Here is a 60,948-nt window from a genome sequence, read left to right on the forward strand (position 1 = left end):
AGTAAACTTTTCATATTCGGCCATACTATTTGGCAGTCTTTCGGCGGATGAAAAGTATCCAACTTAAACGAGTGACATATTTTCATATACTACGAAATATTATTTCAAGTAACCACATTCGTTTAAACGAATGTAAGGCGATTACAACTGAAGCGTTCGTGGAACTGGGATTTAAGCAATTATTTACCTTCTGCAAATTGAATAATATCTGACTACTGCGAAAAACGGAATACCTAGACGCCTACCGAATTTTCTAATGAAACATTGCAATAAACACCTATAAATAATTTTCATTTGGTTAAAATTGCACTATATATAAAACATATGTTATAATTAATAAAATAATTATTATATAAAACATAATTATCGTAACTACCGGGATAATATCCTGATTATACATGAAACAGCGCATGTTAATTACCCATCTATAATATAACACTCTGTATAACTAGATTGCCGCCCCACTACAAAATACTAAAACCAATGAACAAAGATACATTTCTCTGAATTTTAAACAAAGTAGAGGACTGATTCGAGGAAGTTTGTATCAGTAAGAAACGGCTGACGCGCCGTCTTAATGTAGTTATATCAATAGTATACAAATAGTAACAATGTACTCCGTGACCATTGATTAACTGTTGTCCGCTTGTGTAACAGATAATATCTAACGTAGTGAATGGGCGGGCCTGCGACTGAACATCGTGATTGATTACAAATTGGTACTGTGAACAAAGCAAAGTGCTACGGCATTTCGTAGCAAATACGTAGCATGGTCTACGAGATCACTGATTTCGTAGCATTAAGTGCTATTAGTTTAGCCAATCATTGAATAAACTTGGAATAAAGTTGTGTCGCTGGGTTAATCTGCATTTTACCAAGTTTCTAACTTTAACGCGTATGCATTTTTAAGTTAAAGTCATAATTCGCGGTATAAATTTTAATAAAAACTCTTAGAATCGTGCATTACTTAGTCTTAATGCGAAGCAATATTAAATATGGAACTCCGCAACTTTACCAAGGTAAAGTATTAAAAAACCTATAGTTGTAAATTAGTTTCACTTTAAAATTATTAAGACGTGTCTTTATAATTGAAACTTAAACCTTTTGCTGACACCTAAAAAATTACGTGATGTAATATTACACTGCACGGACTTACGTTTTCATCTATATTATCAATAAAATAAACTGCAATCACTTTTCTAAAGCACAAAGATGTAGTTTGGAAAAAGTTTCGCACTACATTTATTACTTTCCTACAGTAAATAAGAGTGAGAGCGAATCTTTTAAAGTAAAATATTGTACACAACGGTTTTATAATTCAATTCTAATAGAAAATAAATTTAAGAAGAATATCTGATAAGTATAGAAAATTGAGGACATACCGGTACAATAACGCCTTAATTATGCAAAAACAACTATTGAAGAAGATCGCAAACAACTTGTTTATCATTATATCATATACACAAGTCAATCATAAGTCAATCTCATAGGAATTATCATTAGTACAACGCATATTTATTACCAACTCAACGTAACATTTGAGGATATGAATTAAGATTCATAATTTTAAACGATGTTTACTTATTACGAGGTACTTAAAATATGTATATATTCCGATGAAAGTAGAGTTTAGATAGGTATTATTATATTTAAAACTATAGCATCTGAGTACTAAAATGTGGTCCGGCCACAGAGGAACACACTACTTAATTATCTTGTAGATAATGGTGAAGACTTGTAATTGGCCATCTGTGTGCAATGTAATTTCTATATTTAAGATTATGTGCTTGGTCCTAAAAAATAAAATAATGTATGCTCTTTTGAGTACGACTTCAAAGCAAGGCTTGGAAATATCCTTTTCAAAAACCTATCGATTCTACCGTCGACTATAAATATCAACTGCGAGTAAACTTTCAATGTAAAAGCTATTTCGAATGTGATATTTGAAAGATGACAACGTTGAATGTCGGAAATACACGGGTGAAGGTAGCGTTGTTGAGACAGCAGGACGGAACAGGGGGTCAAAGCTAAGATACCCGACGGGGAACACAAAGAACACAATTGTTAAGGATTGCAGCTTCTCTGCTGTATGTAGACTATGTACTATGATGGATTAACTTATCTTCTGTACTGTAGTTTACTACCCGGCACAATATTTTAGGGCATTTTATGCGTACTTTTTAATGATGAAGTATAAATCATTTAGGATGGAAATTAGTGAGGTTTTGCAATATACCGTGCACTTTGGTAAGTAATTTGAAGAGTAACGGTGATATTTTTAGTGTTCCAAAAGTTTAGATACAATCGCGGAAGTTTAAAATATGGGTTAATATATTTGTAAGTTGATTAAATTATCGCTAAGTAATGTATTTAATTAAACACAAGTTTATGACTTTAAAACTAAGATTCACCTCTTATCAAACAAACATCAACTGTTATAACACGATGTATCCGTACACAAATTAAAACAGTTTTTATTAAAATAGAGCGTCAGAAAAGCCAATTGTCTCGATTTCTTAAGTTTTCAATTTTTAAACTTAGAAACCGAACATGATAAAATTAAGTTAATTATAACTTTTTAAATAACAAAAATCTATATTCTACAAAGAAATAAATATCGACATTGAAATAATCACTTTAGTAAGAAAGTTTATGAAGCGAAATACGAGAGCGGCGCGCTAGAATAATAGAAACGTACAAAATACAGGTGGTTCATGTATAATAATGTGAACGAAACTCACTGTGAAACGAAATAATGTGCCTGTTGAACTCATACGATCAAACAACAGGTCCCAAAATGACCGGATTAAAAATTTAAGAACACCACTTTTAACACCAAAATACAAAATTGAAAGTTCAATAATTTAAAATAAGTTAGAAACTTTTAAAGAGAACACTTTTTGAGTGGTACTTACGTGGTTTTCAGTTTGGTTAAAGTAACTGTAACAAAGAAATTAATATCAGTGATTGCCGTTTTCCGGGACAAAAATCTCATATTTTACCATCTCAAATTTTATTAAATGCAGTTTTTAGAGCATTGTCTTAATTTTGCATCTTATATATTTCTAATAAACACTTTTAAAGTTGTAAATCACATTAACATTCCTCAAGTTTAAAATCGCCAAAAGTTCGGAAAAAGTAGAGTATTAAATTTTAAATCTTAAAAAACTTCTATTTATAAAAGTTTTATCGGTATTAAAATTTTATTAACTGGTCATTATATATTTTAAATTGACTTATTGAGTCATAAAATAATTTTCCAATTGCAAAAAAATCAATAACTCAGTAAATACTATGAAATAAATAGCAAAGTATTGTTTTTATTGATTGAAATATGCAGAAGTACACTTAGAATATTTTAAAATTTTAAATCACTGCATAATTTTACTTTTCAAAGTTTCGAAAATCAGGAGAAAACTTTTAAAACTATTTTTTTTACAGTTAAAATTAATTTCTAAGCGCTTGGAAAAATTATATTTCCTTACCTCAGCGTAATTTCAGCGGCAAAGTTGGAAACAGGTAGTAGCGGATCGCGATTCGAATTCTCGAGACTCAACAAGTTCCGAGCATCCAAAACACTGAGCGGATCAACAGACCTCGCGTCCGCAGCGGGTAGCGTATTACTAACGCCATCTAGTGCACTGGACGCGAATATAAAGTTGCACCGAAGCTCTGAGCATGCGTGCATTATTGCGCCCGTTATGACCTGTGTACACTGGCTGCTTTTATTACTTGCAACTTGGTTTTATTACTATTTTACCAATAAAAAATATATTATTAGTGGTGATTATGCCGCCTGATTAGTTAGTTTCAGGCGCATGAAGTTTAGAGTAGTTTAGAGAACTTTTCTGAAGTTTTCAGTGCAAGTGTCTGGTGTAATAAGCAGCCAGCGTTAAGGGTCCTTTAGTGATTGTTTACACTAGTGTACCTGTGTTCGCTACACACACTAACAATGTGTTTTCGGTGAGAGCGGTTATCCTTCAACATGAAGCGCTGCCGCCTGCTAATTTATTGAAAACTGACTGGTATACACGGGTTCGCTTGCAGCATAGTAATAATAACAGTTACTTATATTAGCAAATGTACATAATATGTTGCGATGAAGTAATAACTTTGAAGTTAACATTGTAAAACTTAGATTTTATACGTTTACGTAAAATAACTATTATAAAAATACTTCTTTCCATTAATGGATGTAGAGCTTTCAAGTTCATAGTTTAATAAATAATTAAAAACACAGGAAAATAATTTTAAGTAAAGTTTCATGTTAGATGTCACTTTTCTTACAAATCATTTCAATTAAGATTAGTAGTGATGGAACCTTGTTGGAAATAATTCTTATTTTTTATCGGCTGATATGAAAAGCCTGCCAAAACGTCAAACTTATTCCTGTAATAAAATTACTTGACAATAAAAATCAAGGCTTCAATACGTAGTATTTTTTTAACTCAACAAGCTTTTTAACGTATAAGTTAAAATCGGATTGTCGGCGTCCGAGGCGCAGTAATTAAGGAGGTTTTCCTCGCCGCTTCTAATGCGTTGCGGGTTTGACTCTCACGTGGAACAAAAACTAGTTTAGGAAACTTTTCTGAAACTTTTTTCTTACTTGCCTTGATGATTTTATTATGGGACTCTGTAATAGACCTTGATTAAATTAAGGTAATTACGTCATTGCTCAGACCGTAGTGTACACACGCTGCACATTACACATTGCATAAATATTATTGAAGGTTTAATTTTATTGCTCGCGGTTTATTTTTGGTAGGTAGAGAGGTTAGAAATATAATTATTATCACTTGTGAAAATACTTATTTCTGTCATTTTTGATACTTTAAAGAAAGGCATCGTGACAAAACAACGTAGGCTCGAGAATTCTTTATAACAGTTCGTAAAAGTTAAGCCAGCGTGATGTACGCAAGGCCTAACATCTCCCTCGTTCCGGGGTAAGGCCCTTGCCTAGAAGCGGGACCGATATGGTTTAAATCTATTTACTTAAGTATTAGAAAGTTTTCGGTGACTCACCAGTTGTTTGGCTATGTAATAACAACCGCGCGAAAGATCTTTGGGTTAAGCTTCGCTGGCCGAGGTTGATTTCTGGATGGGTGACCATATTAAACATTCCGAGTTCCACCGTGTTTCGAAAAGAACATTGTATTGTGGGTCCCGTCTATCGTTTACAAATATCTTAAACAGTCGTTAACAGTAGTCCATCGTGGTATATCGTGTTATTTTTATAACCGAGGTAACTGGATTGTGGAGGTCCGTTAAGCAGTCGCTTCATTTAAAATACTGGTATTCAGCTGCATCCAGTAGGGCTGGAAGCCGAGTCCAACATAGATGGAAGAAAAGCTTAGCTGATTGTGACTAGTTGTATGGCAACATGCTCACTAATAAGCGCAGCCGTGAGCGCCTCAAGAACTTCATAAAACTCATGATCTACTTTATCTCGCTATATTTTCTGCGTTCTAACAACTAGGAACCTAGTTAAAATATCTATAATTTGAAATAACATTACATTTTAATTTGCCTAGCGACTCGATCGACTGCGCTAACACCCGACCGATAGTAGAAATCAGAATGCAGAAATAGCCACCTCTGATCCAAATGATTTCAATTTAAATTCAAATAGGTATATTTATTCCATTAATTGTGGCAATACTCAGTAGCGCGATAGTCGGTAATATTGAATATGGAGAATTTAATATCTAAAATGTACTAAATAATTGGTTCTCTAGTTCCACAGTAAGGGGCTGATCAGGCCTCCACACGGAACTTTTCGATAGCTAGCCGATTCTTGGTAGTCGAAAATGCTGTAAGCAAACCTGTTCAAAATATTTTACGAGTAGTTAGTACAATTACAATTAAATACCTAAGAGTGAAAAGATTTTCCACGGTAAAAAATATCCAGTGTGTTAATCCAGGTTATAAACTATCTGTGTACTAAATTACATCCAAATCCCTCCAATAGTTTTTCGGGAAAAAGAAACAAACACACAGTACCATGCTTACAAACTTTCGCATTTATATTATTAGTAAGATATGATATTATGTCTACTATTTCCCACTCATATAAACACAAATCAATATATTTGTAGAGTCGAGGATTCTCCCAAATTAACCGTAGGTATGTTGGTCTGCTGCAATGTCGGAGACGTGCGTATTACGCGCGGACTCGCCCCAGCCTAATAGGCTCGCCCCCTATAGGGGCGGGAGGTTGAAATTTGAAACGGCGAAATGTTGATGCATTTATAGATGCCTATACCTTCACATATAACATGCATGATTAATTACAACCATAGCGCAATTGGTTTTATCTATAATCTGTAATATTATATATCTATACTATATAATATTATAAAGCTGAAGAGTTTGTTTGTTTGTTTGTTTGTTTGTTTGTTTGTTTGAACGCGCTAATCTCAGGAACTACTGGTCCGATTTGAAAAATTCTTTCAGTGTTAGATAGCCCGTTTATCGAGGAAGGTTATAGGCTATATAACATCACGCTATGGTCATAAGGAGCGGAGTAGCAACGAAAAATGTTACAAAAACGGGGAAAATTTTGATCCATTCTCTTAGGTGACGCAAGCGAAGTTGCGCGGGTCAGCTAGTAGTATTATAAAGCTGAAGAGTTTGTTTGTTTGTTTGTTTGAACGCGCTAATCTCAGGAACTACTGGTCCGATTTGAAAAATTCTTTCAGTGTTATATAGCTCATTTATCGAGGAAGGCTATAGGCTATATATCATCACGTTACGACCAATAGAAGCAGAGTAGCAATAAAAAATGTTACAAAAACGGGGAAATTTTGACCCATTCTCTCTTATGTGACGCAAGCGAGGTTGCACGGGTCAGCTAGTCTTAAATAATCTGACGCGCTGGACAAAACTGTTATAGTCAACTAGCTGACCCGCGCAACTTCGCTTGCGTCACATAAGAGAGAATGCGTCATAATTTTCCCCGTTTTTGTAACATTTCACTTTGCTACTCCGCTCCTATTGGTCGTGATGCGTGATGATATAGCCTATAACGTTCCTTAATAAATAGGCTATATAACACTGAAACAATTTTTCAAATCGGATCAGTAGTTCCTGAGATTAGCGTGTTCAAACAAACAAACAAACAAACAATCAAACAAACAAACAAACTCTTCAGCTTTATAATATTAGTATAGATATGTCTTGCTTTAGAGAAATAACTTCTGGTTCTACTACTTTAAGTTATAAAATAGAATAATACCCACAGTATTTTATTTAAATGCTTTTTTATACTGTGATTTAAAATGTTATATTTTTTTATTGCCTATACGCCTGGAATGTGTAAAAGATAGGTGGTATTCCCCGTAAATAATAATTATATTAGACTAGTTTTCTTTTTAGGCAAGATACCTAGTCATTGGTTTAATTTATATTCTGTGTAGTGTTAATTTCTACTCTATCAATTGTGATTATATTAGATATTTTTAATTTTTACCACATTATACGTAAAGAAATAATTAAGGTACTCTGTTTTGGTTTTTAGACAAAAACCTATAGAACCTATAGACAAGTACAAATAGTTATTTTTTCAAGTTATCTTTATCCAGTGGGTTAGTAGTAGATATTTACAGTAAGCATTTTGAAACCACCCTACCCTGAAGTTGGTTTCATAAAACTTGGTCTGAACTAAATAAAAAATCAATAAGCTCTTTCATGAATACACCCTTTTAAAGATTGTTTTATAAGCAGAGCATTTGAAAACCTTTAATTTGTAAATAACACCGTTACTCTGTCAATTATACTTTTACTAAGTAAGTATAAATAAATACCTATTATTTTATTTACGTACTTGTAATCTAGCATTGATAAATAAAGTAATGTATAAATATGAAGACATACCAGTGGCGAAGGCTCCATACAACTCGATTCCTACCGGCTTCCCTTTCTGGACAGACTAACTATTAGTGTTAAATTAATTGTTTACTATTGCCTAATAATACACAATTAAATAATAATAAACAATATTTAAGCGAAATCTTTAACTAGAATCAATAATCTAATCGAAACAGTACGAAAACGCCTACCCTTCAAAAATTACGCTCCGCTAAAACGCAACGTGAAGTAATAATAATGAAATAAACCGTAGGCGCTGATCGGGAATCGCGTACAATAAAAACTATGGCGGCGATGTCGCTTACGTTCTTTTGGATCGCGCTTTACACCGCGCTGCATAGTGGCGAGCAAGCCGGAGGAAGAGCGGGTTGCCTCGCGCTACAGCGCTCGCGCCGCTGCGCCGCGGCGGACGCATGATCTTACGCATGTTTCTGTCGCGGCGCGAGCCGCGTGCAAGAGCGAGATGGCGAAATATAAGTATGAGTCGAACATTGTTCACCAGTTTGACATTAGGTTATGTTTGTTTACTGTTTTTTCGCGCGCTCTATAACAAATTAGAATATTTGTGTTTATTACAACATTATTCCTTATTAAATGTTTGTGCATAACTGTGAACGTATCAGTGTATTAAAGAGTAATTGTTTTGCATGTTTCTATTCGAGTAAATTTTCATTTTGTCAGATTTATAGGTTAAACTCATTTCTATTAAAGTGTTCTGCGTTTATCCATAATGTGTTTGATATTTTATTGTTGATGAATACATTCTAAATTGCTTGTATAATATGTTATAAAACAACCAGTGCGAGACAATCATCAATCGTTCGATATAGGTACGTTATCTTAAATATGTGCTGTTGTGTTACCTACGTGTTACTACACTACTACTACTACTACTACTAATCGTATGGTTAGTGGTCAACCTAGTGTCAAAGTTGTTCAAGCCGCCCGAAAGGCCTTTGACGTGGCTTAACGACTGTTATCTTATTTGACAACAACCGGGACCAACTTTTTACGTGCCTTCCGAAGCACGGAGACGCCCAGTTCAAATACCACTATGCGGTCACCCATCTATGGAATGACCGCGCCAAGGTTTGCTTAACCCTCAGATCGTTTACCGACCGGTGAGCGCAACTGGCTACGGGCGCCTCAATCTCTTCAGTGTCCTCTGTCTTCAGTGTTACTACACTGAAGACAGATTAACTTAATGCAAAACAAGCATGATTAGGTAGCATGGTAAGTAGGTACCTATGTATTATTAGACTGTAGAGAGAGAAATAAGATACTGTAGTCGAATGTAGATAATACTCTCATATTGTTATTATGCAGAATTTTACGTCGATATTCTTACGATGTACATAATATGTAGGTATTATAGGTACCTAGACAATGACTAATAGCTCCGGCTTACCTTTTGTAAAAACTGACCCTTCGCCACTGAGACATACGTAATTCAAGGTTTTGACACACAAAAATCTTACTCAAGACCTCATGATCCGCAGTCGGATATACGGCCTACTACGCTACAGAGGTAATCTATAGGTACTTAGGTACTAATATTATAAAGCTGAAGAGTTTGTTTGTTTGTTTGAACGCGCTAATCTCAGCAAGCACTGGTCCGATTTGAAAAATTCTTTCAGTGTTAGATAGTCCATTTATCGAGGAAGGCTATAAACTATATAACATCACGCTACGGTCATTAGGAGCGGAGAAGCAACGAAAAATGTTACAAAAACGGGGAAAATTTTGACCCATTATCTTAGGTGACGCAAGCGAAGTTGCGCGGGTCAGCTAGTTAAAAAATATTTCTCGGTGATCTGAACTCTTTCTGAGAACATTTTAGTGATTAAGTATGTCACTGTAATAGTTCCAATTATTATGAGTGCTTCAACTAAGGGTTATTGGTATACCTATAAGTCCGAAATTGTCCGTGATTATATTATCAGTAATTTTAACTAGTTTTTACTGAAAAACGGATCAAAACTATAAACTACCGCTGATATAATAATTTCAGATAAAATCATTTCGCATACAATCGATGGGCAGACTCATTTATCGCACATTTAAATGCATAGTTTTGCAAGTTAGAGTCAGCATTTGGCATAAATGTCATCCATAATATTTTAAAAGTAAACCATCAAACCATCATAATATGGCAGAACATTCATATTCAGGCAACAGAATATTTTTTTGACATATATTTCGATATCGATAGTCGTCAAAAGGCAGAACTAAAGTGCATGCAGCAAGCATATATTAAAAGGGAACATGCAACATACAAGAAAGCATAATGTGACATGCAGGAGGCATGGTTCTTGTCACAGCTCTGGCACTCTGACTCCGGCTGTCCCACGCGACCACATCGTCGAATTGTGATATCGGTCACTATCGCAGCTACCGCAGCAACGGTCGCTACCAGCTAGCTTGCTGGCCGGCTGGGCCCGCCAGCCTCAGCCGCTGCGATGAGCATCCAAAGTACCTGCTCCTCAGCTCACCAAATAACACCCTTAAGAGTAGGCTAGATGGGACTACCTGAGGTTGGTTCTAAAAATGACAGTAGGTATGCCTTATATTTTCTTTTGAAATCAAATTGCGCTATTTGCGTGAAAGCTCAGTAAAATAGTACCAAATAAACAATAGAAGTCTTTTTCTACAAACGAAAGAAACTTTAAACATACCTCTGGACCCTTAACAATTAGATTACAGGGCAATCCATCTTTCGACACATGCACACAATAAAAAATTGCGGCAATGCTAGTGTGATGACCACCTTAACTTGCTTTATCTTACCACGGTTATTTGAGAATCCCACTAATACTCGTTCTGTGTCTCTATCGAACTGAAACCTTTGAAGACCTTAACCACTGCGCTGAAATAATAATATAATATGCCGAAATAAATGTCTAGGGGTCATTTATTTACTCTAGTCGCAGATTTAACAAGTCTAAGGCATATCGCATACGGCAAAGTTTTTGTGCGATCTAGTCAGCGTCGCACAAATAGTCTGCGAAGTTTACAAACTGTTCTCGACACTTGGCAGACTTTTTGCTCGTCATGTGTGTTGCTGCATTTGTAACTTAGCCTAGTATTATATTTTTAATAGAAAGATATGCACCGTGCACCGATCTATTATTAATATATTATATCAAAGGCTCGTTGGATAGATACCTACTTATAATATAGGTACTTATATCAGCTTAGCCTTTTTTCCAAACTATGTTGGAGTCGGCTTCCAGTGTCACTGGATGCAGCTGAATACCAGTGTTTTTACATGGAGCAACTGCTTATCTGACCTCCACAACCCAGTTACTTGGGACATGACACGATACCCTTCGGTGAGACTGGTTGTCAGACTTTCAAGCTTCTGACAACTGTTAACGACTGTCAATGATCTTCGAAAATGACAGCCGGGACCCACAATTTAACATCCACAGAACAACCTTGGCAAGCTTGGCTTAACCTAAGAGATCGATCCGCGCGGCTGTCGTTAACTAAGCCACGAGCTCCTCTCAAAGATAACTAATTACAGATGAGTGAATTTCCGCCCCTTAGTGCTTGGTTCTTGGGCCCAAAGTCAAGAGACTTTGACTTAGGGCCCTCAGTTCCCATCCTGAAGGACAAATATCCAAAAAATATTTAAATCTAAATCTATGTAGGTATACCTACATACCTTCGTAATGCCTAACTATGTAGGTATATTTTTAATCAAATAAGCTTTCAGTTCTCCTCAATAAACATAAGTTTTATTTCGCAATTAAACAAACTACTTAGGTATTAACTAGCCATGTAGGTAGGTATGAAGTTAAGAATTTTTAAATGTGCACCCTGTGAACGAAACCGTATTCTAGTGTTTTCCGTTTTCGTTATATTAGGTAAGTTTACTCTACGAAATATGAGACTAATACTTACTGTTTTTTGGGAAAAAATGTATGAGAAATTTATTTATCGAAAAGTCGGGTTTTTTTGGCGCTCTTCTTGGTGGAGACACTGCGGTAACACATACCCACATACATACCTACATACCTAAGCCAGTAGGTATGGCTTATCAAGGTCATCCATATGTTTACCTAAATATCGCAGTCTAAATACCTATTTACTTTCTAAACATGTCAGTGAAGAATGCAGTGAAAATGTTAAAAAGATAATATTATTATAATGTTTATCAACTCACATAATTCAAATAGGTATTTAATAAGCTACTTATTACATACCTTATTATGAATTACCTTACGAATCAGACGCTTACGCACCATCATCAAATTTGGGGCCCCAAATACCTAATAAAATACTACCTAAAGTAAAAACCTAAAGTCTACTCCCCACTTCGCGGCCGCGAAGTGGGTAGTAGACTTTAGGTACCTATATAACGTATCCTTTACTAGCAGGCTGGCCACCGGTACAGTTTTATCCCGTTGATTCGATTCCTGTGGTTGGTGTGGATTACAAGATACAAACCTTGACCAATGCCCCGACAGTTATAAATTTAACCCATTAATGTCCCACTGCTGGGCAAGGGTCTCCTCCCGTAATGAGGGAGGGGTTAGGCCTTGAGTCCACCACGCTGGCCAAGTGCGGGTTGGGGACAGTTACATACATATATTTGGTGCTAGGCGGTTGCGGTGACACACGACTAGTTAGTTACTGCGGAGGGCCACGTTCTTCTTCTGTTTGATGCAAGATTTTTTTATTAGTCCCTTCCCCGGCTGAGCGGAGGTTGCAGTCTCTCTTAATATGGCTAGAAACAAATGACGCCGGCAAACCGCCGGCACATCCACACGGCACCGTGTGTAAGAAGGAGCCTTAACTAGCAAACCTAAATTTTAAATACACAAGACATTGTACTAATAATTCTGAAATTTAGGCCATCCTAAAATGATGGAGGTCTAAGGGCCCTCAGATCTTGCGCTACTTCGGTGATAATTTTTTATTTGTTTATATTTGCCTTGGTCAAACTAGGCCTGCTTGCACAAAAACTATCGGACTGTCATTACTGGCTATAGAGCGATAACGCATGAGTACTATTATCTAGAATATCTAGCAGAGTAACTAGACATTTATAATTATTGGTCATTATGAAACTGGTGTAGGTACTCATAAGATTTCATATACCTAGTTCGTATTTACAGATCTGCCTTGTTGCTTCTACTGCTGCTGGGACTCTCAACCGGCGCGTATGTGCTGCTCTTACTATCTACCACATTTGAGCTACTTTTTAGTCTCAGTTTGACTTCCTCAAATTTATTATTAAGTTATATATAGCAGTTCCCCAAAATTTAGGACTAGCCTAGTTTGGGACCTATTGTTTAATCCCATGTAACTTTGTACTTTTTCTGGAAATAAACTGCTTACCTTTACCTATTTTTTTATCTAGTTAAGTCTCATATTACTAAAACAGTCATATCTCGTCTCATAGTACAGAGTTTAGAAGTGGCTCATCGTGACCAGCAAAATAACTTTATTCAAAATATAGTCCGTCAATATTTAACTAAATATTATTGCTTTGATACTATCTGTATTTATATTTAGGTGTAAAATAAATAGGTGTTTTTGGTGAAAAAAACAAAAGTGTAGATTTTTAATGGTCATTGTTATTGAGGAACAAATCTAACGGCATTTTATTATTCAACGATTATTAATTTTTCATCATTTATCAACATTATTACATAATATCCAAGACACTGTCGTGTATACAGTTAGTTTTGCTCCACAATCTTCCATTACTCGTTTATTGTAATGTCCACTGATAGTGTTCTTAAATACAGTAGATAATATATTTTTACATTATAATGACTATATGTAGTGAGCATTTGGACACGTCAAATTTTATTCAGTACTAAAAAAATATGTAATAATTAATCAGTTCCAAATGCGACTACATGTCATGTCGTCATAACTAATATTAACTATATTTACAGTCAACAACATGAATCCGAAGCAAAATATAGTAGCAGTCAGTTCTGTACCACAAACATGTTGCCAAAATTCACATATTTTCAATATACAAATCACTCTCCACCTGTTACAATGTTTTGCCTAAGTTGTTGTTCATTGAAGACATACATCTAAACTTATAATAGAAAATAATAACTAGTTTAATGATTTTACTGTCGATGATAATCATCTCTCTATGGTTATTATAAATTATTCGCTGTGTGTGAAATAAGACAAGGTTGGTGAATACTAACCGTGGACAAGTATTAGTATCGCTATTTGAGACAAAATGTAATATGAAATATTTATTAGGTATAATGTAATTTATAAATTTACTTCAAATCATTATTTCTACAAATATTAAGTTAATAGAAACAAAATAATGTTTCAAGATAATTTGGCTAACATTCCTTAAAAACCAGCAAACACAACGAAACTTAAAGGCTTACATATCGCTTATTTATAGGCTGAATTTGGCGCTTAATACAAACCCCAATGCATATACAAATAACAAATACAAATCAATTTATTACTACAAAATGTTTGTACATATTCAAATGCGATACCAAACGTAAATGTCCTTTTAGGAACATTGTGTAAGTATTTGCCATATTATAATATGTTCCATGGGAGATGTATCAACGTATACGTGTTACATAAAGCTGGTAATGAGTCGCGGTGACTCTTATCCAAGCTCAATAGGCGAAAGTTACGGTATACCCCACAGCTTTCACAATTTACAAGAGACATTGACACATTGCGTAAGAACCACAGCGTGACGTGACGTCAACAGCAGACAACTAATTATTAGGTACATTGATGTGTGCAACTTTTAAGTCGCTCACTCACCACAATGTGTCAACACCTTAACAAACATTATGTCATACAATCTAATTTCAATTGAATAAATTTCACTGTAACCTGCACAACATGCCCTTTTTTGAACTATAAGTACATACTTACATTAAATTGTTTAGAAAGTATAAAAATTCATATGAGTCAACAATATAATTTTGGTATGTTTTTTTACGAAAGTCCAGCTTTCATTTTTATTTAGATTAATATTATATTCGTTTCGCTTATAAGGAATGACGTGTTGAAGGCATATTGAACATTCTTCTAAAACCTACTATGATGCCAAGAAGTTGAGGTATCATACTACAATTCAATTGGAATCATTCGCTTTATGATATTACATAGAAATATTTTTAATTAATAAATGACTAAATGTTAAGTTATGTAATATAATACAAAATAATGCAAATCAAGAAGTACGGGTTAATATTATTACGATTGGATGTTATGTTAGATGTTTCTGAAATGCTTTTCTTATCCATCTAATAATTCATCGCAAAGTAACCGATACCAGGAATAAGTTTGTAAATAATAGCTTCATATTATCCTAATTATGATTCATCAAAAGTATTACATATGTTCTATTGTTCCTTAAATTCAAAGATAAGTGTAGTAATTATAAATATATTGCTATGCATGTTACAATTAAAACACATCGAGACTACACATTAAAAAACTTCATTTAAGTCTTTAGAAAATAATTAGCATATAAATAAAACATCAGTTTCAACATAAATTTTAATGATAGAAGAACATTGTCAAATTTGTATGACTTCCATTTCTTGGGAAATATTAATCGTTTTTCTTGAACCTAAGAGTTTTATATAATGTTGTAAAAAAATCAGTTCATTACAAAAATATAGGAACTTTCAAAATCAACTTATCGTCACCATAAACTTTTCGTACTTCGTCGAGATTTTCATTACAATTCTCAGATCATGAGTGACTCTATGCTTTGTTAATCTTAACGTCTCAACGTCGTACGAGTGTGTGCAAAATCAATCACTATTCTATTGTATTTTTTAAAATAATCAAATAATTATATTGATCAATTTAAATGTACTACCATTTAGATCTAGTATTATTATTATTTCATTGATAACAACCTGAAAATTTCAAAGAATCTGTCTAGTTACACATAATATTAAGAATGGTGTAGTAGAGGCCTAACTTAATATATATTTAATGTTTTCAATGAATTCATAACTTAAGAGCACAGTACTATAATCGATTTGAATAAGCTACTGAATAATAAGAATTTAAATGCTCAAAAAACTATCTTAAATATGGCTTATGGTCAATATACCGCGCGGATATATAAAATATTATACGTTTTACCTATTTCTAACGAAGGATTTTAATAAGTAATAAAAAAATGTTAATTCAAAATCTTTGCTGTCTGATTATTATTTATGTCCTTAACTATTTGTTAGGGCTCGGAAACCGAAAATTGAAAATAGGAAGAAAATCCTATCCAAGTACTTCAGAGCTTTGCACTTTTGTTTTAGACCAAGTAACGATCATTATCGTAACTTTTGTAAGCAAAGGTAGATATGGCATGATCGCCGCATAATGTATAAGAAAATCCCGTACATTACCGTCGGCAAACCACATCCTTGCGATCGATTTTCTTAATTTACGTGAATTATTTAAGAACATAAATTAAACTTAAATTTAATCGTTTTAATCGGTTCCGAGTCCTGTTTTTTTACTACCTTGCCCTAATTTAATGGCCATACAAGGTATATTAATAATAATGAAGAATTAATATAATTATAATACGAATAGTAAAAGTTAATATTGACATCAATAAAATTAGTGCGGCACTAAATCTGTGCACTTTTTCAACGATCTACTAAGGCATTTAAATGGAGCACGTAAGAAGTTTTAAGAACACTAAACGAACACACCAATTATGTACACAATATAATAAATTGATCTGTCAAATGACAATGGTAGGTACTTATAATTTTTTAAAGTATTTCCTAGACAATATAGGATTCTCACAGTTACGGTATTGCTGTCATTCATTGCTTCGTTAACCTAAATAATTTTATCTGAATCCACGCGGTAGGCTCTATTCTTCAAGCAGTTCATCCTATTAACATTAATATTATTTCGTTCAAATAAACCACCAATATAAATACCACTTTCTTGTAATTTACTTTCTATTCAACAATTTTATTTGCTTTGGGAATACTAAATGTATCATTATCATAATATTCTGACACATTTAAATTTAAAATGCTATAATACATATATATACGTGTGTTAACGGAATACCTATTATTTTATCCTTTTAGTGCCTTTTGTAAATATAATATAATACCATTATTAATATGTAAATTGAGTGCACCGAGGTTAATCCAGATGCATCCTAACTGTTTAGAACTAACAAGTGCTATTAACTTCCTCCTTTACGGGAGATAGTTCAAGTCAAATATGTCTTACGGTTTCTAAAGTCGAAGGTGAATCAGTACAACTATTGCTAATACAATGCAGCTTGGGGTCAATCCAGATGCATTTTATCTGTATAGACCTCACAGAAGTCTTAAACTTCCTCGTTTACGTTGGATAGTTCAAGTGCAGCAATCATCATGTCTTACGGTTTCTAAAGTCGAAGGTGAATCAGTACAACTATTGCTAATACAATGCAGCTTGGGGTCAATCCAGATGCATTTTATCTGTATAGACCTCACAGAAGTCTTAAACTTCCCCGTTTACGGGAGACAGTTCAAGTGCAGTAATCATCATGTCTTACGGTTCCTAAAGTCGAAGGTGAATCAGTACAACTATTGCTAATACAATGCAGTTTGGGGTCAATCCAGATGCATCCTAACTGTATATAACTAACAGATGTCTTAAACTTCCCCGTTTACGGGAGATAGTTCAAGTGCAGTAATCATCATGTCTTACGGTTTCTAAAGTCGAAGGTGAATCAGTACAACTATTGCTAATACAATGCAGCTTGGGGTCAATCCAGATGCATTTTATCTGTATAGACCTCACAGAAGTCTTAAACTTCCCCGTTTACGTTGGATAGTTCAAGTGCAGTAATCATCATGTCTTACGGTTTCTAAAGTCGAAGGTGAATCAGTACAACTATTGCTAATACAATGCAGCTTTCACTAAGTCATATGTAAATTACTTCTAGTCACTTCAGTCTAATGTAATGTCAAAATACAAAATGGTTCAGGGGTGGGAAGTGGAGGAAGACACGATATTGTCGTTAGGCTAATTTTTGGGCAAGGCATACCACAGAACATGAAAAATAATGGAAGTACTACATTACGATCAACAGAAGGCACATATAATACACAATAGAAAGGCAGAAAATTTTGGCCCATCACATTCTTAAATTAATTATACGACACACCATGTTCCGTGGTTACTGATTAATTATTTTAGCTGTAGATAATCAGCAGTAAAAGTAAGAATGAGTGCTTTGCTCATTAATGTTTTTTACTAAGCTGGCGCTATATTGCAACATTTACCACTAATATTTAAGCCCCTACCTAACAAATATGTGTAAAACTAATCGGAAGATACGCATATTGCTTATGTGCTACAAAATACCTGGATTTATCTACTAATCTTAATTATTAAAATCAAAAGTCGGCGCACTGGCAGTGGTCTCAGTGGTGAAAGCGATTATTTTGTACATTGCTTCTATAATACTATATAAATCAATATATGTATATTTAAATTCGCGATTGTAATTATATACATTATGGTTTAATCTGATCTGCATCGTGGCAAACAAATACCCGTGCTGTGTGTTTTATGTTTGGCTAAGAAGTGCAGATACGAGGAAGAACCGCAATAAAGACAACCAAGACAATAATAATAATAAGTTATAAAACAAATGAAAGTGTCCCTTGCCCTAGATTTAAAGGCGTTTATTAACTACGTTAAGTAACTTCATTTGGTGTAACGAAACTATTGTAAGCTAAAAGATTAGCGTAACAAAAGTAACATGAAATTTATAATGACATAAATGAATGTTTTCAAAAAGAACTGAAGGCAGGAAATTCATTTGATATTATTGGGACGAAAATTATGAAAGTACTTTTACACCTTCTCTGGATATCCACAAATAATTCAAGACCAAAATTAGCCAAATCCAGCCGTTCACGAGTTTTAGCGAGACTAACGAACAGCAATTCATTTTTAATAGTATAATATTCCACATTTAATAGTATAATAATCAAGATAGTAGACGACAGCGGATAGTAGAGCCGTGAAGTAGTGGTGACGACTAACAACCAATTCATTGTTTTGCATGAAGTTGATGCTACTACCCCCAGCCCCATGACGGCTAATTCGTACCCTGAAGAGTAACTTATAGTTTATTTTCAAAAATCCTGTTCACGTTATAATATATCGGGTTTTGATGATATTTTGTAAAATATGCTAATTACGTATCTCCCTTATTCTATTGCTCAACAGTTTAGTGATGTCTGATATAATATGCTGAAAGTTGGTTAGAGTAATAGTGAGAATTTTCGTAATTTGTGCCAAATCAGTATCTTATTAGATACCAAGACAGTTAAGGGATCTATTATTCCATTATTCAGTTAAAGACGTGCCATACCGTATCGCAACAGCAAATGTACACATCATCAATAGTTACATACTTGTATCTAAAGGTTCTAGATGAATGTTCTGAAGCTGGTATGTTCTAGAGAACCACTGAATCCTTAAAGGCATCATAGTTATCTATTACTGTTACATAGACTACACTTTTGATATTTATTACTGATGGATCATATTTAAATGAAACACGTGTTTGTGTATAAACTATAAAAATTAATTGAACTATCCTATTGAATTTATAAGTAGTACAATGTTCGTAGTTCCTTCGTACGACTTTCGTGTAGGCAAACGAAAGGTAAAGATGATGTCACAAAAATACCATAATAAACAAGCACTTATTAAGACAATAAAATTAAAAATAGTAAAAAATATTTTACGGCGAAAATCACAAATATTTTTTTTCACAATCGATGCTATGGACGCAACATAAAAATAAAACAATCACAAAGTTTTAAGGTGCGAATGTTAATTGTGCATTATTTTAATTATTGATCAGTACTAGACGTGTCAACAAGGTAAAACTTACGTTGTCATAATAGAATTAATTGAAAAGAAAAACAAATAGCTTAAAACAATACACAATCACACGCCGGAACCAGTCTATTACAGTTTATTTATCTAGAAAAGAGAATTATTTCCTAACTTATAATTTTAGCCCCCACAGAAAACGCCGCCGTAGCTTGTTCGCTTGGCTCACGGATCACTTTATATATTAGTGAAGCATTGGCGTTACATCTGTGGAATTATGATACCTTTATAATCTGTTTCTACGCACTGCTTTACGCACACGACGTGGGGCAGCATTGGTTGCAGTGTTGGGAGCAGTGCCCATCGCGAACTGCACCGCAGGCCCGGCTGGCGATGGAGCGCCGAAACTGTACACACCCGCTTGTGGTGGTTGCTGTTGCGCTTGCTGAAATAATAATTGCATGTCACAAAAGATAGGGAAGAATATCAGTCTTTATGATATCCGCACTAGGTGTTGAGTTAATCGTGTACTACATAATTTTAGGCAAAGCATGATTTGAAAATAAAATCGACTACTAGTTTGTAAAAATCAAAATCTAACTCAAGTGTAACTAACCTGTTGTCCAAATCCAAAGATACCCGTCGGTTGATTTTGATTCGAGGCGCCAAAATTGAAACCTCTGGATGGTGCAGGTGACATCGATGGAGGATCAAACGATGGCATTGATGGCGCCCCAAAACTAGGCGTCGAGCTCATGGTTGGACTGCCAAACATTCCCATTTGAGGTCCAGGGTTACTGGTTGGTTGAGGCGAGCCAAACATATGCGCTGGGCTCTGAGTTTGAACGGGGTTCGAGAAGAGCGATGGCTGATTGTTATTATTCTGATTCGCCATTCCGAATATGTTCGGCGCGGACTGTGTGGTGTTCCCGAACGTTGGAGCCGAGCTGTTCGCGTTAAACGGCGTTGGCGCGCCGAATGAAAAGGCGGGTGCTTTTGGCATACTATTTGATGTCGTGTTCGACACAAAAACGTTTGTTGATGATGCGTTATTGTTTGAATTCCACATGTTCTCCTTTTGTACTACGTTACCGAATAAATTAGGTGTACCACTTGATAATACATTATTATTCAATGGATTGTGTTGTAAACTGTTGCTGGGATTCCCAGGCAAGCCATTGTTACCACCTAGAGTGCTCGTAGATGTAACACCGTTTCCACCCGTCAGGCTGTTTGAGACGAGTGCATTTCCTCCCATGCTCATAGTCGCCGACATTCCATTGCCCAGAATAGTATTACTTCCCAGGAGATTATTAGATAAAGAGTTGCCACTCATGGTGTTGCCGCCCATTGCGTTAGTAGGTAACGTGTTTCCACCCAAAGTGTTAGCTCCCAACGCGTTGGTTCCCAAAGTGTTTCCTCCCAATGAGCCTCCTAGCGTATTGTTTCCTAGTGTTCCGCTACCTAATGTGTTACCACTTAGTGGATTACCACCACCCAGGTTATTACCGGCCATACTGGTTCCTGGTAGTCCATTACTCGCTGCAAGTCCATTGGGGCCTCCCAGAGTACTTGTAGCTAGGGCATTATTTGATACCAATGTGTTTCCAGAAGTAATGCTAAAGCTGTTCGTATTTTTAGCGTTACTGTCGATAGACCCAAATGGAGATTTGTATGGAGGCGGTGGAGCTTCGGTTTTAGTAGTATTGTTGCTACCAAACGTGAACGGGAATTTTGGAGCATCAGAGGATGCCGCTGACGTTCCTGCTGTAGGTGCCGTCAATGAGCTAGAATTACTTGTGTTATTGTTTCCAAAACTAAATAAGGGTGCTGTGGGAGCTGGCGCTGTGCTATTGGTGGTCTCACTTTTTTGGAATAGCGACGTAGTCGCTGATGCTGATGAATCGGGTTTCTGGAATAGTGATCCACTAGCGATTTCCGGCGGTTTGAAGAGGGGCATGGTTGTAGCACTAGTGGCGGTGGTCGCCGGAGTGGCCTGAGAAGGGGGCGAAAATGGATTTGTAGAGTTAGTAATACTCGCCGGCGTCACGAATAAATTAGTCGCCGCTTTCATAGTAGAAGTACCAAGTGTAAAGGTACTCGGTGTCTGTGGCTTATCATTGCTGGTCATCCCCGACTCCAGGGTGATCGGATTGCTTGGGGGGTCTTTTGTTTCTACTACTGTTGGGGGGCTGAACACGTTAGATGTTGACGCCGCGACTGTAGGCTTATCTTTGTCACCTTGAACCACTTTTGATGATGAAGCAAAGAATCCCGCTAAAGTCTTTGATGATTCAGTAGCGGAAGCGAAACTAATTTGAGGGACTTCTTGTGGTTTCTCCTTGTCTTTTTCTGCGATTTTCACAGTCTCAGATTTCTTCTCTGGAGAACTTTCCGCCTTTGGTACGCCGAAAGTAAACCTTATAGTGTCCCCTGGCTTGACTTTGGGGACATCAATTTTGGTGTCTATCTTTTTCGTTGGTAATGCAAACGTGAATGTAGGTGTTTCAGCCAAGACATTGTTATTTGTTTCAGACTGTTCTTTTAATTTTGACTCAGGTGTTGTTTTGTCATCTGGCTTGCTAGCAATGTTAGCTTCCTGTACTTTGGGATCAATACCAAATTTAAATGTACTGTTTGAACTCAATCCAAAATTAAACTTGTTTTCAGGCAATTTAGTCTTAGGTTCCTTCTCAGAGCCACAGCAAACGCATGTAAGTTTATCAGATTCATTTCTTACTAAACAACTAGAACATTCCCATTTGTCAGACTTCTGGATTTTAGCTATGCTAATAAACCCACTGTCATTGTTGGCACTTGAACCAAAGAAGGTAGGCGTAGTAATGGCTAGAGGAGGTATTGAACTTATGGTAAAGCATCCTCCGCAAGATGGACGAGTGACTTCAGGAATCGCGGCGTATTGTTTTGCTTTCGCTGCTTTACTCGCCTCAGTTGGTCTGTTGCCGCCACAGCACACGCACTTAGTCACGTTGTCTTCATTCATAATCCAGCAGCCGTCGCATTTCCACTTTGACGACGCTTGAACGGATTTCCCTGATTGTGGGCTCGCCATGTTTTCACAAATCACACATTTATCTTTAGATGGTTGACTATCTGCAAGTTTGCACTTGGAGCATTTGGCAACTGTCGCTGTTGCTTGCTTGTAACCACAACAGACACATTTGTTAACATCCGCTTTATTGCTGACCCAACAATCAGGACATTGCCAGTCTTTTGGTTTAGAAGAAGACTTACCAGAAGCAATATCATTTTCTTTTATGTTACCTACAACAGAGGAAACATCACTATTTTTCGTAGGAATCTGATCAATACGTCGTTCGGGACTATCAAAACTGAATTTCGGAAGTTTGATTTCTGTATCCAGGATATCATTAGATACTATAACAGGATTGGAAAATTTGAACATACTACAACTAGTGACTGTTTCCGGCTTACTTGCGGGTACTTCAGCGTTCTCTTTAGTTTCAACAGGTTTATTAACAGGAAAAGCTACTTTAGGCGTTGATGTAGCTGGCAACTTGGAAACCGTAGGTGTATCGAAAGCAAATGTAGGCAGTTTATTCTGGTCTATCTGTAAAGTAGCAGAGGGTAGCTTCACTGGAGTGATTGTTTCAAATTGATCTTGGTTTCCTCGGTTTGTCCGTGCCACCCTCCTTGTTTTGACTTTCGTAACCATATTGCTTTGTTCTTTGACTGTTTCGAGCCTGGAAGGAAATATCATTATTGTACAGTCACACCATTACAGTATACAAAATGGAAAATTTAATTAAACCAAAATTACTTAGTTTATAAAAACTCCAAACAGATAATATATATTTCTGATGTATGTTATAATTTGAACTCAAACACTTACACAGACTGCTGTGGGAGATTTGGTATTGGTTGACTTGGGAGGCTTGGCAGGTTCGGCAGGTTCGGCAGGCTTGGCGGACTTGGCGGCCTTGGTGGGCTTGGAGGAATATGCGGGCTTGGCAGACTTGGCGGTTTAAATTGACTTGTTTGATTGCTGGTAGTTGAATTGGAGGATGGATAAGTCATTGGATATTCGGTAGCACTGCTATGTGAGGCGATGATTTGGCGCGCAGTTTTTGTGCTATTCATAATGCGCGACCTCTGCTTCAAACGCATTATAGCCGCGATACCAGGAACATACAATTCTTGCGTTTTATATGCTAAAAGAATTAAATAAAAGTTAGTTAAAATAATCTATACACATATTTTGAGAGTAGAAATGGTAAATTCATGGCAATCCTTACAAAGAGTTCGATTCCCATAAGGTGAAGCCGGATCATGGGACGTGTTGAAACTGTCCATTTTTGGTCTGGTGTATTGTGGAATTCGACGGGCCTCTGTAAGTGGCGAGGAGTAAGACTCTAACAGGTCCATGATACGTCTTGTAGAACTACTCATGACACTGTCTTCACTGCTTTTAGTCTCATTCACTAAAGCCACTGTGTGTTGTTGAATGTTCGCCTGATTCATATAAGAGGCTGCTGCTGCTCCTCCATACATGGTTCTTCCTGGATAGAATGGTGAGCCAAGTAAAGTAGGCTTGAAATAAGGCTTTTTCTCAGCACTTGTTGTTAATGTCCTTCCTGAAATGTTCCATTTCAGTTTTAGTAATAAAGAAACATCATAATTATATATACGCTATGTAACATTATAATTATAAGATTACAATTCAAACAAAACAAGCACATATTATAAAAAGTTCATGTAAGTTTAGAAAAGCTAACTCACTAGTCTTGGCTGCATCATCGGGACTTCGATCAAAGATAGATTTCCTTTTGTTAGCAACTGACTGGCCTGTGCTTCCCACTGCATGTGTGTTCAACTTATATCTGGGTAGATCTCGTTCATGATCCTTGATTTCATGAGCATATGTCTCATTTGGTGTTCTAATTGGTGTCAATATGATATTGTTCCGAATTGTAGGATTATGATACTGTCCAGGATAGTTACTAACTGGCAATTCGGTAATTTCAATATTACTTGAGGAACAATGTGCCTGAAACATAGTGCAAGTTGAAAATTACATAGAAATGCAAAAAAAAACTAAATACATGTATGGATATAATTTGATACAAATAATATTATTTATATATCTCAAATACTTGTTCATTTGTTGGTCTGAATTCTTGTACACAAATTACATATTTTTATTTTGATCAATATATAATTACAAAATTAAAATCAAAGGGTTGCTTAACATGACATGTCACTGTATTCTTATAAGTGCCGAATCATGCTGAATAATACTTATACTTGGCAAAGAGCCAGGTTCTAGTGACTTTAATAAACAATATCTTACATCTGTAGGGCCAAAGTGGTGGTATCTATTGGGAGCATTAATACGCATCCGTTTTGCTGGTGGTTGAGTTATGATTGGGCTCTCTGGTGCCTCATCTTCCGTAGATGAATCTGTAGCATCTGCTAATGGAGCTGAACCATTCGCATTTGAAGAACTTGGGCTACTAAACCATTTTGTGATTGTAGCGGGCAGCAAGCCCGAAACCCGTGATGTTACATGCTTGACAAATGACTGAAAAATAATATAAAACTTAATATGTATTGCATTATTAATAAATAGTCATAACTATTTTACTAAATGTATGGGGATTTCTCCCTCCCTCATTCCAAGATGACACTTTTGCCCAGCAAGGGGCAGTAATGGGTTAAAAAGTTTAATAGTTTTATAAAAGAAAACACATCGCTTTAGCTGATTACATAACTATTTAAAAGGCATTATACATTAAAAATAGGACTTTAAGTAAGCCAAAATATTTACAAAAGTGTTAATGTTAGTAGTTAACATCATGAGTAACATACATGGGCAATAACATCAGCAACCAAAATGGGTACAAGTAATAACCCTACATATGAAGTTTTTCAACAACAAATCATTACCAATCAACCAATACTTCTTAACATTGTATGCATCATAATTGTGTATTTATTAGGTTCAAAGGATATTTTATTGACTGACTAAACTTTGTTTATCTGTATTAGTAATTACAGGCAAACAAATATAGATTATGGAGGTATATTTATAATGTCTTCATGGCTTATTTTGCTGACACATATTTTGCTAACTTAAGTTGTTTTTTCAAAATTTTAGTACCGTGATGGACTTTTCACTTTTTGACAGTGAAGGGAATTTACTAGGAAATACATCTGATATCAGGCAATGAGCAAACGCTTTTTTTTTTTCATTTATGTTTATTCTTAATAGCTGCCTGGAGATTGAAATTGCACAGTATATGGTAATAGACACCCCCTATTTAATGGTACTTACATTGCAATTAATGGTGAAAGAACATTGAAATTTCGTACGGAGATTCCTTAGGGAGTGTAAAGGAGCACTAAGAGAGGATTTATGCAAATTAACCCCTAAAGAGATGAAACTCCAAGAGGGCAAACTGCGGGCAGAAAGCTATTGCTTATAAACTCTGTGGTGGGAAGTTACTTAACTAACTACTCTTGTCAATCTGTCATCACACTCAGTAGTCAATGTAGCAAGAGCCGATTAGTATACATTATTCAGATAATGTTTACTATTTACAACCAAACTATCTTCACCACCAAACATTTAAAACACCAAACTTTTTAATTTTATTAGACGCACAAGCCCGTTTTTGTCTGCGTGAAAAGATTTCCCAGACTAAAATATATCCAATGTTTAGCCAGATTACAAGTTCATCATCAATTTCATTAAAATTAGATCCATGTCCTATCTATGAAAAGTAACAAACATACATCCATCCATTCTTACAAACTTGTGCATGTAGGATATGAGTAGGATAATTACGTCAAATAAATCATCTTTTCCTTATTTATACAAACCATGAAGTTATAGCCATAATCATTAACAGGTCATTTAAAATGGTTACTTAATTTAAATGATCTATTAATGAAACAAATTTACATAATTAAAATTCATAATATTTGCACTTTTTTAATATTTGAAGACTTTGTAATCATATTAAAAAGAAATCGATAGTGAACACTCATTTATGATTTTACTGGAAATTCTTATAATATAATTAATCATAACTAAATAACAACATAACTTTTTTATTTAACAAATTTCGCAACTTATAACCAACAATATTTGAGATCTGTAGCATTAGTGTTCAGAAGCAAGTACCACTCCTGAACACATTATTATGTGCATTACAGATATATGGGACTTTAAACCTCATAAATAAATATTGGTGAATAAATAGCATTGAGTGCCGAGTAAGTTACAAAAGACTACTAAACATCTTTTTTAAGTCCAAGTTCTGTAAAATGTTAAGTTTATAAAGTTTGTGCATTTATATCTTCTGATAAGCATATCCTAATGAAACTTCTCATTATCCTTCTTCTATCACAATGTGTTACAAAACAAAGAGCCCGTCAAATTAAATTGTCCATCTGTTTGCAATATGATCATAATTATTAACCAATTTTAATTATATGATTTGTATACTGAGTCAATTGTACACTAAGGTTGTTAAATTAATACGTTACAGTTCTGTTCAATTGGCTAATGGTTGTATGAAAATAGTGAAAAAATTAGAAAAAACATATTGCTCTGTGTTTGGGTCAAGCGTTCAGGCAACACACTGTCTGTCGATCAACTAGTCCAACATTTGTATACTAATAGCTCATAAAACTTGCAACCTCAGCTTTATTTTCCTCTTTCTTTGCTAATACTCTTGAAAAATTGTTTCATAGTTTAGTCAGGCCCATCCAATTGTATTAACTTTTCTATTAATTAGTACAATGCAATATTACAGAAAACTTTAACCATAGGTTATTGAACAATATTGAGCAATGGACTATGAGTAACTATAAAAGAATGCAGTTTTTATTTTGCATGAGACAAAAAGTTGTTCCATTATCATTAGGAACAGATAAATTCATTTCTGTTAAAAATTAGCATATTCTTTTTAGTACAAGCTTGGTTATCTCGTTAGTCATTTAATTAACCTGAGAATGAAAGTGATGCCTTTTTGTTATCTAAGTCTTTAAAACGCTACTGGTGCACAGCTTCAGCAGAGCACATATAAACACAAACTTCGATATAGTATTTACTTACGTACTTTCATTGGAGACAAGAAATTAATAGGGACCTGTTAAATTTCGAAGCATGGACTTTGATAAGCAAGTGAATTCGCACGAGCGACAGCTCCTACGCTAATGATATTACTCAGTACAATTAAATGCATAAATAAAAGGCAGCCACTCGCCACGCAAAATATTTTAAAACATAACTACGCGTGAGGCCGCACATTAGCTGAAAAACGCAACGACATATTCGTGGAGAGCGGGAATCTGTAAGCTTCTTACCGTGTTAGTTTCGTTTGAAGACGTACGCTGTCGCTTCTCCTTCTTTTTTGGAAAAACTATACTCATTGTAGATCTGGGTTTTAGCACTGGTCAATAATTATATACAGAGACGCTACTGCAAATTCAATTTTTGGCTAAATATATTCACAACTGGCAAAAACGTGACAAACATGGCGTCTCTAAAATGTGTCAAAGAAAATCTTGGAGGGAGGTCCAAAAAATAATGAAAACCAATTTGTACTGCACTTTTTAACTGGAAAAATTTGTTTGCTGAAAAATAAACCCTCACGACTTAAATAAATACAATGGTGAAAGCACGATTTAGTAGTAACAAGATAAAACTTTGATATTCACGTTAGCGCTCGACGCGCAGTGTTGCTATTATAAATATTTTTTACTAACGTTACTCTATACTATCTTTGGTTGCTATATCTTGTCTTTGACGGACGAAATTTATTTAAATCTACCTATACAATTATGTACCGTAAAACGGGGTGAATAGAAACAATTTTCAACTTTGTCCTAAAAATTTGTTGCGAATAACTTGTTATTTTTATTGTCGGGTTATTCTATATCATGTCCGGCGCCATGAAGAAAGAGCTAAAACCATATTTGTTGAAAAATATGCATAATTTTACGATATTTCCTTAAAAAAATGGTCAATTTCTATTCACCCAGCGATAGGGGTAAATCGAAACGACCAAAGGGGTGAATGGAAAAACTGTTAGGGCTGCCAAAGACGGCTTATCCAACATGCTGAAAAGGGAAGTTGTGTGTTTAAAAATTGAAATAACCGTTGATAATTACACAAGCTGACCCACGCAACTTCGCTTGCGTCACATAAGAGAGAATGGGTCAAAATTGTCCCCGTTAATGTAACATTTTTCACCCGTACTCTGCTCCTATTGGTAGTAGCGTGATGATATATATAGCCTATAACCTTCCTCGATAAATGGACTATCTAACACTGAAATAATTTTTCAAATCGGACCAGTAGTTCCTGAGATTAGCGCGTTCAAACAAACAAACAAACAAACAAACTCTTCAGCTTCATAATATTAGTATAGATTCGTATAGATTAACTCAAAAAATAAAACAAGATAACCTAACTAACTTTCATACTATATGCAGTAGTTTGCCGTTATAACTTTGATACAATGATAATTGTGAATTTCAGAACATTAATAACTATTAATTTTTCATTGTTTATGTTAATTTTGTTTACAGTTTTTGACAACCCTATTTATTAATCTCTATTGACCCCTCACTCGTTTCTATTCACCCCTTACGCGTTTCTATTGAACCCTGCTATGTTTCCATTTACCCCATACTGTAGTTCTATTCACCCTTCAAACGATTCTATTCACCCCGTTTATACAAAAAAATGACTATTTCTGTGATTTAAACATATTTTTTCGGTTTAAAAACGTTTTTTCAATTAACAATATTGTATCTTTATAGATTAATATACACCTAAAGAGATAAACACTTCAAACAACTCATTAGAAAAGAAATCCCACTTTAAATCCAAAGTTTTGGAGGTCGATATTAAGGCATTCGAGGACGGTTGTCTTTGAAGCATTTTTTTGGGTATAAATATCATTTTAAACATTTAAACAATTATGACACCGCAGAGAAGTAATATCGACGTGTAATCATTTCAAATTTGAACTAAATTCTTCAACGAAGAGTGCTCAAATATTGGCCTTGAAAACTTTCCTGATTTTTTTTCTATTCACCCCGCGAATTCTATTCACCCCGTTTTACGGTACTAATACTAATTTAAAATTTTGAAATATAATAAAATGTCGACTGCTTAAAAAATTTAAAACGTCAAGCATGATAGCGATTTGAAAAAAAGATGCAAGTTCCTTGCGTTTAAGGCCCTCTAATGGATAAGTAGATAGTGACTAAAGAACAAGGGTTTCCGATACCTACTTAAGCTTTTGATACCTACGATTTTTAAAGATAAGAACGTTACCTACTTTAGTAACATACCATGCTCGTTTGAACAATTTTTGACCATTGATTATGATGACGTCTCTTTGGTAAAATAGGTTTTTTCTCATTTGTACTTTGTACCTTATTGTACTCACTTGAGAACCACTCAATTAGCGCTGAGCCTGTATTTTTTGGTGTGTATTCTTATTTAGCATTAGGGAGCATAAGTATTTTAATGTGCTAAAATAGCAACCACACACACATAATATATTACTGATCCAGGTGGACTAATAGACTATCTAGCACACTGCGGAATCATTCTAAAAGCCTTAACTAAAGTTATCTAAACACATTGTGCTACCTGATTGGTTTCTACGATTCTTCCAAACGAAGGTTAAGGTGTGGGATTTAGTAAAAAACATATCTTTTTATAGTTGTATCAAGAACTATTACTGTAGACTGTATTATAAGTTAATGTAGATATTTGTTAAATATATACAAAAGCAAATAGTTACTCCGGAAGGGGACGCACTAGAGAAACTTAAACAAATCAGACCGGTTAGTAGTAGTCCTACGACTAGATTTATGAATGAGAATGAAATAAAAACAGTTAATATTGATCGTGGATTTCTTTAGTATCTCCGTATTCTCATGAAAAAAACGTGAATTTATTGATGTTATCAATTTATTCTGCCTAATCGAGTCTCTATCATAATAGGAATATTTAAATGCTGCTATCATAATAATATTAGCTTGTATTATTTAATATTAGTTAGTAAGCAGAATTATTGTACATCTATAACTAGTCCTATCTGGTAATCAATTGCATTGTTACCACGATACAGGCAACGCCTAGTGTGGCTATCATTGTACTCAAAAACTGTGTAAACTTGGACAGAAATAAATATTTTTATCTTTATCTTTTTTAAAAATGCACTCAGATAGCAACATTGATCTGTCACTTGTCTGTCAGTATAATGTCATGACTATCAATGTCATTCTCGATGTGAAATTCAACCATAGCCAACAAAACATGTTGTCTATTTCCAAATCTGCGAGGGAAATATTTTATGTTTAAATAAAATGAGCGACCAATAAACGCCATATTAAGGCAGGTAACCGCCCTTTCTTAAGCTTATTATAATGTATCGTGAATAACCTTGATCGGGAATTTAAACTAAATATTTGCACAAAAACTCCGCTTCGTGCCTTTCATGCATTTTCATACTTATTCGGTTTCACCACCCCTGTATTTAATTGATGGTTAGATCGATAGACGGCCTCCCCGAGATAATATAAATTTCAATTTTATTGTAGTAAATGATCAACTATGATATTGAATTATACCTAGGTATATTTCGGTTAAGTTTTTGTTGAATAAATAAAAGACAAAATTATAAAAACACTTGTTTTATTTATTATATTAAATTAATTAGTCCACTCCATAACCAATGAATAAAACTTACGCAGTGGGATAATTAAATAATGATATTTACATAAATCATATTTGGAATAAGTCATCCAATTCGTATGCTCATGTGATATGATGCTGCATTTGTCCTCGTTTAGTTATTGCACTTCAGTAAAACATTACTTGTACTCTCTTGGTATTGCTCATCAAATAATTTCAAACCAATAGTTTGATGCTTGTACATTTCTCTTTTATGACAATAATTTGAACTTGACGTCCTAAATCTAAGAATTCTAAAATATCTTCGTATCATTTTTGATACGTATCGCACCAAAGGCACTATACACGATTGATTAGGTTCGACCTAACCGTCGGTAGCAAAAGTGGGCAGTAATACATACTGACAAATAAGTTTTTGATATCGTGTTACTGTTTATGTATAATGGGAACTGCCTCTCAATCCGGTGGTCGGGTCGTGGTCAAATCGATCGGGTGTAGCGCCTTTATGTCGTGATCACACGAGTAGCCAGCATAGTTAGGCAGTGTAGTACAGTTCTTTAGACACTTGTTCGGTCGCTGCTAAGTACTAACTATCCGTTACAAGTGTAGTTGCTTCATGTTTTTACTGAGTTCTCAAATATTGTAGCGTAGTGGTGTTTTACAGTTGCTACTCGTAGAACATACGAAGTGCTTTCGTTATAAGTATTACTTACGTCTAATAAAGTACACTAATGTTAAATTTCTGAATTATAGAAAACCATGGAATTATTTTCGAAAAATTACAAACACATGTGACAATACGATGTTAATACAGAATTACAAACACTAACTATAATTAAAAATGGTATATAAAAATTTGGGTTTCGACCATGGAGGATTGCTAGCGATTTATGACTGTCGGTGATGCTAATACATATAATAACATATTATTTTTACGTTTATCAACTGTTTCCATACATAAATTATACAATACAATATATTTTCAATTGACAATTGCTGAAAACATATTCGCCCGCCCTATGAATGCAATAAACATTAAAAATCGAGCTTATTCACAGCGTAATCATTTCAGAAACCTGTGATTCGTAGTCGTCTAAAGTACCTATGCACAATTGCCATCAGTCTGCACCTCTGCAATACTTCAATAAAAAATTATTAGTAAATCTTGTCCATATAACTATTTATTGCTTTGTTAGTGTAAAGGTAAAAAATTGTTCATAAAAATAATATTTTTTCCCTCTTACGCGACATCAACGTATGTATCTAATAGCGTTGAGATAATTTCCTAATTTAAGAACAGCTCGAGCGACACTCTACTTGTCGGAAGTCTACATTACTTCATTTAACACACAAAATCGCATAAATACGTTTAATAGGGACACGCTACTAGTTCACTTGAAACTGACTACGAGAGTATAAAATCTAAAGTTAGTGTACCTATGTCAAGGCAATATTGTTGTTGCAATGGAATATGGGTCTGAACTTTCAAGCTTATCTCGCGTTGTCACACCTACTATAGGATCAACAGGAGACAAAAGCATAATTTAGTTAAATCGAGTAACCTAGTCAAAGGACCAGTCATTGAGAAGATTCGCATGACGCAGTTAGCTGCACACGTATAACGTATGGCGAGCAGATTGGCGCATACTTAGCAATGTAGTACAATATTGTCTGGACATAGCACTAGCTTCGCGTTTCGATATAGTTTAGGGGACGTGTCATACGCTCTCGCTAACAGAGGAACACAAATACGCATCTAATCACTTCACAATACTGAGGTTTATATGTTGGCAGTCTAGTTTGATCGGAAGATTTACGTGTGAACGAATACACCGGTAGGCGACATACCGTGTAATTACAACCGCTTATAATGAACTTTCTATTACACTATTTACTCCGCTAATTTATTTAATCTTTTTTCGGCCGCATATAGAATTTATTATTTACCGTTTCGAGCAAAGGATAAACTCGCGGCAGCGACGACCGGACGTACTCACAAGTACATAATTGTTTACTCACTGCTTGTAACATCGTCGTTGCTTCGCAGGCTAAAATACTAAAACTAACGTGCTGTGGCATTTAAATCTAAAAATGTAAAAAAATATTTCAATCGATGAACTTTAAAACGCTTAATAAGGGCCACTTTATGACTATACGTAGTACTTATTTTAGACACATAAAATTCACATTCTGGCCGACGCCAAATAATAAAATTTGTAAAATATGAATAACGAAACTGAAGCATATTAATTTGTATATTCACCGAATCTCCGTTTATATGAGGTCACCAAAAAGGCAATGAGGTCTAAAATTTACTGGAGCTATATTCAGTCTCTAAGTTTTACTTGTCGACGAATTTAGTTTACTGTTAGACATACTTATACGACGAATATTATATGTTATATCAAACGTGTTTAACTAAACATCAAAATCTTTACCGAACGATATCTCTAACTCTTTAAACACAACAAACATTTATTTGTACGTATAGTTCAACATACAAGTACACATCTAGACGCGACTCACTGGCGATTGACAAATAAAATTATAATAAAAACACAATAAATAAAATATTAACTCTACTACATAATATGTCACGTTACAAATAAGTATGAAATCTACGTGCTTATTTATCAAAGTCCTTACGCATACATAGTAGTTTAGATAGGTCGTAAGTTGATGGGTGTAAACACCGGCATCATTATATACAAATACCAAATATCTTAACGCTCAAGGATTCCAATTTCGGAACAAGTAAGAAAATAGGTGCTTTACTGATGTAAGTATCAATATTATTTTAATTCATTCTCTCATCTCTTAGGCTAACAGCACACGCGTCCTCGGCATAAACATCACTTAAACGTACCGTAAACTCTAACACAATGCTAATGTTAAAATGACATTTATGGATGGGACGTCCGCGCAGTACACAGTATCTGAACATAAATAAGAGCATGTACAGATAGTCTTAAGTTAATCAAAGGTACAGGAGTGCTCGTTTTAGGAAGACGTGTGTCATTCCGGCGCAGACTACTCTATCGATAACCTAGTAAGTAACCGGGCACAGTGGATCGCTGAATCACGTATTCTTACAACGAGCTGTATTCTATCGTTTCATAATAATATAGCAAACGTTTGGTATAGCGTCTATCGGGAAGAAGAAGTCATTCGTAATTACAACAGAATAGCGTTTAAATAGTAACAGTCCCATCGCGACGGCGGTACGCACTTACAGCTAGACGATTACATTAATGAACAAACACAAATTAACTTACAACAATAACTGCGATTTCGTTTTATATCACAGAAAACATAGTTTACAAAAATAAAAAAGCTGCTCTATAATTTTATTATGCACAAAAAAAAACGGAATCGGAACACTTAACAAAAAGTTAAAACTTACGTAGTTGGTAACGAAAAATATCACTACAACTTCAAGTCCATATAACATATAATAAATGCTCCATTCATCAGATATTACACGAATATTATCTAAGAGGTAGGGTCGGAGGCATGCTCGAGTGGCTTGTGAAGAACTAGGTCCGTTCAGACGACGCAAACGTCCAAGTATCAAACCCTTATTTCATCCAGTTCGACATCCCTAAACATTATACAGATATAAAACATACAAATAATAATAACATAATATTCAATAAACACAAAGTGGAACACAATCATGTCTTTTGTCTCACGCGATGATAAACGAACACAACAAAACTGACAACCAAATGAGAAGCGTTTGTAAATTTAGAAATACTGATGTTAATATTGTCAATATATTATAATATAGGACTTGGCTGCAATGATATGGATAATCACTCTGTATAGCACAAATTGTTCCAGCAATTTTAAGCGAAAAATAAGTTTCTGCAGCACCGAGTAACTTAATATCGATTTAACTAAATCGAATAGCAAATAGTTAATTTAAAGCACTATCAATAAGTACAATATGAACTATAACTAGGTTTTAATCAAATATAAAACAAACTGGTGCGATATCAAATATTGATCTTAGTTAGTAGATCGCGGTGATATCGTATTTTAATTAAATAACAGCAATAGTTATGTTGTTCGAATCTAAATGAAATAAGGCGGTTATACTGGTGTCGTTTGACTTACAACTTGATGTAGTCGGGCGTGCCGATGTTCGCTAGTGTCTTCTTGATGCGCAGCGCGGTGAGGCGCGCCGCCGGGTTATGATACCAACATTCCTTCATCACCTTCGATATAGCTGACAGCACCTGACACATAAACAAACATTCACATTACCCACATCACTCACTCTCCATGTTAACGCATAAACATATTGCTGTGATAAACTTTCATTAAAATAAGGCACACTCAATCAATTAAATTGTTCCATCATATTTCCTAAATATTGAATAGCTAAAATCATAATGATAATTATAAATAACGCATGTTTATCAATGATTAGATAATTTGATACACCTGGTTTCAAGACACACCTATATTACGTGAAATAATACAGTATAACATCATATTGTGAACGACTGTACATCGAATAAATACGTTTGGAGAATTTTTATGACGTATTGTGTCGATAACAGTGATTGAGTACTTAAAAACATAAATTTTCTTTAACTTACTTAAAGGGAAAACGAAGTCAAAGATCAATCTGCAATTCATCAATACCTTTAAATTGTAATTTTGTTCATAATATTATAATGTAACGGGTCTTAATCGCGATTGAAAATTAAAGGTTAGAATACCTTATATGTTCACCCGACGTTTCGATCGCATTACAACGACCGTGGTCACGAGCTGACTGATGTGGCTGCTAAGCGTCGTCTCCTTGCGGCCCGAGTTTCGATGCCTACCCTCACTTGGTTTTCACTGAGTGTACATTGTTCGGAATGGAGAATGTTACTAGGTATGCCAAATCGCTTCAAATTTTGACTCAGTAAAGCCTGTACATGTACATGCAGACTAGTTTTTGTTTTAGTCAAAAATACCAAGTAGTTTTTATTTTACAAGCATTCAAAGTTTCGAAAAATATCGAGTCCCGCTAACAGCGTGACGTCATATTACACCGCGCCGCGCGAGCCGCGTCCCTCTTAATATCAAGTCTCCAGCCGTAGATATAATAGCTTGCACAGTATACTGTTGTGTTTTCGTCCGCTTATTACATTTATAGTGTAATAATAGTAAATATTATTATTAAGGACCGTGTAAGCCAGACTGAGCGTAGTGTACAATGACGTCACACGCACAGTGACGGTTACAACTTGTTTTACTTATAAATCAGAAACTAATTGACGTATCGAAGTAATTCTTTCACTAGTATTTTTTATTTTTAACAGAGAATATGGAGTGCTCATTATCAAAATTTGTTAACATTCTCCATTGTCGGTACTTCGACACACAACACTAACGACGTCTTTACACTGGCGCGTTACGTCATGCCGGCGACGGCTACCCACCGCGCCAGTGTAAAGACGTCGTTAGTGTTGTGTGTCGAAGTACCGACAATTCCGAACAATGTACACTCAGTGAAAACCAAGTGAGGGTAGGCATCGAAACTCGGGCCGCAAGGAGACGACGCTTAGCAGCCACATCAGTCAGCTCGTGACCACGGTCGTTGTAATGCGATCGAAACGTCGGGTGAACATATAAGGTATTCTAACCTTTAATTTTCAATCGCGATCAAGACCCGTTACATTATAATATTATGTGTACAAGTCGCGACAGTTTAAAATCGTGTAATTTTGTTGATGTTCATATGATCCTAGACTGTGATTTAGAAGGCTGGATTTTGTAAGTTAATAATAATAATAAACTAACAAGCCATTGTAAGGTAGCGTATGTACTCACCGGGTCCGAATGCCACCTATTCGGTACATTAGGCCTCCGTTTCTCAGTGCAGACGACGCGCCTCATGTCCTCGAGCGCGGGGTCCGGCGGCACGCAGTCATAGTAAGGGGGTTGATAGTCGTCCGGCATCACGCCGCAACGACGCGCCATCTCCCACAGCACCAGACCGAATGAATACACGTCCGAACGCTTGTAAGGATCAAACTGTCGGGTGTCCATTGTCTCGTCCAGGACCTAGAAACATAAAACACATCTGTTATGGACACCTATAAATATCATTTACAAGATTTTCTTCGAAGGTGGACCTCTAATGCAAAGTTTAAGATATTAAAGTACTTCGCTTCTCTGTTTCCCTTAGTCTATAGAACCTGCACATCAACCATTCTGTCGTATGTGTAATCCTGTCAATGCATGTAAATTTCAAGGCAACAGCATAATATGACACCCAGTTCACTGAGTTGATGCAAAATTCAAGGTAATATGGTAACCATAAAGGATATTTATGGTAAAACAGACTCGGGTTCTAGACGTAAATTGACACTTGAAACTTGAAATATAGATGGTACACACCTCAGGAGCCATGTATCGTTTAGTTCCCACTCTGTTGGTGGAGGGCACGTCGACCGAGTCGCTGGACACGTTGTGGCGCACGGCAAGTCCCAAGTCACCAATAACACACGTCAAGTTGCTCTTTACTAGAATGTTCTTCGACTTCAGATCCCGATGCGCTATGGCTGGCTTGCCTGTTGAATGTTCATCTTTATAATAATTTGAGCATTTTATTAGTCTCTATGTTTTTCTTAAAAATACACTCATTTAAATAGGAATACGTATATGTTTCAAAAAGAAAGCCAGCATTTAGCTGTCTCTTAAGAAAGTCTTTATTAGTCATGGTACAATGAATCAAATTAATTAGCTTTTAGATTAAAAATAAAAAAAGATTAAAAATAAACTGATCAAGTGTATAATTGAATTTCCTAAGTATGAGTATAAGAAGCCAAAAATATTATTAATTTCGGTAAATACCAAGTAAGTGTAGGTTTTTTTCATAAACGAAGAACGGAAAAATTTAACCCTAGTGAACTCCATATAATGCGAAATGATTAAAGTTTCTCAGAATGTAACTATTTACACCATCTATCAAAACTAGCTAATAAAAATGTTACTAACTATAACATATACCTGTCTGTAAAGACAGGCTTCCCACTCAAAGGCCTACAGAAAGATATTAGTCGAAGTGCCAATGAAGGGACACCTTTTAAATGTTGGTAAGTTCATTTCTGTGCAAGGTTTATGGCCGTGTCCCATAAGCGTAGTCGATGTCGCAACTGTACAAGTAGGTACGTAACGTTAAAAAAGTCGCGGCGAATATGGATCGATCAACGTCTACGCTCAAAAACTTTTTGTGTATGACACATTACGTTGCAGTCTTTGCTTTTCACCTGTTGAGATGTGTTATATTGTAACAATTAATGTACTAGGAGGTATGATGAGTTTACCTTTTGTCCCCACGATATCCATATGCAGGTGCGCAAGTCCAGTTGCAATGGACAGGGACATCTTCACCAGAGTGTTGGAGTCAATGGTCCGCGCGCTCAAGAAGTCGAACAACGATCCGTTCTCGTGATAGTCCGTGATCAGCCACAACTGGGTCCAAGTGCCGTTATCTGTTGTAATACGAGTACCATCAGATACTACCTGTGTTTTGAGGAATATAAGCTTACGAACTATTAAGATTTTAAAAACCTATATACCTATTACGATTTTGTTAGCATAGAAAATGAGGGAATGGAAAAGTACACGGGCTGTTTTTCAGTCCGAAGCAAAAGTCGATATTCTATTGTTTGTTTTGACCAAGCAAATAGCTGACATCGAATACCGAGAAACTAGTGAGACCTGTATTACGAAATAAGTATTGTTTACAGCACCGAAGTAACATTGTAAGGCGTGCAAAATAAAACGATTGTAGGTAATGCTCAATGTTCACGCCTTTCATTAAGGTGTGCACTTAAAGCTCCCAGCGCAACTCCTTTGTTCATGATAATAATGTTTATACAGCCTTATAGCAGTGAAACTTTTAATGAATTGTGAACCCACATGATTGTGGGCTACCACAGGTACTGGAGCATGTAATAAGAGGTTACATATCGAGTGCAAACACCATGACTCCCCTTTTCCGTCGATCGAGTGTCAACACGTATTCCCAGAACTAAAATTAAGCACTAAACGATACGATGTTATCATGTCCACGAACAAATTGCAAGCTGGATATTAAAATAGACTTGGTCACTGCTTTGTCAGGCAAGAATAATATTATTAGTCCATTTTTAATTGCAATATTTCGCAATCTGCACACGCAAGTGGTTAGAACGCTTCGTGGTGACCGAAATCATAGACCATGGACAGCGTGGCACGTATAAATCGTATAACTGTATTGGCTTTGATACAAACTCGATGACAAGAAAGATTTATCGATGGCGATGTATTAATATCGAGTTTAGCAGTAAAAATTCAAGACAGCTAGTTGAGTCCCTACATTTAAAATTATGTTCAACGATTAAAATAAAATTAAGAAAGGTCTTTTTTAACTTGTGCAGGTTTATGTGTAGTGTAGTTGTAATGCTACTGTAGAGCTTTAACAATAGGTAAATTTGCAAAAAAAATATTAAAATTAATATTTATTTACTCCAAATTATATCTGGAACTAAAATAAATATTGAACCCGTGTCTCGCTCTATAATGAAAGTGTAGATATCAATCGAATTGTCATACGCATATAGCACCTGATACCCAGCCACGCATACGTATCTCACAGATCGATATCGCACAGACGGAGTGCAGAAAGCGCAAAATATTAAACGCGTTTTTAAATTTTAAAATCATTCCGTCGTCGTCGGTGACAGAAAACAAGATTTCCGTATTAGAATCGTCGCGACGACATCTGATTACATTTCGTAACGGCGCGTAGACTCGCGTCAAAAATACCTTTACATTCAGATGTTTTATACATTATTATTCAATAAAATTAATAGAGGAGGCAGACTCGAACCAATAAGATAATTTTTTTGTACCGTACCGGACGGGCAATCAAGTCACTTGTCAATTGACGAGTTGTCACACATTTCAATATTACTCACCTTTGTTGTCGGCAGCGATGAATCCCAGTATGTTTTCGTGGCGCAACATGACTGTCTGGTATATTTCTGCCTCGCGGAACCACGAGGATTCTTCTCGGGATGAGAATATTTTGACGGCGACATTCTCCCCGCGCCAGCGACCACGCCAGACTTCTCCGAAACGACCCTTGCCTATTATATCCATCAGTTGGATTTGGCGAGCAATGGAGCGTTGAACTAGAAGAGGTAGACCTGCCAAGACATTGGAAACATTAGAGACCTAAAATAGTCCACACACGAATTGTTGCAATCAGATTTAAAATAATTTCTGACCATGACACTCAATACCTGGCTTATCTTATCGGTCATCGGTCGGAAATGGTATTTGCATATCAAAGCACAAACTTAATCAAAACAAGGACAATTATCGTATCAACTGCCATTGCAAATATTTGCATTCCTCAAAACCTGTGTATTCATATGATCAATATCCAGTGTGTAGTACGAGTATATACTCCAGTCATTCAATATTTAATAATCTTGCTCACTTATTTAGCGTATGGTATGCATCTGATGCATCAATACAAATCAATCAGGACCAATTATAAGTCATACTTTGAACAAACCAATAAACGACCGTAAATAAATATTTTGTATATGTGCCGTATTTAAAGCCTATTAAAGAAATTTGTTTGTTTGGTTCAATGAACCTGCAATTTTATCATTATATCCTGCATATAAAGGGATAACGCAAGGCCGAATTTACCTTTTTTGGGAGATATTGTATATACGGCGATATAAACAAATAGATGTTTGAAAATAGATAATCAAAATCACTTGCCTGAACCAGATCCGGAGGTCGTCAGTTCTATCATGTCTTTTATAGTGGTCTTTATAAGGTGGTTTCTACTCTCGCCGTTGTCGTCAGGTGGGTATGGTGTTCTCGACGGGACTCGTTTTATACCCTTCCCGCCTTTGCTGGAACGTCTGGCCCACCAGAAACTGATGGCTGCACAAACACCCAGGACCAGCAAACCCATCACCCATGGCATTACCTTCCATGCTGTCGCTGTCGTGCCAGTCTCTTTATACAGAAAACATATGTTAGTGGTGTTTGAAACTGAACCAGAAATTTGTGAAGATCTCGTCCGTCTGTTAAGGATACCTACAGCATTTATATTAAAATATAGCGATAGTTTGGCTACAAATGTACCTATGTACAGTTATGTTGACGACATTTAAATATCAATCATGAATAAGATGCTATAATAAGATGTGCCGCTTAGCTGCTTCCTTTCAAAAATAGGGGCGACCAAATCTCAAATTCATACCTAACGTCGCGATTTGTTAACAAAGGAACTACGTACGATATTTCATTGATCATCCCACTCTTAAATCGAAGCCCTGCCCAACTTCTAGATGATTTGGTAACAAAATGAAAAATATCTGGGCTCGGACAAAATACACATCTTTCATAACTGGTTACAATTTTTTCATAGATTAAAATTAGATAACCATTAAATCACAGATAGGTAGTTCTAAGAACCACAGACAAATATAACAAGGAATATATTGCATTTCATATGCAACTCTTAACGGTCGTCAATTGGTCGCAGGGACACTAATATTCATAGTGCAACGACCCATTTATCAATAAACGAATGCAACGCCCATAGTCTAGCCACTGTTTTCTTCACCAGTAGAAACTATTATTAACATAATATAAAGTAACAGCAATTTAAAATTAAGGCACCTGGCGTTAAGCAAATATTTACCATCAGTTCCAAAAGATTCAATTACAACGTTTTTTAATCTTTTGGTACTAAAATCATAATAAATCAGCAAAGGCTTTAAGGGTAAACATAAACCAAACACCCATACACAACAGCACAACCAATACAAATGTGTGTTAATGGAACATAAAAATGCTCAACCAAGTTCAGTAATACATCTTGAATAGGGTTAATAAATAAGAAAAATACAGCGTAATGAGATCTAATGGCGGTGATTTGGTCTGATATTCATCGCACACACTGCAGGATATCTATTGATTTATGATTGAGGTAATCACCGTGAAGTCCTTCAGTTAGTACTAAATTTAGATGGTAGCCCACCGTCTCTAATGAAACCATACATTTCCATTTGTTCAAACACCACAGTGTGGCCGGTGAACAAAGGAACAAAAACACTCATGTCGTCTCGAACAAAATGTGTAACTAAGATGCCTACTCCACTTACCAATATAAAAGATACACTACTTATTTTGTGCAGTTAGTCGTGCAAGTCCGTACCCAATTTTAAGTATACACTAAAATGAGGTTTTGTGAATATTGTTAGAGAAAATAATATACAAAATTATGGTTATTTAACATGCTATTAGTAAAAAACATGCTCAAATCAGGTGAAGAAACCGGCTCATGATCACTTACGGAATTATATCACACCTCTTATGAAACAATTACGATTTCATCTTTACTCTCTGTATCTAAAACATCAAATATACGCATTATGGCACCACGATCTTTCTGGATGCATCCCCTTCATGCCTCTTTGCAATGGTTCCCGCTTGTTTTTCTCTATTATGAATGATGTCCCATTTTATTTTTCAAACGATTCTACTTTTAAGTATATAAGTATGCATAATTCAGACACTCCCGAAAAAAATATCATTTAGACACAAGTGTTTTGTAAAAATGTAAAAACACATGTCGGCTGAAACATCAAGGACGACCGGAAAACGTCCCCGTTGGGAAGAGAATTATGCGCATAATTAAATACCTTTGCATGCACGTTTGTTACCGAGCAGCTGAGTGAATTATTAACTCCAAGATATTCAGAAGCTCTTATGAGCGTAACTTTACATGGTCAGACTCAACAATACATTTGATGTGGACATCACAATGTAAGCTACCCAAACAGCGCGCCCCGACGACACATTCCGAATGAATACTGTACCTGCGGACAATTCACGGTTACAGTAGTCCGTGGCGCAGCAAGTTATATTATCAGCCTTATGGGTGCTTTCGTCTTCACGGCACCATATAGGCCGGTCCCCAGGTGGGAATATGTATTCTCGGTCCCAACATCTACGTTCATAAATTAATACATTAGTGTAATGTACAAATTTTCCCTAAACGGTGATCAATGCCGGTCTAAGGAAAGAAAATCTGGTTATACAAAAACAAAGAAAAATAAAACTCTTTCAGCCATGCAGTCTCGCACCATACACCAAGGCAGTACCGAGGCCCTGCGCTTCGCCTCGGGCTGGACGCCGGCGATTAGCTTTTGGTATGGCGGGCGCGAGCGTCGAGTGTCAAGAGCGGGAAGCTAGAGTGCAGTAATTAGCGGGGCACATCGAGGGCACTACCTCCACGTCGCTCCTACCTGGCAGTTTCGATCGTAGCTCCAGGCGCAGGTGTTCATTGCACATGTCATGTGACTTACAACATTTTATCACCACTGATTCATTTTTAGTTTTCGTCGTGGAGCAACTGAAGGGATGCTCGATGGGTATCAGTGACTTTTTCTCGATACAGCTGCGCCGCAAGTGGAACCACCATATATTATGTTTAGTAGGTTAAAGCAAACAACACACACTCAGAAAATAGACTTTGTTAAGGAGTACGGCACATCATTCAAATCATAATAATCATATCTGACGGCAGCTGCTGAGCTGCCGCACGTTCTCTTCTCTTAGTAGGTACATATTCAAATCACTAATTCAAAGCGATATTGTTAGAGTATTGGCATCTCAACACAAAACTTATAGGAAATGGCAATGCAATTAAATGATTCTAATAGTACATCAAACAAACTCCAAATCTGCATCATCAAAATAGATATATATCACACGCCCACAAGTGCATAGAACAGCTTACTTACGGTATTTCTTATCAGAATTGCAGAAATCACGTATTTTACAGCAATACACGGTTGAATTTTTGCATATTACTGGGTTTTCAGGAGGGAATGCTGTTGTTGAGTTCATGCAGCTTAAGACCATAGAAATAGGTTAGAATTACACCTGTGAGCCACAGCATATTAACAATGTTTGTGTTGATTTGAGTTTGCCAATTATTTATGACTTGTATTGTCAGCCAAAATTCATCAGTATAAAAATATGTACCTTTTATATATTTATATAATTTAATATTATAAATGTGTGGACTTACAATTACAAACTAATTAATTTGGAAAAAATAAATATATCACTTCACTTGGATCTGTATAAATATAATATAATAAATTAATACTTACTGGTATGTGAATTTTTGCTCCCCATGGTCGATACTGGTGGAGGCAAAGCAGTAACCATCGGTTTCACATGTTGAATTAGGACATCTTTCACTGTTGCAGTAACATTTCAACCCTATATCAAGTAAAACATTATAACATTTGACTACCAAACATAAATTTATGTTGTAAACATATCTATAACATTCTTGTTTTTATCAATCTCTTTAACTACAAAAATGTATGTTATGGAATGGCCAAAATATAACCATTCATACTATACAATTACAAACACAAGATCTGGCTAAGGGGTATTTACTTTTGGTGTAGTTAGTGTTGTGGTTAGGGATATTCATAATTATGATGCCTAAGATCAGCCAAGTATTCCCTTTGGAGCAAGGACACAGACTGTCCACTCTCTACTGTACTGATGTCTATTATAGACAAACATACTGCGCATAACATAGGACTAACTTGAAATGAACTAACTTCTGACAGATCTTAGTGGTCTCTATATTATGGACCACTTCTTACAATGAAAGCACTAAAGTGTTAACAGCTAGGTATATAAACTGTTTCACAAGACATAGATGTTGTCCTTCTCATTTATTTACCAGCGGAAAATACTAATCTACGAGAGTCTCGTATTTTAATGCGGAAATGGACCCTTTTTGTTATTTACAACCAAAATCGCAAGTACGACTAGAAGACGAAAAACACTTACCATCGACGGTATCCAACCTTCGGTAAACAGCGAAAATCAAAAAAAGAAACCATTTTCGCCATTGAAAACTATTCATTATCACATTCCTTGATAGAAACATCAATCTACAGTTCCGGAACAGCAAAACACTTATTATTGACACTCGAATAGTACGGCCATTGAAGTGTTTCAGAAACATATGACATTTTTGTTATACGATTGCTTATTATGGGCGGTTATTGTTATTAACTATACTAACTTAAAATTAAATTTATTTGTTATAAATTTACCAAAACGCAATAGAACATTAATTCAATAACGTAAAATATAAAATTCTCGTCAGTACCTAGTGTAAATAGCTTCGCGTGAATGAACTATACGAACTATACCACAGATTAGTAAACGTGCAAACAGATAAGCTATTTCTTTTACTACGCATGAACTATCAATCTAGTGATGTATTTTATATAACTTACTAATTTAAATAATCTTTGTATTTGGTAGGATTGGGTAATAAATAAAATAATAATTATTTTTAATTTATTTTATTTCCACTAATACATTGAACATATTTAGTTGCGTAAATTAATTTCAATAACATTATAGATGTAAACTACTATAAGTATTACGGTGAATAAGAATAATTTAACCATCAATGGATGTGATATCTTTTGAATGACGGATTGATAAAATGTGACAAAGTAGGTATACTTTAACATGGTGCTCCCAACCTTTTACTGACATAGGTTTTATTTATCGACATAATTTTTGTTCAGTACAGTTTTAGTGTGATAAAACTATTTCGAATCGCGCAGCACAGGTTAGGGACCACAAATTAACGATCAGTGCCAATAAACTTAATATCAAGTAAGCAGTATTAGTTTTTTTCAAATAACCGTTGGTGCCCAGCAACAATCGCAATATTTTTATCCCAATCCATTTTGTAAGTTATATTGGCATCAACCGTATAACGTACGTTTACATCCACCTCAGTTTCTATGTCGTTTATGTACTTAAATAAATGCAAATATAATTGCTACAATATTAAATATTACTTTATCGTTGATCATAATAATATACTTATAAGTTATACACCTTACCATAATAGCACATAGAATACAACAACCTACGAGAAGCTAGTTTAATATATATTTTTATCATAAAATTAGGTTATTTAAAGCATTTAATAGGTACGAACTTTATATGTGCGTGATGTAATAATAAAATATGTATTTTTTTGCATTTCTAGCATATATATACTGAAAAAATACATATGTGCACAACATGCTAACAAGTATAAAAATATTATGCATGTAGAAATAGATTTTTAAATATCCAGTTTTATTTAGGTATAATAATATTATGCAATATAGACATTTAGTAGACAAATAGTAAGAATTATCATCTAACAACAATTTTTGTAACGTGAGTGTGTCATGGTACTCTTTTTAATGAGCAATATTCATTGTCGCTTATATGGCGATGAACAATTTTATACCAAATACCAGACGCCAAATCCTAAGGCGTTTTTTAAAATGAGCTTTTCTCAAGTTACTTGAGATAAATAGTTTATCAGTATTATAATAATTTCTACTAAACATCCTAATAAACTACAACATTTATAATAATAATCTTATGCACTATTCCTTATCATTTACGGTGGTGAAATATCTTGACTATAAAAACTGTTTTTTAAAATTGTGATGCAATAGTACGACATTAAATATTTGAAATACATTAAATCTATATAACTTGATAGGCCTCAATATCGTTACGCAGTGCCTACGTTACTAATACGATAAATTACGTTGTGTAAAAAGAGAAACATAGGCCCGTGTAAATTAGGCGATGTCCAAAGGCATTTGTGAATTGTGACCAATAGGACCTAATCTTCATAACATCATATAATTATGTTATTCATTGTAAATCGTTTACATTCAAATCACGTCTGGTAAAACTATCCGGAATGATTACATCGTTTTCACTTGGAAATGTAGGTAGGTTTGTAGAATACCTTTAACAAAAGGTGTCTAATCCCGTCATACGAAATCTATCAATCTTCCCAATACACTTTTTCTTAAAGTAACTGAAACGGGTACAATTTCATTAAGTATTTAACAGTGGACAGATTTCTCGAGTAATTGATGTGATGATTGGGATTGTACATAAATTATATCACATGTATATTAAATCCATCATAAAAATATAATAATAATTAGGCATTTTATAATTTTAGTCTAGAATAAAAATTGTAAAGTCAAAAGATATTCCATGAACTCACTCGCGTTACCGACACATAGATTTTCATTAATAATTTTCCTAAAACATCCAGTCTATTAGCGATTGTGCGTTTCCGCTTTTTTAACAGTCAATTTAATACATTAGTAAAAATTCAAAATCTCACTAAACATTGATAGTTACTTATACATTAAGTTGAAACATTTATGTAAATTTCCACATCCATAAGCTAGTTATAATTTATTATGAATGAATGATCTTTGTCTCGACAAGTTATTCTAACACCTAATTTTTTTTTGGATTTTTTTATTAAATATTTATAACAAATCTACCTGTGTATAATCATAAAGATTAATCTTAAAATTCGTATATAGTATTACAATATGCTTGTAGGTATAGTAACGATTTTCAAATCTCCATCTATCAGAATAAGCATCGTCAAAATCTTATTTTAATAATTTAACATTTAATTGAAATTGTATGATTGAATGTGAATGCAATAAATTACCTACTACTAATCGTACCCAGACAATGATTTTAATGTAGTCAAACATCTAAGACGAAAAAGAAATTTACTTGATAATAAAAAACTGTTACTAATTTCATTATTTACCTTTAAAATATAATATTTTAGTGCATAGTACATTAATTCACTAGACTAAGTTATCGACATAGTGATTGAAATATCTGTGCTCGTACTAAGGAAGCTAAGAGATAATGTATACAACATGTATGGGGGTTGCAGTAGATACTACATTGTACGGGTCAATGTATGCGGGCTCGCAATATGTAAACGAGTTTTCACTTTAACTTTCATAGATCGTAACACAGCGTAATATCAAGTAAATCCCTAATGTCCTTACAAATCTAGATTATTTTAAAACACCGACTAAACACCTACATACTTAGTTTATAAATATTGTGATAATGATCTGTAAATTAACAATTGTCAATTAATCTTAGAGATTGATTGTTAAATCTGTCAATATAATTCGTAATATTAGTGTGAGATTGATTATGAGATAAGATAGTTAAATAGTACTTTTGTAAAAGACAAATTTAAATGAGCATTCACAATTCTGAACCTAATCCTGTCCGTTTCCTTTCTACACATCGGTCTTGCAAAATTTTGTCCTATAGCGTTCAACGCTTTAAATTTTATTCCTGCATTTGCCTTATTCAACCAGTCTTACTAAGCTCGTCTTATGTATTCAATAGAATACCATTTATACTAATGTCAGTGATGCTCTCTTTTCCATGTAGATTTTGTGATTATTTTAAGTGCTACAAGAGCTATCTCTTATTTTATACCTTCCGAATCTTTCCCTACACGACAATACTTAAGGGCACTCAATTAAAGCGTCGATATATCATTTTCAATAAGTTCTTTACGCAAAACCGGTGCGTTAACCGTGCAGTTCAATTATTATAAATCTCACTATTTAAGCACCTTTTAGTATTAAACTTTCAATTCGTATTCGTCCGTTCCAATCTTTAATTTTTGTATACTACTAGAGACTTCAAAATATTCGAGAATCATCATTTCAATATAGATTTAAAATGCATGCTCCTATTCAGTACATAGGATTGTTAAAACAAATATACAGAGTAGAGATTATACCTTACAACCTAAAATATGTAGCTTAGTAAACAGTAGAAGATTATACATTGACTAATTAAATGCTACATCAACATGTATAGACAAATACGACAATAGTTTATATGAATATTTCATACATCAAGAGATTATAGTAAATAAATTTGCCATTATTAAGACTATTTTAATAGCCTGGTAATATTTGGTTATAAATAGCGTCGCCCAGCTGTAGGATTTTTTTCTAATTGAACTAACGGCTATTGATGAAAGATATATGAACGAGCAGAGAAGCGAGCTCTAGTTCTTCAGAGAAGCCGTTAGTGAGGGGTACGCTCCTGTACCCAGTGCGCAGGCAGCTTACGGGGAATGTAGCCTGACCGATGAAGTTCCTGTCTCCAAACATATCCTCATCTTGAACCAGGAAACGGATTAAAGCAAGATCCGGGTTAGCCAGCTCAAATTCGCAAATGTCGTTCCAAATCGGGTTAATTCCATTGTCAGCTGAAACAGTAAAATACTTATTAGTGTTCTGCAAAGTCTGCTTATTTTAGTGTTAGGTACATTATTAAGTGTTAGTCAATTTAATATGGTTAGTTGTATGAATGGAGTTTAAGGCATATTAAAGGAACAATCGTGCTAACCCTTTCAACGTTGTTTGGGACAAACGCCGAAACTAACTCGAGGTCTTAAATATTTTTTTGACAATAAAACCTAAGTACATCTTATGCCGGCCGCTGCTGACTCGTGAAAGTCGCCTACGTCTCACTGAGGTTATTGCGTTGGTGCGCCGTGCCACCCTGTTTGTTATTTCATTTAAATAAGTTTACCTTCAGCATTATATTCGTCGTCGTCTTTGTCTTCCTTTCCGGAAATCGGCATGCAGAAATGGCGCGCAGTCATCTTAGCCACTCGGGTGAACCGAGGATTGAAAGGCCCGTATTTAGCCAAAAGTCTCAGTGATGGTCAGAAACCTACAACCCTGGATTTCCTCTGACCAGCCTCATCTGAAATCCGTCGTACCTTCGCTGACAAATAGGACATGACCAATACGACCTCGACATCAAAACAGAGAGCATGCCTGCTAAATACTGAAGTACACTTGTAACGACGTAGAACAAAAAAGCTTCAACATAGACTAGCTACGACAAAAAAAAAACATTGAAGAATACTACTGCTACAGATAAAAAAAATTGCTTATTCACTAAATGTCACAAGTCGCGGAACAAGTAGGACATAAACCATAATGCTAATATGATATGCACTTCGTTCCACGACCCTTTGACTTTGGAATTTAATAGCATGCGCGTCGCCCGATGATCTATTCACCGCGACGTTCGTAACCCTTTAAAAACGAGGTTTACAACAGTCACACGTGGCTGCATCTACGAAAGTTGCAAGACAGACAAAACTCAAAACAATTTTTATTAAAAAGTATAAGAAAAGCAACATTTAATCGCAGCTGACAATCAATGACAGTTTTGCATTTGCTGGAGCCAGGGTATAAAAAGTACTGAACTACATCAACTTTGACCTCTCAACTTATTATCACTATAGCTCTAAATAGTATGAGAAGAGAAGACAAGGCGGATACAGATTTCCAACAATACAAGAATACTGCCATCAGCAAATAGTATTCTAGGACTCGGGCATCAACGTGAAGATGTAATTACGTCTAAATATCAACTTAATTTGAATGTTTACTGGTAGTTGACAGACATAAGGTTTTTAGCGATGGTGGTAACTTGTGTTATTTCAATTCCAACCATGGGAAACGTGAGATAAAAAGTGTCTTATCACGATATTCCATTCCGTTAACGAGGAAGTTAGTGTTAACGTCAAACTTATTAAATAGGATATTGATAGATTAGTCAGTTAGTGAGTTGTTAAATAAATGACTTAAAAACACCTTCACTTTGAAGTTGTTCGACATTCACATTGAATAACAGGTAAACATTTAGTCCATACTTACCGACAGTCTTGGTCACCAGCTTGGTGCCGTTGTCATACTCAGCCCCAATAATTTCAACCTCAACCGATGGGCTCGCAGTGCCGCGGCCGGATTTGCTCAGGTGGCGAGCTCCAATAACGCGGAGCATCACCGTCATTGGCTTGACTTTCTTCTCGATGCTCTTCTTATCATACGGATTGTATGTCTCATCAAGCATGAACTCTGGCTTCAATACATAGCCACATCCCCCGTTCTGTTTGAATCTGCCCATGTTAATCTGCATCGGCTTGTCTGGCGTTTGGTAGTTCAGGGCTACCATCTGTGAGCCCGCATTCCAGAAAGGAACTGGATTATAATTAGAGGAGTCAATCCTCTGGCCCTTGGGATAAATGCGGCTCAGCTGAATAGCATGGTACTTCTGGAAAAAGGCAGTTTCCTGCTGGCACATAAGCCTTTCCGCCTTAGTTTCGGGGAACGAGGACATCTCATTGTAAACGAATCCCTTGTTACGGAAACGTTCCTGAGTAAAAGCGACCGAGCGGCAATATACGATGAGATCTGACATTTCTTTAGCAATCCTCCAGGTGCGTTCCATCTTACGGTGCTGGAGTGAGCGGGCACTAGCGCTGTAGGCTGCTTCCTTGATGGCGGAGAGCCACTCTAGGGCGATCTCGCGAGTGGGCGCGGCCATGTCGAAGGGCGCGCACATGGAGGGGCTCTGGATACGCACCAGCCACCTAGCAGATCCACTCTCTTCGCCCACTACTAGTTCCACCACTGCGCCCAAGACGTCTACCACGCCTTTCTGTAATGAGCCCAAAGCTGCGGATTCGTTCTCGAGTCCCTATGAAAACAGATCAGTTTTAATTTTATTTACCGAGTAGGAATAGTAGAAGTAACAATATTGTGTCGGGAAAGTGAAGATAAACAAAGTAAGTGTAAAGTATGAAATAGTAAATGAAAAACGTAAACAGAAAAAAACAAACTAAAACTGAATCTCAAAATCAACTAAATGATAATTATGTGCCATCTATGCAGTTTTACACAGAGTCAGTGCCGTCGATGCCGACGTTTACCGAACCAACAATACTAACAGCGACATCGGTTATGTGCGGAACCTCAATTTCCTGCACGTAGTTAGCTGGAAACCAATGATGTCTCTTGCCGCCATAATCTCCCCTCCACCATCCCTCGTCGGGTTTATCAACGTTAGTGATGATCGCGTGTTTGCAGAACGACAACTCGTCGTCTTGACGAGCGCGGTAGTCGTACAACGCCTTCACCGTCACCTACCACAAAGCTACAATTAGAATGACGTTCGTATGCAAAACCCCAGCTTATAGCAGCCAGCTATCTCAGAACGAGTTATCTTTTAGTTATATCTCGAAAACTAAATTATGAGTCTATGACAGTAATTGGCTTTGTAATTTCGTCTTTAACTTTATTTATAGTTATTGTAGAATGACTTCGCAACTCTAATTTAATTTAACAATGTTGTTCGATACGAACGATGAAACTATTAAGACTTTTACGTTGAATGCCGATTCTGCCTGATGTTGCACAAGAAAAAAAATGAAATGAAATAAATTATACAAAATAATAATGAAAAACTCAAATTAAGAAACATTAAGTAAAACTGGAGCCGTTGTTAATCTTGAATTGTTGTCAGAAGATCTTGGGAAAGCTGTAAGTTATACCTTTGAGGTGAATGAAGTAGGATCCATGTAGCCGGGAGTGGCGTAGACACAGGTGTCGTCCGGCTCCTAAAAACAACAGTTATATGTGTATATAGCGTTATCTATCAATTATAGATTGTTTTCATATAATTTCTACCGCTTACAAAGTAAACTCAAAAAGCAAGCAAGCTGCCTGAGTTCGCGCAACATAAAAAAATTTATACGCTGTACATCAATGTAAATACTTATATAATTAATGGTGCGATCGAAAAAATCTACAGTTTATAATACTGTAAAAACATTATCATAGCGATTTTAACACCGAAGCGAAACTTGAACTGCATGCATACATGATTAAACTTTAAGATAATCAAATGTTAAAAACTTGGTAAAACTTCGGCAAGTTTCCATCCGACACTGGAGGAGCAACCGGCGCTGACATATTCAGAGAGTTCTACTTACAGCAATGATGCGCCTCACGATGTCCTCACTAATCGGGAACCACAGCTTTACCTTCTTGTAGAGAGGGTGTTTCTCATAGTAGGATACCAGCTCTACCAAGCTCTCAAACTTCACCGTACCAATGGTGTACAACCTTCCCTCCAATTTAATCCTGCAGTGCTTTATCTCTTTCTCCGTTCTAAAACAATACCCCAACATTTTAATAACGAGTCTCATAATGTACGCAATAATTATAAAGTAACATTCATATAATACGATAACATGCTATCGCTTTTAATCGGTATAATTTTAAATTAAAATAGGTACATTCATTCTAATGCCAACATACTTTAAAAAAAACTTCGCTTTTAACTGCTCTAAATACGTAAAGTAACACTCCGGTCGCAGTCTGGATAAAGATATAATGTACAATGTAGTCAATGTACTATAACATGAAAAAAAATCTTAATGTTTAACGTCATTAAAAACTTAATGACTTATGTGCGTATCCAGATTGCGCCAGTTAAAATAACAAATCAATACATATACCATAAATGACTACGTCCAATTAAAGCACATAGAAGCTCAGGACTCAAAATATTATAAACGCATAAATTGTATGAAATGTGTACACTCTCATGTATTCAAATCTTACCATTATATTTTGTTGATATTCGTACAACAAAAATAGTCATTACTAATTGGTACGAAGAACTACAAAAATAATATGAACAGAAATAATTGCTTAATACGAAATAGTCATGACAACAGGAAAAAAACAGCCTTTACCTATGTCAATATAAATAGAAATAAGATTTATTTTTATATCACTTATTACTGGGTACAATATCATATTTCTGTTGTACCGGGAAAGCCGCTTTAAGCAGTAAAATTAGCTTGCGGCAGGTGAAATCGAAACTGTTACAATAACAATAACAATGTCGGTGAACTTGTAACTTGAGAGTCAATACCAACGGCAAGATATAATTAAAAATAGACAAAACAAAAATATAATTACCAAATGTCTTTATAATTAAGTTTGGTTCTAACCATATGCTAAAGATAAGATGTTACTAATCTATAAATGCGAGTGAAACTAGGGTTTCATTTAGTAAAAAATACGTTGACCAACAAGAAATTATAATGACTTGTTACGCTAACGGAAAAATTGCTTAAAGAAAAATTATTTATTTATAAAACTATAAAAGGAAGCACGGGAAAATTTTAAAACCTAGTTTAGCCGAGCCAGAGATAGAGATTGCAATTTCCGGTGTGCTTTTCTACGTAATCCTATTTATAAGTGAGCCTTAGAGGATGTTATATTTCTGAGCCTTTATATTTGTACCGGAAAAGCGACAAACGTATCAAAGTTTATTTTTATCGCTCTATTACGAACACTAGTTAATATTGCAGATATTACATCACCTATAAGCCAATAATATCTTAGGCGATCATAAAATCAATAGTAGGTACGATCCCAAGAATTACTAAATTATTACCAACCATGTTAGCATGTTACCACATGGTGACAAATTTCAGGTTTCGATATTAATGCCTATGTCCAACAGCTACCTCTGCCCACGCAGAAATAGATACTGAATAATGCACACCATCAATATTGCAACGTTGCGCCTCTACTGTCATATGTGCGATATGTAAAGGGTACATTCAAAGCACGAAATAAAATATTTTACTTCAAAACTAGACAAAAAGCATCGAATACTATAAATCGGATAAATAATTAGGTTTAAATCGCTCATGGTCCTCGAAAAGAAAAATCTACATTTCGTTTCGGAAAAGAACAATCAGCAACAAAGTAAAAATGAACAAAAACATAGTCCGATTTCCTTACTGGTATATCAAAATCTTTGCAAAAACAAGTGAATCCGCTGCTACTACATAAATAAATCTAAGATATAAACACTTATTTGTCAAAACACTCAATACATACGCCGACGAGACTTTCATCCCATCGGATTTGCACTGTGAGGCCTTTGCTTTTCCACCATTTTCCATTCTTTTCTTGGAGGGATCGCCATCCCCTGTGTTTTCTAACTCAGTATCCGAGTTTTCATTCGAACTGTCGTCTCGTGGAAACGAGTTTTCATCAAATATGTAGCTGAAGGTTCGATAAGGAAGGCGATTCCTAACACAACAAAAGAATAACGATATTGGCAATTGTCAATTGTACATCTTACCAACCAATTGCGTACAAAATGTTTTAATAATCATTGCAAATAAAAAGGACCGCCACGTTTTACTGTTTAATTTAGATAAAACATCATTTTTACATATTTTTTTAATATAAAACTTCCGTAATGTTTAGCGCGCGGGTTTTCGTTGCATCAACTGTACCGGCCAATATTGATTTATGTTTCGGTAAACTGAATAAACCCAAACAAATTGCAAATCCCGAACTCCCGGCATTTTGACGTATTAACAATTGAAACGTCGATCTTGTGAGTTAACTTCTACAATGTCTTAGAGGGGGACGCAATACATTTGATTGTCCTGTTAACGTGACACTAGATCCGCCCGAGGATCGTAGTGCGTATTATCATTTGCATACACCTACCAACATTTATAAAATCGTTGTGATATGACGGAGATTTTTTTCAGTTGCACAAATTGTATCGTTTCCTATCCTTACTTTTACGTTCTTAACGTATGAAACGAGTTAAAGCTAAATATGTCTTCTTTTTCAATTATTTTTAGAAATTAGTTATACTGAAGCTTATAAGTATTTATGTTATTTTTGTTAGGCATAAAAGATTTTTATTATTTTAGGCATCTTTTTCACTTTTGTTAGTTATTAGTTGGGTCCGTTAAGCAGTAACGTTGTAAAACAAACTCATAAAAATAAGTAACATATTCGCAGTAACGCATTAAAGACAAAGAAAGAAAATTGAACGTACCTGAAGCTGATGGCAAATGAGCTTTGATCTTTCTCGCTGGGCCGCACCAAAAACGCTCCGTCGGTATTAGCCTTGCGAAGCAGTTCCTCGGCTCCAGCGCGAGTACAGAACGGATGATACCACTCTTTGTCTTCATGCTTATTTGGCTGTGGCACAGGTTCCTTCAGTGTGATCAGAAATTCCTACAAGCACCACCAAATAAAATTAAGGTGATAGACTTTTTCAAACAAAACTTGTTTACAAATTCAACTTTGTGTACTTACTTGGCTGCGAAGCGGATGCTGCCTGTAATGTGTAATCAGGCTGTATAAGCTATCAAAACACACCGTGTCGATCAAATAGTACTTGGTTACACCGCGATCTTGCTTCAACTTTATGCGGCAGTGGTTCACCTTGCCCTGTCGCCAAAATGACAGACAATAATCGCCGACAAATGTGACGCTCTCTCGAACAAGGAATGTTCCGTCACCAAGATGAGCATGCGCCCTTAGCAACTCTTCAGCCTCCTGCCTGTTCCCAGCGAGCTTGCCATGGAACCAACACTCTGCGAAATGCAACTCATCCTGAGGAATGCTCGAGGCTTCGACATCCGGCTCCCCATCGCTCTCGGCGTCGGTCTCTCCCTGGGTACTGTAGTTTTCGGTGTAATACAGCTTGTTCTCTGTTAACACGAAAGCATGCGGGTTCCATTCTTTGTCAACAGGATCTTCCAACAACAGGATTCCATTTTTAATAGAATTCCTCAAATCTAAGTCTTTCCCCTCTTCTTGGCGAACTGCGAAAGAATTTTCTTCAGCGCCTTCGGGCAACTTCTTGTGCTTGAGAATAATTTTTCTTTTCAGGTCTTCAGGGGAAGGCAAACAAGTCTCATTCTTTTCAAACGGCTGTACGAGCAACATTTCCCCAAATACGTCTTGGAAAGCGCTTGCCATGCGCCTCTGCTGTGGTAAGGAGCAGTTATCTTCAATGGAGAGGATAAGCGGATACTCTGAGCTGACGAAAGCATGTTCTTTTATGGTGCGCAAAACATCCATGAACCTGATCTTTGTTGTCAAGGTATGACCGTGGTAAATAAATGGCGTGCCGTCAGGACCGTCCCAGCAGTCAAGTTCGATACAACGGCAACCAGTCCTTAGGCACCTGACATAGGCCTCAAGAGATGATTCACTCGAAAACTGATCACCGGTTAAATACCTAAAAGTGCAAAGGTTGGGCTTTATAGATATCTTAATTTCCTACAATGTGCGAAGTAGTTTCCGATTCAAAGGCACTCACGTGTTATGAGAAGATGAGATCCAATAATGTGATAGAGGTTTCTTCATATCCTGTGTAACTGCGTCATGTTTGCTATCCCAGATGGTGTTTTGCTTTGAGAAAAGCATCTCAATGAACTGCAATATTAACCAAAATCGCTTTATGAAAGTGTAGGATTTGACTTTAAAATATAATAAGGTGTTGTGTAAGCGCGAAGTATTAAAGGCTGTAAGTACCGTCAGTGTTTTTTGGGAATCTTGAAAATAATGAAAAACCAGCAATTTAGTTTTGCCTAATTCACTCACCTCGTTCAAGTTAAAATAGGGCTCATAGATGTCCCTGACTGGGTCTCTCAGGTAGTCCCTTATAAATTGGGAGGCTTTAGCTTCGTCATCTCCCAGTTTATCATGTTGTTCGATACGGAGGAAACTTTGGAACTCGCGCAAAGTGATGGTTGCGCCATTTTTGCAGTACAGAGAGTACTTATCGAAAATCTCATGGACGTTCTAGTAAATAAACATAGACGAGTTAATTGCAATGTAAGTGTTATGAGTTTCTGCATATTATACAAAAATGTAGGTCAGGTCAATGTAATTACGTGTGCATTATTAGAGTAGTATTTCAATTGCAATAAGTGTATCGTAACAAGGGTATAGCAACGTAAGACTTGAAATAAACATATAACAACCCTTCAGCACTGGCCTGGATTCAATCTAGGTCAATATTAAACATATAAGGTGTGTTTATTGATTTAACCTGCAGTGTCATTGAAAAGGAACTCACAAATGTATGAATAAGGTTTGTATGCCTTGCAAGAGATTGATTGTAAACCCTTCAAACAATATTGGTGTTGGTATGAATAGTAAAAAATGTGGCTTACGTTTTCATCAAATATAATCCTTTGGTAAAGAAGTGCAAAGTCATCAAATCCAATTTCACCCCTTTTGGCTTTATCCACGTCTTGAAACAAGTCCCTAAGCTTACTTGTTGATATCTTGCAGTTTATCTTAGGAAGGAATGACTTGACTTCCTTCAATGTGATGCTGCACAAAGATTTTTTTGTAATTATCAAAATGTATAACATGATTGTTGAAATAAAATCTTTGGATAGATCTTTTAAGATGTAACTCTACATTGTACAGGGAGGAAAGTATTCTTCAAATTAAAAGCTCACTTGGGATGATGATAATATAAAGATGTTTTTTCAAAATATTGCAGATATCAGAAGAGAAAAGTTGTCCAATTTTCATGTTTGGTTATCAAATAATACCATTGAAAACATCTTGTGGTGCTGGTTGTAAGGATAATTTTTTTTTTCAATTTATAAGTTAGACATTATACCAATGTATCTTTTTCATTTCTTTTTATTGGTTTAGAATACATATTTTTTTAGGTAACTATAAGATGAGTCCCCAAACTACAATTGACCAGTGTGATAGTGGCAAGGTCTAACTTCTCCCTCGTTCAGGAGGAGACCACTACCAAAAATGATATTATGTTCAGTTTTACAAAATTTTATGCACTAAGAGTGATTGGAATAGATGAATTTGAGGATAAGCTCCATCTATCTCTTCACAGTTTGTTAAACATGATATTATCGTCATATCCAAAGCCATTTTTCACCTTTCTGTATTAAAATGATTTTAAATCACTGCTATAGTTAATTTTATGTCCATAAACTTCCGTGTTCATAAAATTATTCTCACTTATCTGCCTGTAACATTTTCACGACTAAACCACTGAACCAGCAGTCTTAAAATGCAGCACGGAGATAATGGAACGTCTGAAGTCAGACAATCTATTGTGTCACTTTTTTTATCTAACGCAAATCACAGACATGATGAACAACATAAGTCAGCTAGTTTTATATATAAGTAAGTGCTTAAGTAGCATTTATTCACTTTTACGTTGACTTGATAATCTTTAAAATTGTCTGATATAATAAAGAGATGAGATCTTCATTATTCATCAGAATATCTACTGACAACAATTTTTAATTGATGCTGTCTTTATCACATACCAAAATTTAGCTTTTACATATTATATACTTTAAAAACCGTTCTCAATCTAGATTAGAAATAGACGATTGTTATAACAATATATACGATCATTTAACACTTTCCTTTCTGCACAATGTTAAAGAGAAATAATTAAAGAAATTGTTGCTTGAGAGATTACTTCTTACCCAGAAATCAATTTCAAAAAAATGTATACTTATTTTTCAACATACAAATTTACAGTAAATGCCCTATCAAAGGTAAGGATTAATATATATTTTACAAGTAAAAAAGACTGCCTTAAACTTACTTTTCATTAACATTTTCTATAGCATAGAATTCTTTCCTAAGCCAACGCTCAATCTGTAGAGGGTATGATGCATTCAGGGCTTCATCAAGAAGGAAATCTACGCCCTTCATCCATGCCTCACATTCTTTATCAGTTTGAGCTGCAATTGTTAAACAGTATATTTTGCAATGTGGAAAACTCCCTTCACATGGCTGCCACTACTACACATATAGAAACAGATTTGAAACGTGCACATGCACCAATCATAACAATAACTTGGCAAAGAAAATTCAATTAAACTCACCATCAACTAGAAATTGATGTGGTTTGTTCGTCTTGATATATATAGACTTGTTTACAAACGCTACAATACCTGCAAACGAAGCTCCACGGAGTTTGAACTCGCAGCCATAGTAAATGGTGAAACATTTCGTGGTCTCCAACTTCTTAGACTCATCAGGCCACCTCTCGAAATCTTTAGAATACTTGCCTCCCCTGACCTCTTTTATATCCCTGATATCCAGGGCTCCGTCATATGCACTACGACCAGATACCCCTATCCGATTCCACAATATCTGGTGAGTTTCGCGGCGGACGGTAAGACAACGGCGCTCCGGGCGCTTACGTTGGTAAAATTTAACGATCGTAGAGCCCCGTTCTATTTGGGATATGAGCTGGTCAGCCTCATGAATGAGTCTGTTATGCCCAGGACCACCCCCATTATAGCAGACCGGATTCATCGCACGGCCGTTGCTGCCGAAGCGTGTTGAGCGACTGTGGCAGCTCCACCCCTACATGTGATAAAATATCGCGGAACGCTAGTTATATATGGAGTGCACTGTACGAGTGTATAAAATAATATAAGCGATATTACCCGTGTCTGTGTTTTACACACACTTTGCGCTATTTTGTTTGTTTGACATTTTACAGCTAAATGAGAAGGCAAGACAGAGTCAGACAGAGTGTGAAGCTGCGTTCCGTTTCAGTATTAACTTTCTCTTTCTAATTTTGATGCTGGCAACTGGACCACGAGATAAAGCTTACCATTCACGCCCAGAATTTTAATCGCAGTAAATTTTTCGACTATTCTTACATTATTAATAAAGACCATAATACCACTTATCTAAAACTAAAACTTAGAATTTCTCTTATTGTAAGAGATAGATAGAAAGCCAGCCTCAGTACATGTGACATAGGTCGTAGTTTCAACTGATTCAGAGTACTTACCTACCTAATTTCTTAATAATTTTGCAAAGTATTTACCTACTCACTCATACTGATTATGAGTT

General features: G+C 35.6%; 3 protein-coding genes across 9 annotated transcripts; all 3 read right to left on the reverse strand.

The window, feature by feature from the left end:
* Positions 1-13,431: 13,431 nt before the first annotated feature.
* LOC142986792 (uncharacterized) lies at positions 13,432-28,430 on the reverse strand. 2 transcript variants are annotated; one of them, XM_076135491.1, is made up of 8 exons: positions 28,069-28,430; positions 25,046-25,276; positions 24,475-24,742; positions 23,991-24,329; positions 23,588-23,906; positions 23,170-23,438; positions 20,330-22,998; positions 13,432-20,158 (listed from the first exon to the last, which is right to left on the reverse strand). In XM_076135491.1, the coding sequence occupies exons 1-8, from the start codon at positions 28,132-28,134 to the stop codon at positions 20,000-20,002; spliced, it is 4,320 nt and encodes a 1,439-aa protein (XP_075991606.1). In that variant the 5' UTR covers positions 28,135-28,430; the 3' UTR covers positions 13,432-19,999. The 2 variants fall into 2 exon arrangements, with proteins under 2 accessions (XP_075991606.1, XP_075991605.1); XM_076135490.1 differs by having other exon boundaries at positions 20,330-23,438.
* A 2,973-nt stretch (positions 28,431-31,403) lies between these two features.
* LOC142986672 (TGF-beta receptor type-1-like) lies at positions 31,404-45,673 on the reverse strand. Of its 3 annotated transcripts, none has more exons than XM_076135241.1 (10): positions 45,326-45,673; positions 44,626-44,737; positions 43,324-43,454; positions 41,210-41,452; positions 40,390-40,620; positions 38,752-38,919; positions 37,823-37,995; positions 37,253-37,486; positions 35,540-35,661; positions 31,404-35,021 (listed from the first exon to the last, which is right to left on the reverse strand). In XM_076135241.1, exons 1-10 carry the CDS (start codon positions 45,501-45,503, stop codon positions 34,991-34,993), a joined length of 1,623 nt encoding a protein of 540 aa, XP_075991356.1. In that variant the 5' UTR covers positions 45,504-45,673; the 3' UTR covers positions 31,404-34,990. The 3 variants fall into 3 exon arrangements, with proteins under 3 accessions (XP_075991356.1, XP_075991355.1, XP_075991357.1); XM_076135240.1 differs by lacking the exon at positions 43,324-43,454 and adding an exon at positions 43,753-43,904; XM_076135242.1 differs by lacking the exon at positions 43,324-43,454 and adding an exon at positions 44,251-44,360.
* Positions 45,674-45,842: 169 nt separating this feature from the next.
* On the reverse strand, positions 45,843-60,637 carry sl (small wing phospholipase C gamma 1). Of its 4 annotated transcripts, none has more exons than XM_076134463.1 (13): positions 60,534-60,637; positions 59,964-60,450; positions 59,681-59,819; positions 58,254-58,416; positions 57,679-57,879; positions 57,395-57,510; positions 56,383-57,313; positions 56,120-56,301; positions 53,226-53,403; positions 52,785-52,850; positions 52,182-52,376; positions 51,109-51,931; positions 45,843-49,640 (listed from the first exon to the last, which is right to left on the reverse strand). In XM_076134463.1, exons 2-13 carry the CDS (start codon positions 60,397-60,399, stop codon positions 49,390-49,392), a joined length of 3,681 nt encoding a protein of 1,226 aa, XP_075990578.1. In that variant the 5' UTR covers positions 60,400-60,450; positions 60,534-60,637; the 3' UTR covers positions 45,843-49,389. The 4 variants fall into 4 exon arrangements, 3 of the variants coding, with proteins under 3 accessions (XP_075990578.1, XP_075990579.1, XP_075990580.1); XR_012960331.1 differs by adding an exon at positions 49,967-50,143 and having other exon boundaries at positions 49,505-49,640; positions 59,964-60,621; XM_076134464.1 differs by having other exon boundaries at positions 60,033-60,620.
* Between the last annotated feature and the right edge of the window lie 311 nt (positions 60,638-60,948).

The sequence above is a fragment of the Anticarsia gemmatalis genome, chromosome Z (assembly GCF_050436995.1).
Source record: "Anticarsia gemmatalis isolate Benzon Research Colony breed Stoneville strain chromosome Z, ilAntGemm2 primary, whole genome shotgun sequence".
Classification (NCBI taxonomy): domain Eukaryota; kingdom Metazoa; phylum Arthropoda; class Insecta; order Lepidoptera; family Erebidae; genus Anticarsia; species Anticarsia gemmatalis.

What these genes read in the sequence shown, in the direction of transcription:
- LOC142986792 (XM_076135490.1), bottom strand. Translation starts at nt 28,134, where the DNA reads ATGAGTATAGTTTTTCCAAAAAAGAAGGAGAAGCGACAGCGTACGTCT. An exon ending in TTATGGGAATCGAACTCTTT is followed by an intron (nt 23,907 to 23,990) that starts GTAAGGATTGCC and finishes TAATTCTTTTAG; the next exon opens with CATATAAAACGCAAGAATTG. An exon ending in AATCTCCCACAGCAGTCTGT is followed by an intron (nt 23,439 to 23,587) that starts GTAAGTGTTTGA and finishes ATTTCCTTCCAG; the next exon opens with GCTCGAAACAGTCAAAGAAC.
- LOC142986672 (XM_076135240.1), bottom strand. Translation starts at nt 45,503, where the DNA reads ATGTTTCTGAAACACTTCAATGGCCGTACTATTCGAGTGTCAATAATA. An exon ending in GCTACGATCGAAACTGCCAG is followed by an intron (nt 41,453 to 43,752) that starts GTAGGAGCGACG and finishes TTCTGTATAAAG; the next exon opens with AGACTGGCACGACAGCGACA. An exon ending in CATCGCTGCCGACAACAAAG is followed by an intron (nt 38,920 to 40,389) that starts GTGAGTAATATT and finishes GTATTACAACAG; the next exon opens with ATAACGGCACTTGGACCCAG.
- sl (XM_076134463.1), bottom strand. Translation starts at nt 60,399, where the DNA reads ATGAATCCGGTCTGCTATAATGGGGGTGGTCCTGGGCATAACAGACTC. An exon ending in GGATTATATTTGATGAAAAC is followed by an intron (nt 57,880 to 58,253) that starts GTAAGCCACATT and finishes TTTATTTACTAG; the next exon opens with AACGTCCATGAGATTTTCGA. An exon ending in CTACTTCATTCACCTCAAAG is followed by an intron (nt 52,377 to 52,784) that starts GTATAACTTACA and finishes GCTTTGTGGTAG; the next exon opens with GTGACGGTGAAGGCGTTGTA.